Genomic DNA, 72,089 nt, shown 5'->3' on the forward strand with positions numbered 1-72,089 from the left:
GCATGGAGCAACCTAAGGGCTTTGAAGAGCCTGGCACAGAACACCTAGTGTGCAAATTGAGGAAAAGTTTTTATGGCTTGAAGCAAGCACCTAGGGAATGGTATCATAAGTTCTATGCATTTATGCAATCACAGGCTACAGCCGTAGTGCTATGGATCCATGCTTGTACACGAAGAAAGCCCGTGATGGATCTTTATTGATTTTGGTACTCTATGTGGATGACATGCTTTTGGCAGGGAAAGCTCATGATCAGCTAGATGCTCTTAAGGCTCAACTGAAGAAGAGCTTTGAGATGAAAGATCTTGGATATGCCTCTCATATTCTTGGTATGCGTATTACGTGTCATAGGCATTAAGAACTACTCTATCTATCACAGAGAGAGTACATTCATAAAGTCCTTGAGCACTTTTGTATGTAGGATGTAAAGCCTATTGGCTGTTCATTGCCTTCTCATGTGAAGGTATCACATGCCAATTGTTTGCAGACAAATGATCAAAGGACCGAGATGGCCAAGATTCCCTATGCATCCGTAGTGGGCAATCTTATGTATGCCATGATAGCCACCCGTCCAGATATTGCTTTCGCGGTTGGTGTTGTGGCACATTATATGGGTACACCTGGCAACAGGCATCGAGATGCCGTGAAGGGTATCATGAGATACCTGAAGGGCACTACTAATATGTGCATATGTTATGGCAGCTAGGATACAGGAGTCATAGGATACACTAACTCTAACTATGCAGAACATGCAGATAGTAGGAAATCCACCTCTAGCTATGTGTTCACTTTTGCTACAGAAATGCACAACCCTTTCTACTATAGAGGTCGAGTATGTTGTAGCCAACCACTAAGGCTTGCAAGGAGGCCATTTGGTTGGGTTGTTTGGTTGTTGACCTTGGTAGTATTGCAGATGATATCCCTTCACTGCATTCGAATTCTATGAGTGCTATCCAGTTAGCCAAAAATCCAATCTTCCATGCGAAGACAAAATACATTGAGGTGAGGTATCACTTCATTTGTGGGGTCATTGAGGACAAGTCTATTGAACTTGTCAAGATCTCAACTCACCATAATCTTGCAGAGTTGCTCAAGAAAAGCCTCTCTGTAGAGTGCTTTGCCTTCCTTAGGAAGTTGATGGGCATTGGATGACATGACGTCTTTCCTCATCCTCTTGCATCTATGTACATGTTGTACTGCCTTTTTTTCCTTTTTTCTTCTCACTCCTCACTGAGGTAGATTCACCTTTAAGTGGGAGGTTGTTGGGGGTAAAGGTGCCTCCGCCTAGCCACCCGTGTATTACTACATTGATAGTACCGCACCTGCATACTGTAGGTGGCACGCGCCCATCACTGTCACTTCATTCTTTATTCTTTCAGTGATTTTTGAATAAAGGGAAGGTCAGCCACGCATTGTGGCTATTGGAGTTCCCACATTTGGAGCCTCGCTCTTTCTTGCTCTTACTCCATCCACCATAGCTCTCACCTTTGCACTCTATTGGAGTTCCCACATTTGGAGTCTCTCTCTTTCTTGCTCTTGCTCCATCTGCCATAGCTCTCACCTTTGCACTCCCTTGCTCAATCCTTCTCACTTTTCACATAGTGATTGAACATTTGCTCTAATTGGAAAAGGTTTGCAAATATATTATCAACAATAAAGGCGTTGTTTTTGGAAGGAATGCTTGAATTATTATTATATACGAGATTTACAAACATGTGAAGGAATCTTGAGTTGAATGCTAATTAAGAAAATTGTTTTATATATCACATACTATGGTACCATGCCTTGCTTAGAAAACTAAAGAATGATTTGGGTGTGCATGGAAAAAGTGGATGGGCACTCCCTAATGGCCATGCCCATGAATAAGTAGATGTGGTTAATTGGGTAACTTCTATTCAAATAAGTGAGAGAATTGTTTATTGGGTAGCTTTTGATCACATAAGTGAGAGAATAGTAACTAGGCAATGATGATAAATCCCTTAGATCAACGTGTTTTAGGAGAAAGGAGTAGGAAAGTACTAGTCCTTGAGGCCATGAAAAAGTTTCCACTCTCCATGAACCAAGTTGAAGTTGACTCACATTTTGCATTAATACTTCAGCCCCAAGGGCATGGTGTTTCTATAAATAAAGTTATTTTTGTGACCAAAGCCAAAAGCATGCTAAAACCAAGCCACAAGTTCTAGGATTGTAAGGTAATTCAAGAGACCGAATGCAAATCCATGAATACGTGCATGAGAGAGGCGCTCACTCATGCATTGGGGGGGGGGGGGGGGCATATTATTTCTCTTGTCATGCGCTCCTGTTTCTATTTCTGTCTTGCTCTCAAGTGTCCTCTCAATTTTGTGGTTAATTTTTATTGAAGTATAATGAAAGGGATAGCATTGGCATTAGAGTGCAAGGTTCATCTCATCAACATCAAGGAAGGCTTCATCACACGCATAGGAGGCCTTACCACAACATCATCATCAAGCATCATCCTTTCGTCCTCTGGGTGAAGTTATTATCCATTGGTCAGTACCACATCTCACCATTGGACTATGCACAAACAACCTTTTAAGAAAATAAAGGAGCCCCAAGCCCCCTCTTTTGACAACAACCATTCACTTCCATGAAAACCGCTTTTGTTGGTGGTTTTTCATCTCAAAGGTGGTTTTTCAACAAAAGACAACAAATCAACCCAAGTGACCATCATTAATCAAGCCATGCCGTGTAGCCAATCACAAAACCACCATTCTATAGCTACCCCACCTTCCACCAATAGCCAAGAATCCATGTCTATAACACATTGGTGTTTTAAAGGGAATCATTTCCAATAGATGTTAAAGCTTTTTCTACATTAAGCCTTTAAGATTGATCAAGCTTATAATAAAGCCTTTTAGCTTAAAATCACAACAAGGGGAAGTGTGGAACATTAACATATGGTGTAGGCTTTCTAAGTCTTATTAAACTTTAGCTTAAATCATTTTAATCAACCACCCTTTTTTTTATCTAATGGCCACCATCCCCTACCCAATTGTGGTTTTTGGGGCCAATAGTGATCTTTCCTTCCTTAGCAATATTTAGCATCATGTGACTCTCGCAACATTAGCCACTCGTGATTTGCAACCATCACCCTAGCATGCCCAAAACTATTGCTTGACCAATGCCTCGTCATCGTGTATGATATGCCACCAAACAAAAGACATCAACTCATCTTACCACCTTGCTTTCAACTTGCTCCTTCGCAACATTTGACCCTTTATAATATGAAGCCTCCTAAGTGATCCCTTTTTCCAAAACCTTAATGTAATGGCCCTACTTTATTTTTATTATCAACAAATAAGACATATTTAATCCTTTTTGTGGCACACTTTTGCTTATAGGCGATCCATCTTGATAAGCGGTCTAGGACTCATCTAATAGCCAAGAATCCACTCAATCTACAATGGATTTTAACATTTAGGCTTGTATAAAGGGTTAGAGCTAAAGCCTTATATGACTTAATAATAGCATGATCTACATCAAGTCTTTTCCTTCCTTTAAGCTATTTAATTTTGGCCACATAGGCCATGTGTGGGTACATACTTTGATGACATGATAATGCATTCAAAGAATGGATATAAGAATTATAAGCATTTGATAATTGAGTTCAATTAACTTAGAAACCTTTGGTACAAATAATGACAATTGAGTCCAATGTTACAAAGAGTGAATCCTTTTTGCATCATGCAAGTCACATTTTGGGCTACATTATTTCAATTGGTCATAATGGTGTGGACCCTACAAAGGTTGATGCTATATGTACTTGGCCACATTTAACTGAATGTGCATGAGGTTTGGAGCTTCTCATGGTTTTGCTTTTATTAACATTGTTGTTTCTATCACTTTGCTAAAATTGCATCTCGTTTACATGTTTTATAGAAAAAGGGTGTTGCCTTTCAATGGATGAAGGTGGAAATTAATACATTTGAAAACCTAAATGTAAAGTTGACTTTGGATCCTTTATGTTACAATATGATTGGGCTATTCTAATTAGTTGTTGTAATTCATGTTGTTTCCAAATGGTTGCATTGCCTTTAGGGGGAAGTTTTCACTTTACACATAGACAATCAAAATTTGAGATATTTTATTACTTAGACAAAGTTGTCTGAGAAGCATATGAGATGGGCAAGCTTTTTCTCGATGTTTTGTCTTCAAATTATGCACATTGAAGGCAACAAGAAGGTTATGGTTGATCCACTTGAAGCCCCAAATTTTAGCAATTACCATGGCTTATCACTCGAAGTTGGATGCCATGAAGGAACAATATGCTACTACTTTAGACTTGCAAACATGTATGATTAGCTTTGCAAAGGCCAAAGCACAAGCATTATGTTCTTAGAGCTGAACTTGCATGGTGGACTATGTGCCACAAAGTAGTTGAGGCCAAGATTGTTGATTGAAACTCATCATCCTCCCTACTCAAGACATAAAGATACTAATGCTACAATCAAGGCAATGGAGCACTTTTCTCTGGCTAGCTTCAAGACATGATACTAGAGAGTTTGTTCACAAATGTGTTGTATGCCAAAAGGTCAAATATAATAGGGCAAAGGTTCTAGGGTTGTTGTATCCTTTGTGTGGTCCTAATGGGCCTTGGTAGAGAATTTCTATGGATTTCATTTTTAATATTCCAAGGACACCTACTAGCAATGATGGTATTTGGACTATCGCTTGCACATTCAACACATAAGTACATATTATCCATGTTCACAAAAAGATCAAAGTTGATCATATGGAACACATTTTTATGCAAAAAGTATTTAGGTATCATGGCATACTAGAGTCTATCATCAATGGTATAAATCCATACAAATCTAATTTGTTTCAAAAGGGACTATTTGAGAAGATGGTTAATATGCCAAATTTCTCAACACCCTTCCTTCCATAGATTGATGGGCAATTACAAGACTAGTGATAGACATCTCATGTATATAGTGGATCTCGTGAGAGGGAAGCAATGGTGGGAAAGAAGGTAGAAGTTATGAAGTGCAACACGATTGAGAGAAAGAGAAGTGCACAAGAGAGCTTTGTGGGGCCATTGAATGATGGTACCCTTATTCTTTGTTATCTTCACTTATATATGAATGTACAATATGTACTCATACAAGGAGTACACCCACCTAGCTATTAGTCATTGGCCTTTACCCCAACAACCTCCCACTTAAAGGCCAATGCACTTTTATGGGAGTATAAGAAGAAGCTAAAGATACAATCCAATACCCATCAACAATCTACAAAGTGATTAGAAGGTAAACTCTTCGTGAGAAGATTGGGATGATTATCATTTGTATGGACCTCAACAAGCTTCATGTGCTTGTCCTTAGGCACTTCCTGATACTTCACCTCAATGTGCTTTGTCTTTGTATGAAAGAAAATATTTTGTGCCAATTGAATGGCACTTTGACTATCACAATACAACATAGGTATCTCTCCTATAATACCCAAGTCTAGTATATAACTAAGCCATGTAGCTTCATTGCAAGCCTCAATGGCTACAATATACTCAAACTTGGTGGTAGATAAAGCCAAACAATTGAGAGACCCACGAGATTGCACCAACTCTAAAAGTAAAGATAAAACTTGTAGTGGACCTCCTAGAGCCTATACTCCTTGCAAATTTAGCATCTGCATCATATAGTAACCATGGCATACATCAAGCTACTATGGATGCATAAGAAGTCTTGGCCATTTTGACCTTCTGCTCATTTGATGTGGAGCTATCCTCTTGGCTAAGTTTTAAATATGGAGGCAATGAAACACTAATTGCCTTTCCCCCCTCCATAATGAAATGCTCAAATGCCTTCCCAATGTATTCATTTTGAGATAAATAAAGTAACTTTTTATCTCTATCCCACATAACGCATATGCCAAGAATGCAACCTACATTTCCTAAGTCCTTCATGTCAAAGGTTTCATGTAACCTTTTCTTTAATGCATCCACATCCATGACTAACTTTCCAACAATTAGCATGTCATCCACAAAGAGAATCAAATTTATAAGGCAATCATCCCTACCTTCTTAGTATGTAGTTAGTAGTGAATCTCACTTCCAGTGTATCCCCATGACAGAATAAAGGCATTAAGCTTATGATACCTTTCCCTAGTAGCCTATTTCAAACCATATAAGCTCTTATGTAACCTTCCATAACAAACCCTTCAAGTTGTTGCATATAAATGTCCTTATTTAAGTCTCCATGTAAGAAAGCTATCTTTATATCCATTTGAACAAGCTCATATCTTCATGGCAAGCAATGCAAGTACCATATAAAGGGCGATCATCTTGACTATTATTGGTAAGAATATCTCATCAAAGTTGATCCCCTTCTCATGCTTGGATCCCTTGGCCATCAATCTTGCCTTATACTTGGGCAATATATTAAATGGAGATACCTTCATCTTGTAGACCCACTTGCATGATTGTGCATGTTTGTCCTTAGGTAAAGGAACTAACTCCCAAGTAGCCTTTTTCACCAAAGAATCTATCACTAACTATATAGGATTCTTCCACTTGTGATTGTCATCCCTCGTCATAACGTCAATATAACAAGAAGATCCATTGAAATATGTAACCATGACATAGTCTAGAGATGAATGTATTTATTTGGTGGTTTGAAAACCCTTGTAGACTGCGTGTAACTGGCTCAACAAGAGCCATTGGCTATCCCACTTGTCCATCTTGTAAACCATGAGGTTTTCTGCCTACTGTGGCACTTCAAACTCATTTTTGGGCTATTCAAGCTCTATATCGAGTGGAATATGGAATGCATACTACTCTTGGAACAATATCCTATGAATCACAAGTGTTTCAACGAGTTGCCCATGCATCTCGTCCTCATTAAAAATGACATTATGGCTATGTATTATCTTCTTAGACTCAAGATTCCATAAGTGATAGCCCATTTCTCATGCATCCCCATATCCAAGAAAGATACACTTTTTGGACCTAAGATCAAGCATACTCCACTTGTCTTTAGGTACATATATAAATGCTTCACAAGGTTGGCATGCTTTATGACTGTCCATATGACTGTTTACACCTTCTAGGAAGGCAAATATAAAGGCAAGGTGAGTGTGAGAGAGAAAATTTCAAATATTTGGAAAAATAAAAAATGGACATGAGCATCTCTCATCACTCATAGTTTTGATGAAAGTTTATGTTGTAATCTATTTTGAGAGAGAACTGGGTTCACTCTCGTGTAAATTATAGTATTATTTGAGTGAGGTGCTATGAGCTTAAAAATCATGATTTGATAAATTTGGAAAAGGTTTGTAAAAGAAAAGAATATTCATTAAATGATGGAAGTCTAATTTGGGTGAAAGGATGACAGTGTAAAAATTAAATAGATAAGTTCATTCTTGCGGTGTGCAATCTTGTGGACCTCTCTTATTAGTTCTTACTTCTCCATCTTAGTTGGTTGCTTGTGTGCATGCACGTGCACACGCGCGCACGCGCGCGTGTGTGTGTTAAGACAAAGCATTGCATAAAACGTTGTAAGAAAAATGTTTGTAAAGTAATCCTAAGTCGATAACCACGTGTTTCTAATGTGCTAGCATGTATATGCTCATAGAAGGTTAAACAAATAGGATACAAAGGAATTGGAATGTATTCATTATTTACTGCCATATCTTGGATTACTCATCCCAAATGATTCAAATTTGTGCTCTTAAGGCCCCAATAACCCTACTTTGTTTTGTGGATGGGAGTTAGGAGTGTGGTCTAAATGGTTGGATGGTGTTGGCAATTATGGGTAAGGCACCAATGAGAAGGATGTGCATTGGGATGATGACATTGGAGTTTAGGAAAATAATGACTATGATGGCCATTTAAGGATGACTATATAATGTACTTATTAGTAAGGGTAAGCTTGCCTCATGTCCTTTGGCTCCTTTCTTTTGACCTTTCAGGAGTTTTGCTTTTGATGTTTTTTGGTTAAACACTTTTGTCAAAATTATTGTAGTTTGGAGGTGTGCTTATTCAATGGGTTCAAGGTGATTTAAATTTCAACTTGAATTGTGGGCTATGATTGGCAGCCCAATCAAGTGTAACGCATGTGGTCGAGGTCTTTGATGACGACTCATCCAAATCAGTTAGTCCAAGTCTCATGTCAAATGAGTAAGATCCTTGATGATGACCCATCTAAGTCTCATGTTTGAGTGGGCATGATGATGATGATGATGATGATGACTCATCCTAGTCAATCAATTTGAGTGGGCAAGTTCTTTGCTAAGTTGATGACGTGTCCAAGTAGGCATGTTTGAGTAAACCAATACCTTTGGATATCTAAACAAGTTAATGCCTTTTGTCCTTGATCAATAGACCTTGTAGCCATTTGAATTGAATTAGATAAAGGCCCTAAACCTTATACTATCGGCCCTTTGAATTGAATTGGGCAAAGGCCTTATTGGCCATTAAAACTAGATAAGGCCTTATGGTGTTATTGGCCTTGGGCCATCCAAATGACAAAGGCCTTATGATCTAATTAATCAAGGTGTCACCAGCCATCCAAATTGACAAGGATCATTTGGCCTTGATCAATTGGTTTCTTGGGCCAACCAAATCCCACAAAGGCCTTTTGCGCATAAAGCTCTTATGCCTTGGCTATTTAGATTAAATCCAAAGCCTTATTAAGGCAAAAGTCTTCAATTGTCCAAATCAACAAAGGCCTTTTAGTCTAAGGCAAAAGCCTTCTCGGCCAAGCATTCAAGGCCCTTAGGTCTTGGACTTTATGTTCTTTGGTCGAATAGAAGAATCAAAGGCCTTTGAGACCTTAGGCTTTTACCACGATGCCTTACGGCTTCTTATGGAGCATAGTGAGGCTGAGGATACAAAGAGAGGATTCAACCAAAGATTTGATCAAGTAAATCAACTCAATAAAGAGATGTTGCAAGAGCCATACATGCTTGTTTGTTGTGGATAGAGTAGACAAGACAATTGCTACAATTGATTTGTCCTTTGTCTTTTTCGCATTCCTCCATACACAACATCTCCACTCTTTCACCTCCCTTGTAACTGGCAAGCCTCTACTTCTTCTCCATCTCTTGTCCTATTTATTTGGCTCCAAGAAATCAAAATATCCTTTATCGAAAGCAAAAGTGAGGACTCCACAATTGCATGCGGCTATCTACAAACTATTATAAATCCCTTGCTTTCTCAAGCCCCTTGCTTATAAAGCCACCTGCTTCTAGTTTTTCTCCCTATGGAGCAACAATTGAAATTTTTTAAAATGTTTTCATTAATTCGTAATTGTGAAACATTAGTTTTTCCACATTTTTATCATTTTTATAAAACTGAGAGTACCTATGAACTTGAAATCAAAATCCAAACACACACAATGAAGTGATGCCCTCTCGACCAACTCCTCTTAAATTAATCTATATGCCATTTCATAGTGCAAGCTCCTATTTTGCAGCTTAGCATAGAGAGTATACACCTAGTCACTTGATTCAATTGTGTTCGATAACAAAACCAAAATGTTGTGGCTTTTCCAAGTTTCCAATGCTGGACTTGATAGAATGCTTATTGATTCAAATACTTCAAATTATATGCCTATGGCTACCTCCTACATAACCATGGTATGCTCTCATAAATGACATAGTAAACCCACCAATTTACCTCTTTTGTTGTAGTTGATCTGCAAAGGCTTGTTGATGGCTCTACAACTCAAGCAATGCACCTGAAGCAAGCTTCATCTCCATAGTTTCAACTGTTGCATGTGCTCTAAGAAGAAGAAGAAGAAGAAGAAGAAGCAAGAGTTTCACACGCACCATTCCTCTACCACACACACACACACACACACACACACACACACACACAAAAGCAAGATGAAGAAGCAAGAAAGGAGCTCCACAAGATTGCACACCATGAGAATGAGCTTATCCATTCAAATTTTAGTTTTTATACATGGCCTTGATTTTTTGGACAGCCTCTCATCCTTTTGGCCCAAATTAATCTTTTGAAGAGTGAGCCTACTCTCTCTCAAAATAAAGTATAGAATAAATTTCCATCAAAATTACGAGTGTCAAGATGTGCTCCTATGATGCTTTTTTCTTACATTTTTCATTGAAGTATCTCATTCACCTTCCTCTTAGCTTTGCCTTTCCAAAAGGGGTTAACACAACTAAAGACATGTAAATGATCATAAGTAGGCCTCTTTCTAAACTATAACTCCTTTGGAAATTTGCCATCTGATGGCTTATTAAGAGATCTACTAATAATATTGTTTTCTTTACAACTTTATCCCAAAATCAAATTGTGAGATTAACATTAGAAAGCATACTATGGACCCTTTCCTGAATGGTCTTATTCATTTTTTTAAGCCACATCATTTTGAGTAGGATTTTCTAGAGATCTAACTCTCTTTTGATACCATGGCTTACAAAAAAGTTTGTAACGGCATGAGAAGTATATTCATCACCATTGTCAGTTCTTGAGCACTTATGCTTTTTGCCTAACCAATTCTCTACAAATACCAATACCTTTTGGAATGCATCTAGCACATTGCTCTTCTTTTGAAGAGACTAAGACCAAATCGTCCAAGTAGCATCATTCATAAAAGTGACAAATTATAAAGCTTGTACTCAATGAGACTATAGGCATAGGCCCACATAAATCACTATGCACCAAATCCAAGTACTTTATATTTTATTATCATCACCTCTCTTGTACAACAATTAAGTTTGTTTACCAAAAAGACAATGCTCACAAAAACCAATGTCAAAAATTTTAAAACACAGGGTCATAAACAAATAAATGATTGTTTAGTGGACAACTACAACATGGTCTTTAATCCTATAAACATGCAAATGATATAAAGTACCAAATTTATGCCCTTTGGCAATGATGATTCTAACATTTGCAAACTTTCCATACATGATCTCCAAACAATCACCCCCTAAACTTGCAATCATTAAGCTGTCCAATACTAATTTAACTATTAGTCAAGTTTAGAACATGTTATACATTTTACAAGATAAAAGAAGATAAATTAGGCAATGGCAAATGTATGTCTCCTATACTAACAATGCCACATTCGTAGTTATTACTAAGATGACCATCTCCTAGCATCATAAGTAGAAAACCATTCTCTATGTGGAGTGACATGGAACGATGCTCAAGTCCACTAGCCAATTCTATGATATGCCATCATCCATGGCAACCAAGAATGCATCACCAAAAGAAGAAACATACAAGCAATCTCCATTATCACTGCTACATGCATTAATCTTTTCTACTCTCAACATCAAAACTTGTAAGACCAGTTGTAGGTGCAAAGTTGCTTATGGATACCTTGAAAGTGTCCCAACTCTCAAGCAAGATGACCGATAAGAACATAACCTTAACTAAATCATGAAAAGTGATCTTCTGTGATGTCAACTATTTGAAAGTGTTATTAAACTTATTGAGGTGGTTGGACATAGAAGTCCTCCCCTCCATGTGGAGGTTAATGAGTTTCTTCAATTAGTATACATCTGAAGTAGTACTTTCTTTCTCATAAAAATCACATAGCTTCTTCCATAAACCATATGCACCACTTGGCGTGTCTTTTATATTAAAGTAATTTGACTTTGAGAGTGTCAACATGACAGTGAAATGTGCCAACTCATCCATTTCTCACAATACATATGAATCCATACCCTCAAGCTTAACACCATTACATTTGATTGGCTTTAAACCGATATACTATAGACTTTCTATTTCCAATAAGAAAAATTGGTACCATCCAAACTTTTCAATGTTAAATAATGCATTTTCAAAAGTAAGTGAAGAAGTGATAATAGCTACAATATGTCATGCATACTAAAATACCAATATATGCCCGACTGCAAATCCAAAGGAGACCAGCATACTACAATCTGTGTGCTGAGGTAAGCCAAACAATGGTTGAAATAGCATCAATAGCCCAAAAATGAGATAGATGCACATTAAGAAACCAAGATATGGTCAATTTCAAGGCCAAAGCTATAAAACCAAGTATTGATTACAAATGCAATATCGAAATAGCCCAAGCACTCTTTAGCACATACCAATCCTTTTGCATTTCTTTTTTTGGGCTATTAATCTCACACAAAACAACCTTCAAAACACATGTATCTCCTAGTAAAGGTTGCAAAAATGGATTTATGTGATAAACTAGATACACTGTAGATTTCAAACGACAAAAAAAAACGTGATAGGAAGGAGAGAATAGCCTAACGCTTCAAAATTCATCCAAGTTCAATCTGAATCACTTGTTTGCCTTGGATATAGAGCTTGGTATAAAGAAAATAGTACCTCCATCAAGATATGAATAGTAAGCATAAATATAATAGAAGTTGGAATCCTCGATCTTCATGAATAAGTTTCCCTCCTTGTGCTCTTTGCTCCAAGCATGAGTTGCCATGAACATCGCATTGATACTAGTTGAGAGGGAAAGAATGGCGGGTTATGAGGTAGAAGCTCTATATATATATATATATATATATAGAAAGAGAGAGAGAGAGAGAGAGAGGTACATATTTCACTTACAAATCTTTATACATTGTGTACTTATACAAGGGCTATCTGCCTAACTATTAGCCATTAGCCTTTAACCCAACATCTTGGATGCATTTTTCTTGCGCCCAAGGTATTATTGCTATTAATCATTTTGACATTGTAATCATTATTTAGTGAATAGTCATTGTGGTTTGATATGTAGATACACTTTGAACTTGGCCTCAAACTTTACATTTGCAATACTTTACATGAGTATCATGTGATGCATCATTGGTATAAGGTATTGTTTATGCTTAGTTCTAGCATTGGTTTACCTTGTTGCTTAGAAAATTATTGGTTTTTGGCATGTGCATGCATTCCTTATGGTTCTAAAAAGGGTTATGGTATATGTGTGTGGATTATACATCAACTTTATTGGTTGGAAATTTCAACATGCCATGGGCATGAGTTTGGTAAACAATAGGTGCACATGTTGTTGACCATGATATTGCATGCATTGCCAATGTTACAACATGCTTTTCTCTCATTGTAATGTAATTGGAGGTTTGCACTCGGCCTCTGAAACTATACATTTGCATAAGTTATGTGTCATTTGCAAGTTTGATTTTTACTTTACAAGAGTATCATGTGATAAATCTTTGCTATAAGGCATTGTTTATGCTCAATTTCCACATTAGTTTGCCTTGGTGGCCAGAACAATACATGTGGATGTACTCCTTATGGTTTAATGCATTAGACTAAGGTTAATGAATTTTTGGGCAACGCCAATGAAACTTTAATTTACACAAATTATTATTGATTAGAAATTCAAATTTTAGAGTCTAAGTATATATAGGCACGTTTGCCACTGATTTTCTCTTCTTCCTCTATGAATTGTGTATTCTTAGCAATAATTTGCTGCTTCAAGCTAGATTTTTATAGAAATTAGGGTTTCTCTAGATTGAAGATTTCTAGTAGCTCATATAAAACCTGGTCATCTACAATAAGGATGATTTATAAAAAACTAAAGATGACCAATTTTGGTACCCTAAACACTCTAAATCAAAGGGCAAATTGAGGAAATTTACTACTACATATTTAGAGTAACCAAAATGATCAATACACAATATGGACACTCAAGGACAATTTTCTCAAAGAAATACTACAATGGACACTAGTTTTTGGTGCTAATCAAGTGTTGACTATCTCGCATTATGGGCAAAGTGTTAGTTTTGTTTGTTTGTGAAATTATTACTTGTTGTGAATTGCTTGTTAATCAGGTAGATCACTACCCTCTTCATCAAATAAGACTAGTGTCCTCCACTTGAGAGAATGACCAAAGAACTTGAAGAAGGCCAAAATATTGCCCAACACAACTGAGAAACACAATTTTCATGAAACTAGGCACTATTATGATTACGGATAGAGCAAAAAATCTCACAATGATAAGTGTCAATTTTAGTCCCCACCATATGATGACACATGGTTTGCTAGCACAACTCTCTCATGAAATATTCAAAACAACTTACATGTTGGACAAGCTAGATCCTATCAAAGTTCAAGTTGACATTGATAAGTTTGGGAGGGATCAAGAGATTGCATATTGAGATAGTAGGGCATACCAATTGCCTCTTGCAAACATTGCATTGTGGCAAACACTTCTTCAATCATTGAAGATGCTCTCTCTAGGTAGACACTTCTCTCTTGACAATCCATAAATTGGTAAGAAGGAGCGTTCTTTGTTTTAAGAGACAAATACCTCATTGGTCGACTCAGAAGGAGGTGAAATACAATATCGAAAAGTGGTTGTTACAATGGTAGAATCTTAAAGGTTTCCACATTAGAGCATTTTGACAATTGCCCAAGTACAAGCCTCCTTGGTGACGAGGTCTATTTTCATTTAGACATTTAAGTGCATTGCTCCCGCACTCGGGCAAGTCATCAATGTTGGAGACTTCAAAGTTCACATGAGAATGTTCCCTTGCTCGCACTACTATTTTTGCAATAATGGACTACATTTGTGTTATCAACATACCCTCAGGTTTTGCAATGGGCTACATTTATGTACTCAACACACCCTTAATGTCTTAGGATATTGGTACAAACTTTTGCTACCGGTTAGAGCACTTCATTTCAAGCCTTGCATCTCACATCTCCAAAAAACTAGCTTGCAATGCTTACTTAGACTCTTGGCTTCGTGATCATTTCTTTCTTAGACTTTTGCCATGGAGACATGCCTTTGATATGTCACCTTGTTTAGCTTGACACCACTACAACTTGAATTAACACACATCTTGGATTAAGACATCTTGTATGTCTATGATTAATGAGTGCATGGAAGTTCTAATGGATAAGGCATGTTGCATATCTTGAGGCTTGTCATTATAAAGCTCCTAGGAGACAAACCGAGCATTAATGGCACTCTCAATCCAGCATTAGTAGTGTGGCTCCCACAAAGAGGTATCTTCTTTCTCCATTGTTCCGTAAGAAATTTCGTTTTTAACCATTTGGAGAAACATACTGAAGTCCTGCATTGGAAGAGCTTATTGGTGGTTTTTGATATTCGAAGCCTTCCACAGAGAAGGGAAAGGCTTTCTTTGTGGCTGCCGCTAATACTCGCATCCAAAGGGAGGCCATGGCTAAGAGGAAAAGATCAGATTCATCTCACCTGGAGGATGTTGATAGAAGCCTTTACACGTCCTTCTGCCATGCTGCCAATGCCATCTCCCAGTTGTATACCCAAGCTCAGCAGTTTAACAAGGTCGCTTTTCAATCAGGCCAACGAGTTGCGCTGGTAAAGGTTTCCCTCAATCTTGCCTGAGTGGTGATCTGCGTTTTTTGGCATCAATCGTACCTGTCAAAACACAGGCCCTTATCTCTCATGTCTTTCCCCATCTGTCCCAATCGAGGAAGCTCTCTGTCTTTCATTACTACCTGTTCGACAATGTTTTTGTAAGAAGAAGCAATACTTTTGCATGCACTTGCTTCCTCACTTCTAGAAAGGAAATAAAGAAAGCTCTCTATCTTTCATTACTGGCTGTTAAGAAGAAGCAATATTTTAGCATGCACTTGCTCCTCACTTGTAGAAACGAAACCATTGCCAATATAAATGCCATTTTTCCTTGGATTTCGGCTTTTAGCATTGATAGCACTTCCGATTAAGCCATCTAATCTGGCAGAAAATTCAGAAGTTGCATGATATCATTCAACTATCTAACATACTGATCTTGCTGATATATTGGAGCAGGAAAGAGTGTTTGAGTGGATCCAAAGGCAACATCAAGTCGGGCATAACCCTACAGTTTTTGATATCATGATCTATATAAAGGTTTCCTGAAACCCCACAGCCCTTCATGTTATGGATTACTTTTGAAGGTTTTAGAGATGACATGCGCTTGTTGTTTCGTTATATAGAAGTATTCAAATGTAAGTTTAATTCAGCATGAATGATGATTATTTGTCTGCTTAATGATGTACAGAATGAGCTGGAAGCGCTAATGCAGGCAGAAATGGCGATTGTCCAAGTTCAGTCACAACCTGCCAGTATTACACACATACAACAAGTGCCACCCGCTCCATTTGGTAGACCTGGTATATTTTCAGCGTTAGCTAGACTTCCTTTCCCTTGTTAGGCATCACTTAACATGCTGTATCTCGTTAGTATTTCCTGCTGCATCTAGAAATGTGGAAAATTAGCTATTTTCTTTTGGCACATGCTTGGTTCCTTTAGAAGGGCATTATGGTTAGATGGAACCATGCAGTTTGGCCAGGAATGGCATGCATTAGTTGCAACAGTGCATCTTTGAAAACTAGGAAAGAGAAACTGCTCACATAATTTGCTACTAAACATATTTAAAGTCTATAAGGTCTACTCGACATGCACATCTATCTTCAAGGAGTCCTAATTGGCTTAGTAATTAAGGAACATGGTGCATCTTTGACAACTCTATTTCACTGTTTTACAGCAGCACACCCTCATGCATGCTTGAATTTTTGATGCACACATCCCATGACAGCTATGTAAACCCTAATTTCTAAGCGGGTTGCAAATGGCCTAGCCAATTTAATTATTGATGGGTACATTTAATTTTGGGTAGGGTGAGAAGGGTTGAAATTATGTTGAAAATTGGGTTTAGAAGGCTACCACTTGGCACAAATATCCATGCAAATTGAGAAAACGTTTTCGGGCCTGGTTTGAGCCATTCAATTTAGTTTTCAGTCTGGAAGAGGGAGAGAGAAGGTGCTGCTGATCAGATTTTGGGCCATTTTTCAGCCACATTGGAGGCAAGAGACAACAGCCAGGAGACTAGGAGCTACAAGCGACGGCATTTGTGGCATCAAGAGCTGTTGGCAACATCATTTGTTGCAGACGATAGCAGGTTTTGGGGCTCTAGCAGCAGGCGACTGCATTTAATGCAGTGTGGTACAAGCAACAGTCGGAATTGAGCCTTTTTTTGTGTGGAAATTAGGAATTTCTCTCCCCTTTGGTATTCTCTTACCTTCTCCAGCCCATTCTTAGGCTATCTTAGCAAATCTCAGCCTTTTAGAGAATATCACAGTTAGATTTGGTGGGCAACAAGAGAAATTCTGCTGTAAACCTTAATTTACAGCAGTAATTTTAGGGTTTACTAGCCACCTTGGGACTTGTGCCATCAATGAAGGGCATTGTGCATTGAAATCAGCACTTGAAATTCAAGAAATTGTTAGGGATTCCAAATGCTAGCCCATCCATTGTGAATTTGGGGTAGCATTTCGCTAGTTGGGGTGCCATTAGAGTAAGTCTTGGGTGAAAATCAAGGGGCAGTTTACCAATTCATTTGTTGATTGTTGGTATTGTAAGAGGCTTTTGTATTAGCCAAGAAGATTGTGAAATCTTAGTTTGTACTTATTCCATTAGCCAATAATGTTAAAGAAATATCGAAAGGCGCGAGTTTTTGGGGCCAATAGGATGTCTACTGTCCAAGATTATTAAGATAAAGTGTGCATTTCAGTTTATGCTTATTAATTAATTATTGTAGTTAAGTGCTTAATCAGGTATTACCATCCTATTTGAGAAGGAAGACTGGTGTCATGAATTAAATTTAAAAATTAATTTCAGTCCTTTTAATCTTGCCTAAAATTAAATGTGCCCATCCATAATTAAATTGGCTAGGCTATTTGCAGCCTGGAGTGGTCCTCAACCTTTGTTGAACCTTAGATTGGCATTAATTAATTAATTAATACGTAGTCTCTAGTGTCACCATCGACACTTATCGGCCAAACAATTATCCTAGGGTCCCAATTGGTACCAATTGACCACCGAAGCCCAGATGGCATAACTTATCACAACTTTTGCCTTTGACACTCTCGGTATCCTCGAGGTCCTTAGCTTGTTACTATGAAATAATTGCCATGTGCAATACGTGCTTAACAACTTTGCATATTTGATTAGTAGCTTAATCAAATGTTATTAGCAAGATCAAAGTATCTCAAAATTTCATGTTCCCTGTGACAGATCTCCCCTTGAAATCTTTGTAATTGTTCTCACTTGCATTGCATTGTGCGATGGAACCTAACTAGCCCTTCCTCCTCGGAAAGGGTGGCAATGACCTGATTAATTAACAATTATAACAAGTATAAAACTCACATAAATTGAAAATGCACACTTTACCACTTAACCTTGGACATTGGACAGCCAGTTGGTTCCAAAACTGGCACCCCGTATAGTATTTCTTTAGCTTTTATTACAAATGGATGGTGTATAATTGAGTTTCTTTGATCTCCCTTACTAATCCGAGTATCTCGTTGTGAAAACTAACTAGCAAGTCTTCAAACCAAGTAACCCCTTGGTTTGCTCAAGGATTGGCCTTCACCTTGCCCCTTGTGAGACAACTTTTACCCCAAATTTGAATTGCTTGGCTACTCTTTTGAATCTTCTTGAAATTCTTCAATTTTAGTTGCTAGAATTCAAGTCTTGACTTTTAGGCTCTCAATTTTGAGCATGCATTCCAAGGTGGTTGTCAAATCCTAATTTTTGCTGTAAATTAGGGTTTACAACAGAGTTTTTTCAATATCTCCTCCCCTAATGACTCAAATGGGTAGATTTTGTTGAGATAACTTGAGAGAGGGTTGTAGAATGAGATAGAATGGTGTAGAGAAAGAAAATTCAGAGTTTCATCGCAAGAAAGACAAAAAAACTACTATTGCCCTGGTTAAACATCCATGGAAGTTGCCATATACAACTTAGAACCACCAGAAAGGCCGTTTGGACTACTGTCACGCTCACTTGGAGGGCTCCAAACAGCTGTCACCTGTTGTAGGACTGGTCCGTGATGGCTGCAAATCACATTAGCAACATCTCCTTGCTCTATAATAGCCTTTTTCTCTCTCACAGTGACTAGAATAGACTTCCACTAGGCCCCAAAAATATTTTTTCCACTTGCATGGGCAAGTTTTGCCAAGTGGTAGCCTTTTAATCCCATTTTTTAGTATAATCTAGCTTATTAAAACTATTTTATAGAATATTAATTTTAAAAATTAATTTAATAATTATTCCAGTGTTAAAAAAATCACCAGCCAATAATTAAATTGGCTAGGCTAATTTGTTATCTAAGTATCTTTAAGTAGTTATTAGCCCTTAGACCAGCATTAATTAGTCTCTCTAATGTCACCACTGACATTATTGGTGAATAAATTGGTCTAGGTGAAAATCAAGCACCAGGTATCACCTAGTACTTGTTAGAAATAACTTATTACAATTTTTTCCTTTGGTATCAATTGATGGGGCCTTGGGTTCCACTCTATGAAATTATTAACTTGCACCTCATATGTACAAGTCACATTAACACATTTGATTAACTTTCTATTAAATGCTAAGCAAAGTAATAAAAATTCATGTCGTTGTGATATTTGCCCCATTGGCATTAATTGTTTTACTCATTTGCAACATTGGGAGCATCTTGAGATGGCTTAGGTATTTCCTTCGGTACATCTTGTTGTCTCGAAGCTCTAGAAGATGACTTCATCTTTTTACCTTGCTGTCCTTCTTGGAAGAATTCAAAAACCAAGTGAACTAAAGGATCCTTTGCCATTTCAGCAAAGATATTAGTTGGTGTCCTCATTCGATTCTTGAATTGATAATCAATTTCTTCTCACTCTTATTGGTCATTAGTATCATTTTGCATGGAAGGCCTTGCATTTTGGTCTACACCAGTATTTCTGCTTGTTGTCCATGTTGCGTGCCTTGTCTAAGATTAGGCATTGCATTTTCTTCTTCCCCTTGTGAATGTTCAGAGTGAGAGGCCTTATCATTGCTTGATCCCATCTTACAATATGAAGACATCTTTTTGTAATTGCTCTGTTGAGTATAATTTTAGTACTAAAGCAAAGCTTCTGATTTCCAATTGTTTGATGGTGTCTTGGCAACAAGATCACGTATCCAGTCTTCCTTTGGTGAAAGGGTGGTTATGGCTCTGATTACAACAAGCATATAAATTCACATAAACTGAAATGCAAATGTTTATTACTTAATCTTGGATATTTGACACCTGATTGGCCCCAAAATCTGGTTTCCCTAGCAATATTTATTTAACTTGAACTGCAAATTGATGGAGTACATTGGATTTTCTCCTCCGCTAATCCAAACGCCTCTTGCTATCACAAATGACTAGGAAGCCTTCTTGTCGAATTGCCCCTTGATTCATCCAAGGTTTCACCTTCAATTGACCATTGGCAGGTCAAATCTAGCCCCAAATCTGATTGGGATGGGTTGGCTTTTGAAATCCTTGGCAATTACTTGAATTGCAACATTGATTCAGTGTACTAAGCCTTCAATCTCTAGCATGGGTTCCAATGTGGTTGCTAAACCCTAATTACTATTGTCAATTAGGGTTTACACTAGTAATCACTCCACTATCCACCAAATTTGGCTAGATTCTACTACCAATGGTTGTGAATTGTTGAGATCAAGGTGGTTCCATACGCAATGTTGTTGTGTCGCTACGCAGACACAGTGTGGAAAACCTTGGAGTGCATCATCATCTGTCTTTCTTATTAATCTAGAGAGTCAATGTCATATTAGTCATTAGTATTAGTGTCCATAGTATGGATGGTTCAAAAATATGGGATTTTTGAACAATTTTAGCTCATTTTTGATATATTGGACATAATTTCTTGTAAATATCCTAAAAAGGTGTAGAAAACTTTTAGAATAGGGTGTCATGCATAAAGCAAGTTGCTTTTCAGTCAGTTTTGGAAAATCTCATTAAAAAAAGGAAGGACACCCAAATTCATGCCTTGCGTGATTGCAGTTTTTAGCATTGCGGACAGGAAGAGGGGAGGAGCAATCCAGGAGAATTCTGATTAGAGCATCCTAGGGTTTTACCTTCCTTTTAGAGCCAATAGAACCATCAGATTTGCCGTTTGAGCAATAGAGTAGAAGCTAGTGGTTGGTGTCAAATGATGACGTAGCAGCGAGACAATAGGGTTTGCGGTGAGGAATACGAAGTGAACTCAGCAAATATGGAGAAGAGAAGAGAAGAGAGAAGAAACTCTGATGAATGGAATAATGAAGATCTGAATCATGGAGTGAATGTGATACAAGGGAACAAGGGTGCCGTAGCACAAGGAAGATGATGAAGACAGCCACGAACCACGAGCCGCAATGTCTTCCTGAAGGGGTGTGAGGGTAGTGGAGAGGCTGGAGAGAAGAGGTGACAGATTGAATGAATTAGCCGTGAGGAATGAATGAGAGAGTGGCCTATAAATAGGCACTGTTAGTCTAGGATGGCGCCCCTTTTTAGGGCTGCAAACCCTAAACGCAAAACGTAGAAACGCAAAAATGCAAACTGCAGGTGAAGGGCGAAGGGTTTCTCAATAGTTAGTACGAGTTTTTGGGTATAACAAGGAGGTCCAGGAGATCTAATACTTGGAGATTGCATCCGAGTAGTAGTAGACATTGTCTAGATAATCCAACTTCCAAGAACCATTTGTCTTTGAGTGTAGCCATCAACCAATCAACTTCTGATTGCTGTAATAACTAGGAATACATAGGGCTGAAGTGTGTTTGGAGTCCCATACAAGGCTTTTGTTTTCCTTCTCAGGTTCTGGCAATACATAGTGCTCTTGGGAGAAGTACTTGGGCTTTTCCTACCAAGAAATCATCTAAATCTATTGACATTTGAATTGTTTGGACTCTTTGTCTTGGGTGTACAGTAGAGTTTACATGCAATACATGCAAAGTCTGAGTCATTGAGCTTCGTCTTTATCTTGTGTAAAGGCTTTGGCAGACTTTGCAGAAGGTTTTATGATTGATTCATGATGTATGGACATGTCTTAAAGAGAACTTGATTTTTAGCATTCTTGGGATTCATTTGAATCTCTTACTTGTTCTTTTTTTAATCTTCTATATTCTATTCTCTACTTCCTTCTCTCTTTGATTCTCAATGGATACCACCTTTCGACTAAAACACCTTAGACAACGTGTAATATGTATAAATATGTATTGTACGTCGTTTTATATGGATAAAATTTTTATGTACCTTTGTAATTGTAAAAAAATAATAAACAAGAGGACATTTTAGGGTATTTCCCACTGTACATTATGCATATTAGCCAAACACTTGGAGAGACATTACTACACACAGTGAACATCAATTGGAGATTCGCTAACCAATTATCAGACAATTATCGCATTATATATACATTCCCTACTTATGACCATGACAATTGAAACCTTTAAGCATTAAACATTTAACGCATACATAACATTGAATAGCTAAAACTGAAATTTGAGACTGTCAAACTAACATTGAGGAAGTCTACATGATAAAGAGCCAAAACATAACAATGTGAGACTTTTAGAGCTTTCGTCCTTGGGCTCTCAATTTGCCCACACAAGGTACACATACAATTATCGCATTATATATACATTCCCTACTTATGACCATGACAATTGAAACCTTTAAGCATTAAACATTTAACACATACATAACATTGAATAGCTAAAACTGAAATTTGAGACTGTCAAACTAACATTGAGGAAGTCTACATGATAAAGAGCCAAAACATAACAATGTGAGACTTTTAGAGCTTTCGTCCTTGGGCTCTCAATTTGCCCACACAAGGTACACAAATAGCCACATGATGAAGAAATCGGAAAGGCACAGCTTGTTTGGGGCCCCAAATTAAAAAAGAAAAGATCATGTTTTTTATGATTTGTACGTATACTGTACATACCATATAGACATACCATATGGTAAGATCCACATCTACGTACTGGTCCTACCTTGCTTGAGTATGTTGAGGAAAGGTTGAAGAATGAGAGAAAAAAATTCGAAGTTTCATCGCTGGAAACTCATCAAAACAACTGCTGCCCTGATTAGAATTGCCCTTGGTGCTATTGCATGCTACCAAATAGTCCAAAACTGGCTGTCGCCTACATTAAACCCTGTTGCCCTGATGTTGACAGCTCTTCTAGGGTATTGCTTGCAGGTAAATGTCCTCCAGATCACGTTGCCAGCTCTTGAGGGGTGATCAGCTGGTTGGAAATGGCCTGCAATTCACCGTAGCAGCAATGGGAGCCTTTCTCCTCTCTCTCTCTCAGCTTCTACCAAGCTGAAATGAGCTCTCCCCAGCCTCCAACAGCCTTCTTCCTACTTGCATGGAATGATTCTTCATACTCTATCACGAGGTCATAGCTATAGCTCCAAATATTCAGCTCCCCAAGTGAGTATGTGGTGTAGTCTCGAATTTAGCAATTAGGTGACTAGCCAGATTTGTGGTTGTATAAAGTAATATAGAAATCAGAGTTTGAAGATTCTGGTCAAATAATTGCTCTAGGCCCAAATTGACACCAAGTACCATCATCTAGTACCTATCAAATATGACTCAGTAGAACTTTTGCCCTTGGCACCCAATTGATATCTTAGGGTCCTTGGCCTAATATCGTGAAATAACTCTCTTACACATCACAGGTGCACCTCACATTTGCACATTTGATTATTAAATTAATCAAATGACAAGCAAAGTATCAAAATTTCACTTCCCCGTGATAGAAATCCATATAAATACGAGATAATTTAGAAAGAACTTGAGTTACTGGCCATGCGAGCACTTGCATTAGCTCCTTCTTTTCAACAAGACCTGTTGTAGATGTAACTAGTCTTCCTTCCGTGGATGGGTGGTAATTCCCTAGCTACAACTTAGTTACAATAATAACATTTATTACAAAACTAAGTAATGCAAATTAACTTACAATCTTGGACGATGGACATCTTGTTGGTCCCAAAACTGGCGTCCCTTTTAGTATTTATTCAACTTAATTGAAGAAGAAGTTGATGTACAATGGGATTCTCCTAATCCCTTTCAGTATTCCAACTTCCCTTTGCTGTCCAAAATGACCAGCAATTTTTCAATTTGATTTGTCCCCTGATTGGGCAGTCAATTGGCCTTCACCCGCTTTGATGGAGATGGAAAATGCCCCAAATTCATTGATTTGCTAGTCTCTCCACTTGAATTTGACTTAAAATAGCTTCAACCTTGTTGAATCCAAGTCTTAGAGCTTCTAATTTTTGGCATGCTTCTTGAGGCTATTGGTAAACCTTAATTTCTCCTGCAGATTAGAGTTTACAGCATAGAAATCTGAAATTTCTCAGCCTTTGGCAATCTCAATGCTGTAATCTTCGGAGCAACGTTATAGAAAGACTGGGAGATAAGAGAGAATGCTGAGGAGAGAGAAAATTCAGACTTTCTTTGCGAAGAGCTGAAGGAAATCTATTATTTACTGTTGTTCTATCTCAACAGCTTGTAGATGCAAAAATTGAAGAAAATCAATCATTTACTGCTGCTGCCCTATCTCAACAACCTATAGATGCTGTCACTTGCTGTTGATTGGTCTTCTCTTGCCCTTGGCTGTCTTGGAAGGTCCTCCAATGGCTGCAAATCAGACCAACAACATTTCCTCTCTCTCTCTCTCTTGCAAACTGAATACACTAAAATGCATCTTTCCAACCTCTAAAGACGTTTTTCAGTCTTAATGGGCATTTCTAACAAGTGGCAACCTTTCTAAATGGTTTTTTTAGCTTTATCCATAATTGAATATTAATTTTCAGTCTTTAAATACTGATAATTAACTTAATAATTATTTTGATGCCTTGAAAAATAATTTGACTATCCAATAATTAAATTGGCAGGCAACTTTCATTCCCAAGTGTCTCTACTTCATCTTTGATCATCAGATTGGTATTAGATACCATTAAATGTCACTTCTTTAGTGTCACCAACTAATACTTATGGCCAAATGGATGACCTAGGCCAACAATTGGCACCAGATATCACCAAGTACCTGTGTGGCATAACTTATAGTATCTTTTGCCTTTGATATCCCGTGATTTCCTTGGGTCCCAGGCTCGTAAATTTACTTTAACCCCCGTTGCACCTCACATGCACAACATTTACTTAACCATGTGATTAAAAATTAATCCACATGTTAAGTGAGGTTTTAAAAATACATGTCCTCATGACAGCCAGTGACACTAAAGAAGTGGTGTTTAATGGTACCTAACACCAATTTGATGGTCAAAAATGGCATAGAGACACTTGGAAATGGAAGTTGCCTAGCGAATTTAATTATTGGCTAGTCAAATTATTTTTTAGGGTACCGAAATAATGATTAGATTAATTTTCAGTATATAAAGGCTGAAAATTAATATTTAATTATGGAAAAGATTGGAAAAACCATTTGGGAAGGTTGCCACTTGTTAAAAATACTCATCCAAGACTGAAAAAGGTCTTTAGAGGCTGGAGAAAGGTATTTTTATAAATTCAGCCTGCAAGAGAGAGGGAGAGGGGGATTGATAGTCTGATTTGTAGCCAGTGGAGGACCTTCTAAGGTTGTCAAGGGTAGGAGAAGACCAATCAACAATAGGAGGCAGTATCTACTGGCTGTTGAGACAGAGCAGCAGCTGTAAATGATTGATTTTCTTCATTTCTTGCATCTAGAAGCTGTTGTGTGGCAGGGCAACAGCTGCATTTGACTGACTTTTCAGTCATTCTTCGTGACAAAACTTTGAATTTTCTCTCTACAGCTTTCCCTCTCATCTCCTAGCCATTTTATAGCTGGCTCTGAAGATCTCAGCATTTGGACTCTTGGAGGGTGAGAAATTTCAGATTTCTCTGCTGTAAATCCTAATATGCAATAGAAATTAGGGTTTAGCAGCAGCCTCGAGAATTGTGCTAGAAATGGGAAGCTCCAAGACTTGGATTGAACAAGACCGAAGCTGTTTTTAGCCTATTCAAGTGGAGGGACCAGCAAATAATTGAATTTGGGGCATTTTCCATTTCCATCAAAGCGGGTGAAGGCCAATTGATTACCCGAATCAAGGGTGATCTATCATTTAATGATTTATGGTTTTTGTTATTTAAAAAATCACTTTAATTTTTTTCGTACTAATATCGTACCGTACCCTATAAAATCATAAGGTGCCAATTAGTACCGTATTTTATCGTACCGTACGGTATCGTACCTTTCATACTTGACAACTATGTTTCCAGCTTATCTTCTTTTTATTCTCTAATGCTTTTGGTGCAAAAAAAAAGATGGTTCATGGAAGTAGCTACTTAATAAGCCACCCTATAGAGTCAGTGCAACCTAGTAGGAGGAGATTATAAGTTAGGTAAATGAGCTATTAGAAAAAGGACCGAGTCAGCTCAGCTCGTCTCCTTTTTGTTTTCTAGTGCTTGTGGTGCAGAAAAAGGATGATTCATGGCGTACGTGCATTGAACAAAATCACGACAAAGAATCGGTTCTCAATTCCTCGGATCAATGATGTTATGGATAGATTGCAAGGGGCAATCGTATTCAACCGTATAGATTTGAAATGTAGATATCATTAGATATGCGTTCGACTGCAGGATGTGCGTATGACAGCTTTCAAGTCATCTTTTGGGTTGTATGAGTTTCTTGTGATGCCTTTTGGACTTATAAATGCTCTTGGCACTTCTAATCGGATGATGGATCGCATCTTCAGGCCACATAGACCATTTGTGGGAACTTTTTTTAATGGTATGATTGTCTATTCAAAGAATGAGGTAGAGCATAGAGCACTTGGATATAGTGTTTAATGAGTTGTGTAAGTATAGGCTAGTCATTACACTTCTTAGGGCATATTGTATTGGTTGTTGGTATCCATGTGGACTGTGCAAAGGTTAAGGCAATATGCTCATGGCCACCTTTGAAGAATGTACATGAGATGTGCAACTTCTTGGGTTTATGTTTTTACTACAGGAAGTATGTACACGGGTTTTTTGAAAATGCATCTTCATTGTATGTCTTGCACAAGAAAAGTATGTTATTTAGATGGACAACAATGAAAATTTCAGCATTTGAGAAGTTAAAGGAAAAGATGACTCTAGATCTTGTGCATGTGTTGCTTGATCTAAGAAAGTCATTTGTGGTTTAGTGTGGTGCATGTGGAAATAACTTTGGGGCCATTTTAATGTAGGATGGCCGAGTTGTGGTTTATGAGAGTCGTCTTCTCCATGGTGCAGAGAGAAATTTGTAGGTCTATGAGAAAAAACTCTTGGTTTTAACTCATGTACTGTCTATGTGGAATCATTACTTGTTAGGGGCTGATTTCATAGTGCAGATAGACAATCAGACTTTGACGTACTTTCTGATGCAAACAAAGTTGTTAGAGTCATATGGGATGGGTGGATTTTCTCTCTATGTTGCATTTTCAAATTATACACATTGATGGTAAAAAAAATGTTGTGGTTGATGCACTGTCACGTAAGCCACAAATTTTAGTCGTCAACCTGATTTAAAACATTGAGTTGGATGCCATGAAAGAGCAGTATGTTGCTGATTGGGAATTTGCTTATATGTATGATCAGCAATTTGCTAATATGTATGATCAACTTGCAAGGGCCAAAGGTATGAGCACTTTGTGCTAAGAGATGGATTTTTGATGATGCATTGACAACAGTGTGTTAGAAGGGAGTTGAGGCTTAGAGTGATCAATGAAAGTCATGCTCGTCCGTATGCAAGACATAGAGGTATTGATCCACGATCAAGGTAGTGCGGCATTTCTTGTATTGACCAGCTTTGAGGCATGATATAGAGTAGTTTATCAAGACATGCATCATATGTTAGAAGGTAAAGCATCATAGGCAAAAGTTGTTGGGTTTGTTGCAGCCCTTGCCTATTCAAACAAGCCTTGGTAGAGCATTGCAATGGATTTTATTTTTGAGCTTCCTAGGACACCTACAGTGAATGATGGGATATGGATTATTATTAGCAGATTTAGTGTGCAAGACTGTAAAGCACATGTGATATACATGGCAGTTATTTCATGTTAACAAGCCAAGGATCTTGAGGATGCAGTGGGTGTCAAAGACAAAAGTTGTGACAAGTTATGCCAACTGGGCTTTGGTTGTCAAGTGGTGTTAGTTTTGACCCTAGGAGAGTTGTTTGGCCATTAAGTGTTTATAGTGAGACTAGGGGGGACTAGTCATTAATTAATTAATTAATACCAGCTTAAGGGTCAATTGAGGTTGGGGACCGCTTCAAGTTGCAAATGGCCTAGCAAATTTATTATAGATGGGCACATATAATTTTGGGTAGGGTCAAAGGGCTGAAATTAATTTTTAGAATTAATTAATTCTAAAAACTAAACTAATGGTTGGATAATGTTGAAAATGGGTTTAGAAGGTTGCCACTTAGCACAAATGCCTATGCAATTGAGAAAAATGTTTTTTGGGCTGGTGGAGAGGGATTCAATGTATTTTTTTGTTTGTGAGAAGGGAGAAGGAGCTATGGGCCATTTATTATGCTGAAAATAGCAATTTGCTGCAGGCAACAACCATTTGAGGGCTCAAGGAAGCAGGCGACAACAGGGATTCACCCATTAGGGGCTAGAGATAGAGCTACTGAATGCTGACAATAGCATTCTGGAGGTGCTTGGCAGTAGGCGACTCCATTTAATGCAGGCTGGAGCAGGCAGTAGGTAGATTTTGGGGTTTCCTCTTGAAGAAACTCAGAGTTCTTTGTCATTTGGGCTTTATCTCACCTTCTTCAGTCCATTCTCAGGTTATCTCAGCATTTCTGAGCCATTTGGAGAAGATCATAGCTAGATTTAGTGGACAGTAAGAGATTTTCTATTGTAAATCCTAGTTTCCAACGGGGTTTAGCAGCCACCTTGGGACCCATGCCATCAGTCAAGGGCATTGCACAGTGAAATCAACACTTGAAATTCGAGGAATTTTTTGGGATTTTAGATGTTGGCTCATCCATTGTGAATTTGGGGCAGCATTTTACCAGTTGGGGTCCCATTTGTGCTAGTCTTGGGTGAAAATCAAGGGGCAATTGGCTGGAATTGCTTGCTTATTGTTTGTACAACAAGGGGCTTTTGGATTAGCCAAGGAGATTGTGGAATCTTAGCTTGTACTCAATCCATTAGCAATTGAAGTTAAAGAAATAATGAACGGGGCGTCAGCTTTAGTGTCAATGGCATGTCTATTGTTCAAGATTATTAAGGTAAAGTGTGCATTTCAGTTTATGCTCATTTATTGATTGTTGTAATTAAGTGCTTAATCAGGTATTACCACCCTATCTGAGAAGGAAGGCTGGTTTTAATATGAATCTGCAATACACTGAGATGTAGACTACTCTCTCTACGAATTCCAATTCTTTGGGATGTCATGCATGGCCAGCAACATCAAGTTTTGATTTGCCCCTTGTTCATGATCACATTCGAGTAGGAATTACATTGAGAATACTTGCATGTTGGTCAACTACAATGTAGATGTACAATCTCTATTAGGTCTGCTGTAAATGCTTTAATTCCAGCAGCTGCTGTGATCTTTGGACCTCCAATTAATGGGTACTCTTCTCGAGTTGACCGGAGAACCCTACATTCAGAAGAAATTAGGGTTTATGATAGCAAATTCTATGCTATCCTCTTTAATTTTGCTGATAATTTATCAAAGAGAGAATATGCTAAGGAGAGAGAAAATTTTGCAATTCAATTTTCAAACAGTGACCAACAACAAAATCTCCAAATTTACCCCTTCCTTTGAAGCATATGCAGTCACAAGTTGGGTCTTCTACACTTGCATGCGAGTCACCCTAGTTGTAGAGAGCAATCCCTCTTAGATCTACTGTAATTTCTTAGATTTCTAGCAATCGCCTTATGCATGGCTAATATTTGATGTCACACTTCTCACGACAGTTGAGAAACACTAATTTCTGTAAAAATTCAAGGTTATATTTGTTGAGCTAAAAATGCGTTGGCTTTATTAAAATAGCCCAAAAACACGATTAATTAATAAATTCAATATTTTAATTAAAAAGAAATGCGTTCCTAGAGAGTGTTTGTATAGTACAAACCCTAATTGGGAGGACCCAAACTTTCTATAAATAGGCATGCAATCCTCCATTGAGCCACAATCTCGTTTTTGCAACTTGTAGGTTCTAAAGCTTTGCTGTCCATACCGTGTGTGTATAGAGAATATCTTAGTTGAAGCTGTCCACCATTGTTTTCTACTATTAGGTGTCTCCAGTCATTTTCATACAGCTGGTTATTAAGATTGCTGCTATATACACCTAGAAGTTTGCGTTTATTGGTGTTGCACATTGCACGAAACCTTGTGTTTTATATAGATCAGTTGTTGCCTACAACTAGCGACCATCTAATTGGTGTATTTTCATAATTCTGGTGCTGCCCAATTTGGTTGTTGCCTCCTAGAGCTGCGTTTTATCAATTGTCACATTCTCCTATTGCAACGTTTGCAGTTTTAATTATTTTGCTCATCTGATATTGATCTAGTATTCTATTGTTGCATTTGCTATGGCCAAACACATCCAGAGACTGCCTTGCTATGTTTCAGGATCCATCGGAGTATGACACTCTCTAGTTCATACTCTTTGGCTTGATCCTAGAGGCATGGGAGTTGGGGGTTAGTATTCTTCACTGCATAGTGTGCTTTTTGTATCGATCATTGGATTCTATTCATTATTATTCATTGTGTTCATTGTCTTTGTGTTACCATAACACTAACTATGCTTCTTTATTAGTTTGTGTGTATGTCATATGATTGTTTTTGTAGTAGAGGATTTGTTTACATGGTATCAAAGCTAGTACTCATTGAAGAAATTTGGACTCTTGATTGGAAAGCTCACCTCGAAAGTAAGAACTACAGAAAGGAAGATGATATTAAACACTTTCATATCTACTCAATCCCCAAAGTAGCTTATACTGAGAACTAAGCAGGGGTGGTGTCCATTGCTAACTCCACAAGGTTTCAACATGGTCAAAGATCCTTGTGAGTACATTGAAGACATGCATCATTATTCCATTAGAGATGAGGAGCTATAGCTAATTATGGCTCATAGAGCCAAGAAGTTTGAAGAGCTTAAAAGAAAAGCCTTTAAATAAAAGTTGCGTAAAGAAGATATACCCGATTCTTTCTCAGTAGATGTTGCATATAAATTTGATGATATGGTAAGGTTCTTGAGACCTCCATTAGGAATGGGCATTCCTCTTGGAGAAAGAGATTTGGAGTATGTTTCCTACTTTAAAACTTTCTCTCCTTGTTTCTTCTATTTTCTTTCTTCACTGCCTTTGTAGCATTTTGGTAAAGATCAAGATGAAGCTAGAGTGCTATATATTGATTCTTGTAAAGCTCCCATTGAAGATCCACTCATGTATGTTAATACAAGAAGGGGAGACTATAAAAAAGAGATTAGTGACTCTTCTTATTCCTTTCATTCTTTGCATTTTACTTCTTAAAGTAAGAATGAGTATGCTATTTTTTCTTCCATGCATTTCATATCATTATCATCATTTTAATTTTCATCTATTAATCAAAATCAATTTGATGTGTACTCATTTTAAAATCCACCTATCCCACCCACTTTTTTCATTGCATCACCATTACCATTCACACCATTCACCTTTTTATATTAGACACCACGTGTCTTTGCACACACCACATCGTGGGGTTTTTCAAACATAGGCATAGCTTTTAGGACCTCTACATCTTCAGTTTTGGGTGGTGCTCATGGATCTTTGGGGGAGGCTTAGCCTCCACCTTATGCAGCTTTGGGTTACACCCAACGTGGGGTCCCTAACCCCACTTACCCAGGTGTTGACTATGTGGTACCACAGTTTGCCTCCATGGCAAATTTCTAGTGGGCCTTTGGTTTACGCTTCTGTGCCTCAGCCAATAGTTGTGTAGAGTTTGAGAGTCCTTGTGCCTATACCATAGGCAGTTGTGGGTCCTGTTAGGCTGTCACATTTAGTGTTGTCAGTTTGTCATCGCTCAGTTGTGAGATTCTGCCATAGTCTGACGGAGACATGTTAGCTTTGGCAATTCTTAGTGTGCATTTTTGGTTCATTTTCTGCATTTCCCAGTAAGTGCCACCTTGTCTAACATTATCCAGTCAGTTGGCATTTTTTATTGACATTTTCTGCCACGTCAACAACCTGTGACTGCATTATATGCAGTAAGTTAGTCAGACAGATTTGCTATGTGGACAGGTCAGCCAGTTTGGCCCATTTTCTGTTATTCATAGTAGGCTGGCTAGGGCAAACCATCTTTTGGAGGCTGCTCCTCTGACTCCAGGTATACTCCACCTCCGGTGCTGCTGCTGCCGTCATCATTTTCAGCCAGATTTGGTGCCCTCACTAATGCCTTGGGCTATGTGCAGGGACTGATCAGTCCTATTTGTATTCAGCATTTATTTCAGTCAGTGCAGATTTCTTTCTTCCTTCCTCTTTTTGCTATCTTCTTCTCTTTGTCTTTGAGTTCCTTCTTACGTTGCATACTCTTACACGCCTGAGAGCGGACACAGTGCAATCTATTTGACTAGGAGACCACCCAGCCCCCAAAACATAGGTTGTTGTCCTGGCACCCTCCTCTACTATTGGCGACAGGTTTTGCATATCGAGCGACAACCTTCTACTGTAGATGACTGCTTTCTAGCCCATGCGATAGTCATTTGACTATAGGCGATACATTTTCTTTCTCAGTCATTAGCTTTCTGGTTGAAAACACATATTTTCTTCTACAATCGATTGTCTTCTCTAACAAGCTACAACATCTGCTCTGCAAGTGGTGTTAGAGATCAGTCACCTGGTCGGACTGCAGTCCACAGTCCAGTCGGACTGCCACGTGGCAGTCCGACCTGCTTCCGTACAGTCGGCTTAAATGCAGCCGACATGCACTTATTTGGCGCCCAGATTTTGGCTATTTATAGCCGAGTTTTCAGCAGTCTCCAGATATTCTTCTGCTCGCAGATTATAGGTTGGAGGCTTGCGCAGATTCCGTCTTTGTTAGCAGATTTCAGACAGGAGATCGTGCAGACTGCAGCGGACTTTGAGGTGAACAGTAGGTTGCATCGTCGAGGTGGAGACACGCAGTCCAGCGCACTGTGCCCGTGTACATATCTGTATATCTTTGTATACAGCACACTTTATACAGCAGATCTTGATCTTCCACTGTCTCTTTCTCTCTTCTCTCTGCGTTCTCTCTCTCTCAGTCCTACGCTTCCGCACCGCTGCACTCTGACATGGTATCAGAGCAGTGTAGAAGGGCTGACTGAGTGCAGAACTAACCTGAAGAAGAGTTTCCATCGCGACACAAGGCTGCGTTTTCAGCGTTTGAGGGCAAGCAGGAGGGCTGCGCCTCGAAACAAGGCTGAAGCAAGCGTGGGGGCGCGGAAAAGGAGTCCAGGTGGTGGATTTGCTGTTGTTTTTTGCTGTTTGACGAGGAGGAAGTTTGAGTTTTCAGCTTTCAAGTGCAGGTTTTACTTTTTCATCGCCTCCGATGGGTGAAGAAGTTTCAGGACGCGGAAGAGCCCTAGCAGGCTGCGTTTTCACAGTCAGAGGGGGCTGCTTTTGCGTTTGTAGAGGCATTACAGGTAAAGATGTCTACAGAGATTGACTTGGAGTTCCAAACAATCATGGATCGGAAGGTGCCTGTCTTACCGGCTCTTCCCTTAGATCAGAAGCTCGATGGCGATAATTACCGCATTTGGCGCGTAATGATACTGGCTATCCTTGAGTCCTACGATTTGGCGGAGCTTGTGCAGGAGGAGATCGACCGGCCCTCGGTGAGAGATGAGTCCAAACTCTCTTCCGATGCTCGTGCGGAGTTGGCCAAGGCACAGTCTCACTGGGACAAAGTGAATGCCAGGATTCGTTCCTTTCTTTTTCTGTCTTGTACTACAGCCGTGATAGCTCAGATCGAGCACTTGACGGTGGCTCGGGAGATATGGCTAGAGCTTGATCAGATGTATAACCGGATGACCCTTATGAAGCGGGTTTCTTTGGAGGTGCAGATGCGGACCTTGTCCATGATCAAGTCTTCTTCGTTGTCTTGTACTACAGCCGTGATAGCTCAGATCGAGCACTTGACGGTGGCTCGGGAGATATGGCTGGAGCTTGATCAGATGTATAACCGGATGACCCTTAGAAGCGGGTTTCTTTGGAGGTGCAGATGCGGACCTTATCCGTGATCAAGTCTTCTTCGTTGCGGGAGCACATCAACAAGCTTAGACAGCTTCAGAATGTGGGGAAGCCGATTTCCTTCGAAGACATGGCGATCACACTCTTGTCCCAGTTGCCGCCACAATTCGGTGCTTTCTACTCTGCCCTCATTGCTTCGGGGCGAGAGTCCACTCTTCGGTGGGAAGAGTTGGTTCCTATGGTCTTGGACCAAGAGGAACAACTGAAGGGACAGAATGTTTCCAAGTCGGAGGCATTGACAGGTCAAGCCTCTCAGAAGAAGGGGAAGGATCAAAAGAAGCAGAAGGGGGATAACAAGTCAAAGAAGGACAAGGACAAGGACAAAGAATCCACATGCCATATTTGTGGAAAGACCGGCCATTGGAAGAAGGATTGCCCTGACAAAGACAAGAAGGACACCAACAAGAAGGACACGAAGGATTCTGGAGCGGTGGCTGCACTCTTATCAGCTGCGTTTCTTCATGTAGCTGTCATTGAGGACTCTACACCGAATGCTTCTGATGCTGCGATGACAGCTCCCCAGACTCGAGAGTGGATCGTTGACAGTGGTGCCTCTTGGCACATGACTCCTTCATCAAATGGTATTGCCCAGTTGCGACCTTCGCGTGGGCAGATTCTCATTGGAGATCGCTCTTCGGTGTCTATTGCAGGCCGGGGTGAGATGCAGCTTATTCCGGATGGACGTGGTGGTACCCATACCTTAGAGGTCTTGCATGTACCAGGTTTAGGGTATCATCTACTGTCAGTTCATAAGATTTGTTTCCTTGGACTTTTGGTGGAGTTTGAGAGTGATTCGGTGCGAGTTCTTGATCGTGGGTCAAGAAAGGTTCTCTCATCCGGATATGAGGAGAACGACATCTACAAATTGAAGTCTTCCACCGCCCTCTCTACTCTTCTTCTTACCTCTCAGACACAGGCAGAGCTATGGCATGCTCGGTTTGGTCACCTCAATTATGATTATCTTCGGAGGGCGTCACGTGGACAGCTTGTTTGAGGGTTGCCGGACATAGTGGTGAGCCAACGGCCATGCGTCTCTTGCATTCGTGGGAAACAGCATAGGGATGCGATTCCTAACAAAGCTTCGCGGCGATCTACTTCACTGATAGAGCTTGTATCTACAGATCTTTGTGGCTCTATGAGGAATGAGTCCTTGAGAGGGAGCTTGTACTTCATGTTGATCGTAGATAACTATAGCAGGATGACATGGGTCTATTTCTTGGCGTTGAAGTCAGAAGCTTTCTCCCACTTCAAGGATTGGCTTCTCTTTGAGGAGAACCGATCGGGTCGGAGATTGAAGACCTTGCGATCCGACAAGGGTGGTGAATTTGTTTCAAATGAGTTTGCTCATTTTTGTGTAGATAAAGGTATTCACCAGGAGTTTGCTAACACCAACACTCCTCAAGAAAATGGCATTCTTGAACGGAAGAACCGAAGTGTGATCGAGATGGCGCGCACCATGATGGAGCATCGACAGACACCTCAGTTTCTGTGGGCCGAGGCTGTGGCCACTGCAGTCCACATCCTTAATGGATCCCCCACTTCGGCCGTTGATGGGATGACACCTTTTGAGGCTTACTTTGGGACTAAGCCCGATGTTTCTTATTTTAGGGTCTTTGGGTATGATGCCTATGTTCACATTTCCAAGACTCATCGTGATAAATTTGAAGCAGCTTCCCGAAGACAGGTGTTTGTTGGCTACAGCTCTCAGTCCCAAGGTTATCGATTGTATGATCCCGTCAAGCGGGATGTGTACACCAGTCGAGATGTGCGGTTTGTGGAGGTTGCGGCCATACCAGCGGGTGAGGAGCATCCCATTCTTGGAGATCCGGGGGAGAGTTGGGCTCCCGTGACAGTTCCTTTGGAGCCCGCGCCTTTTGATTCTGATTTTGTTTCTGATACAGAGTCTACTGTTCCATCGGTCACCCTTGAGGAGTTACCACCAGTGGATATCCCACAGTCTTCAGCTGATGGAGAGAGACGAGGAGAGATCCGGCCTCCTCCTCGTTGGGCCCGTGATACACTCCGTGATTTAGGGATCGAGGGGGTCCCTGATTAGTGGGGACCGCAGGATGGTCCGCGGCGATCACAGAGGCACCATGCACATTCTACGGAGCTTGTTTGTTCCAACTATTGTTTGATGACCCGTGTTATGCAGGATCAAGAGTCCACCTCCGTGAAGGAGGCTTTACAGTCCGCACCATGGAAGAAAGCTATGGAAGCCGAGTTGGAGGCTATTGAGAGGAATGACACTTGGTCACTCGTGCCTTGCCCCCCGAATAAGAAGGTGATTGGTGTCAAATGGGTCTTCAAGACCAAGTATCTTAGCGATGGTTCTTTGGACAAGCACAAGGCTTGCCTTGTTGCTAAAGGTTTTGCACAGCGCCCAGGGATTGATTGTCATGACACTTTTGCCCCCACTGCTCGCATGGCGACTATTCGAGCTGTTCTTGCCTTGGCTAGCTATAGGAGATGGCCTGTCTACTAGTTGGATGTGAAGTTGGCCTTTCTCAATGGTGATTTGAAGGAGGAGATCTATGTAGAGCAGCCTCCTGGCATTGGATCTTCAGATGGGAAAGTCTACAGGTTGAAGAAGGCCTTGTATGGCCTCAAGCAGGCTCCGCGTGCATGGAACGAGAAGATTGATTCATTCCTTCAGTCACAGTTGGGATATCGGCGTTCCAAGGCCAATCCGTAGCTTTATGTACACACTTTCGAGGCTGGTTGTGTGCTTTTTGTGTTGTATGTTGATGATTTGATTGTCACAGGTGATCATGCACAGAAGGTCAAAGAGACGAAGGCAGCTTTACATCAGATGTTCGAGATGACAGACTTGGGTCTACTCCATTTTTTCTTGGGCCATGAGATTTATTAGTCTCAGAGGGGGATTTTCATCTCTCAGCGGAGATATGTACAGGAGCTCTTGGTTTCTTTTGCGATGGAGGATTGTCGGACCCTTTCTACTCCTATGGATCCGAACTGGAAGGCCACTTCCCATTCAGCTTCTCCCATGGCGGATGCTTCCCGCTATCGTCAGTTGATTGGATCATTGATTTGGCTCCTCAACACTCGTGTTGATCTTTGTTTTGCTGTTGGGCTCTTGGCGGGGTTTATGAGTGAACCTCAGACGGTGCATTGGCAGGCTGCTTAGAGGATACTTCGGTATTTGAGGGGGACATTTGATTTGGGGATTCATTATTGAGCAGGCACAGGTGGTTCAGATCTTGTACTTATAGGTTGGAGCGACTCGGATTGGGCTGGTGATGTGGACCACAGGCGGTCTACTACAGGTTATTGTTTTACCTTGGGTACAGGTGTTATCTCATGGAGTAGTAAGAAGCAGCCCACGGTAGCCCTTTCGTCTACTGAGGCGGAGTATCGGGCCGCGTCTTCCACCACATGTGAGGCTGTGGGGCTTCGGAGATTGTTGGAGGAGCTTGGCTGCCCTCAGACTCGTCCCACTTTGCTGCAATGCGACAATGAGAGTTGCATTGCCTTGGTATGGAATCTTGTTTTTCATACCCGGACGAAGCACATAGAGATCCAGTACCACTTTATCAAAGAGAAGCTTCTGGATGAGACCATCACTATGGAGTACTGCAAGACGGAGGAAAATCTTGCAGATTTGTTTACGAAGGCGCTTTCCCAGGCTCTACTTCGGAGACATGCTAGATCCCTCAGGCTTCTACCCCGCCCAGGCTCTGAGAGGGGGTGTTAGAGATCAGTCACCTGGTCGGACTGCAGTCCATAGTCCAGTCGGACTGCCACGTGGCAGTCCGACCTACTTCCGTACAGTCGGCTGCATTTAATGCAGCCAACATGTAGTTATTTGGCGCCCAGATTTTAGCTATTTATAGCCGATTTTTCAGCAGTCTTTAGATAATCTTCTGCTCACAGATTACAGGTTGGAGGCTCGCGCAGATTCCGTCTTTGTTCGCAGATTTCAGACAGGAGATCGTGCAGACTGCAGCAGACTTCGAGGTGAACAGCAGGTTGCATCGTCGAGGTGGAGACACGCAGTCCAGCGCACTGCGCCCGTGTACATATTTGCATATCTTTGTATACAGCACACTTTATACAGCAGATCTTCATCTTCCACTGTCTCTTTCTCTCTCTTCTCTCTGCGTTCTCTCTCTCTCAGTCCTACGCTTCCGCACCGCTGCACTCTGACAAGTGGCACATCTACATCTTGACTATAGCTTATTTCCTCCTCTCTCAGTGCTATTTATTGCCAAATGCAACTTTTTTGGGTGTTTGCAAGTTTGAAAGATATCTCATCTCTAGTTCTTTGGCTTTTTTGACTCAGAGGATAAGATCTCTCATCATTTCCTTGAGAGACAATGAGATTATTGGAGGTCAAAGTCCCTTGTTCAGACTTCTTGTTCGGAGCACCCCTCTCCTCCTCCCTCCCTTTATGTTTCCCATAAGGCTCAATCTATTGGCCTGAAGATGCTTTATATAGCACGCGCTGTGCAGGTGCTTGTGCTTTCTTCTTTGCTTAAAAAAGACAAGTTGGATGGTTTCAACTAGTGTATTCTTGACACCTTCGACCTTTGGGAGTTTACTTCTCTTTGTTTCTTGATCCGTGCAGTCTTCAATTGTGCAATCCTCTGGGATCGGCTCAAGTATTGAGCTTGATCCTTTCTCTTTATGAGTTTACAAGATGCTGTCTTGGTTCATATTTGCAGATTGAAAATTACAGCAGAGGTGTAGAAGAAGCTTGTGTCTCATTACCATCAAAAGTCGTTTGCCCACAGGATCTCCTTGGAGAAGAAGCTTTGGATGCTTGGTGTTGATGACTCTCCTTCTATGAAGGATCACATCAACAAACTGGAGGATATGTAGGATGAGCTTGCATCCCTTGGGAGGTTGATATCTTTCGAGGATATGGCCATGATTCTACTAGCTCAATTACCATCTCCCAAGTATAATGTCTTCTATACTAGCCTTCTCACTTTGAGGACCCAAGATACACTTCTTTGGGACGAGCTTTCACTGCTTGTCTTGGAGCATGATGAGCATCTCAGAGAGGTTGCGACTAGTGGATCCAGCTCCACAAAGGCTTTTACTGCAGGTTCAGCATGCATGAAGAAGAAGGGGAATCGTGAAGCCAAGAAATGGGAGGATAAGAAGGATGATTCTAAGGATAAGAGGAAGAAGTAGTTGAGGTGTCCACACTGTGAGAAGGGCACTCATCTTGAGGAAAAGTGCTAGCAAAAATACCTCCATTTGAAGCCTAAGGAGAGGTTCCAAGGATTCGAATGCTACATCTGCTACCATTGACTTTATCTTCGTACACTTGTTTGAGGTGGAGGATATGGCTTTTACTTTTTTTGAGGAGAAGCCTTGGCTCGTGGATAGTGGGGCCTCTTTCCATACGACTTATCGCCAAGATTGGCTTCAGAATTGTGATCTAGAGGGAGGCTTGTCACCATTGGTGACAACTCATTAGTCTCCGTGTGTGGAGTGGGGACCATTTCCTTGTTGGCTGATTGACATTCTTCTTTGGTCAAAGTCCTCTATGTCCTAGATTTGGGCTTTAACCTTTTGTCTATTAACAGTCTTACACAGCTAGGTACCCAAGTCATCTTTTCCTAGGATGCAAATATAGTGGAGGATGCATTTTCAAGAGCTAATCTTTGGATAGGTATGTAGGAGGGTGGAGTCTACACACTTAGAGCGCCCTTCAGTGTGGTCTTCACATGAGCTTGGATTGGTTTGGCATGCTCACTATGGGCATTTGAATCTTGATGCTATTTGGCGGACTTTAAGGGACTCTCGGATTTTTCTCTTGTTCACACACTATGCCCTAGCTGCTTGTCGGGCAAACAACATAAGCAGCCCCATGCATAGGTTGCTACTCGAAGAGAATCTATACCACTTGAGTTGGTTCACACCGACCTTTTGGGCCCTATTTATTGGAGTACAAGAGTGAAGCATACTCCCGCTTTTGCGAGTGGAAGGTGTTTGTGGAGAAGCAAATCTCCTTCAAAGTGCATGGTGTTCGAGCTAATCATAGTGGTGAGTTTTATTCTAACTTATTTTTTGAGTTTTGTAGGGATTAAGGTATTCGGATGGAATATTTCCATCCGAATACAGCAAATACACTATTTGAAAATGCTACGGTGGAGCGTGCCAATGGGACCATGCTTAAGATGGCTCGTTCAATGTTGGAGCACGGGGTTCTTTTCCATTCCTTATGGGTTGAGGCAATAGCTACTATGATCCATATCTGCAGTAGATCACCTACTTCAGCATTACAAGATATGACTCCTTACTAGGCTTTGTTTGGGAAACAACCTTTAGTTTCCCACTTTCGAATCTTTGGATGTGAGACATATGCCCATGTGGACAAGAAGAAGAGACGGAGCAAACTCCATTCCAAGTCGAAGAAGCTTATCTTTGCTGATTACAATATGACCACGAAGGACTATAAGCTCTATGATGCGACGACTCGAAAGATCGAGGTGAGCAGGGATGTGATCTTTGATGAGGCTGCGGCCTCTGAAGTTCCGAGCACCCCTTCTTTGTCTACGATTTCTTCCCCTACCCCTTCTTCCCCTTCTCCCTGACTTTTCCCCCTTCCATCCTTGACGGCACCTTTATCTACTACTTTCTCACCGAGTATTTCTACCCCTTCTTTATTTCCTTAGGTTTCCTCTTGGGGGATTAAACTGTCAGAGGGGGTCTTTTTCATTGGGTAAGGAGGATCCACCTTCCATTAGTAAGAGGAACCCTCTTCCACAAACATGTGCTTTACAAGTATCGGAGGCTTCTCGGTTTCGTTTGTAGCGGGTTGAGCCTATCACCATTCCTCGGTGGTATGAGCGGCTTATGCAAAATTCAGGCCTACACAGGTCAGTTTAGTTACAAGTCCAACGGGATAGTTCACTCTGCATGAACTATTCCCTTGTGTCTTAGATTCTTTAGGGCCATGAGTCTACTAGAGTTGATGAGGCTCTTGCACATGATGTTTGGCCTAGTGCTATGTAGTTTGAGTTCAATTGTATTGAGCGGAATCGGACTTGGAGAGTCGGTTCCTCGTTTGAAGAAGTGGAAGGCAATTAGTGTGAAGTGGGTCTTTAAGGCCAAGTATCTTGTAGATGGGACGTTGGACAAGCATAAGGCATGGCTTGTTGCCTAGGGCTTCTATTATCGGGCAGGTTTGGATTATTTGATACTTTTGCACCAAGAGCTCAAATGTCCACTATTCGAGCTATCTTGGCTTTAGCTACCCATCACCATTAGCTTGTTTATCAGATGGACATGGAAGTTAGCCTTTTAAATGGGGTCTTGGAGAAGGAGATTTGTCTCACAGCCTGGTGATTTTCTTGTGCAAGGGAAGGAGGACTATGTTTACTGGTTGTAGAAGGCCTTTTATGCCTTGAGGCAAGCTCCTAGGGCCACTCTTTCAAGATGGAGTGACTTTGATTAGACAAGTGATGTGGACTCGTGGTGGACAATGCAGTCAATTGGCCATATTTGCCACGTGGACAGGTTGGCTAGTTTGGTCCATTTCTTGCTATTTATAGGAGATGGGCTGGCTGGGGTAGACCATCTTTTGCAGGCTGCTCCTCCAACTCCGGGCATGCTCCTCCTTCTCCGGGGCTGCTGCTGCCATCTTTACAGCTAGATCTGGTGCCCTCACTAATGCCTTGGGCTGCATGTAGGGACTGATTAGTCCTCCTGTTTGTATTCAGCATTTATCTTAGTCAATGCAGATTTCTTTCTTCCTTCATCTTCTTTTTGTCGTCTTCTCTTTGTGTTTGAGTTTCTTCTTTTATTGCACACTCTCATAGGTCCCTCTCTAACTTTTTTTGCCTACCCACTCTATCCCTCCCTCTATCTTTATTATCCCCCTTACACTCAAGACATCTCAGAGTTTTTCATCCTCATCTACCAAGTATGCTTTTATTGACAAGATTCGTTTCAATTGGTATAACTATACCACTTGGTTGAATGTGATGAAGCATGTTCTTGACTCACAGAACTTGTGGAATCTTATCTAGGGGCTAGAACCCCATCTAGACCGAAATGCCTCTGCTATCGTTAAGCTGATGCAAGGTCTTTTACTTGAATTCCACTCACAACTATGGCACTTTGATGTAGCATCGAAGCGGTGGGAATTCTCGAGTAACGGCTATGTGGCTTGGGATAGGACCCCTCGTATAAGTCTCGATCATGAGCTCCATTATTTCAAAATCAGTGACTGACTAGGATGATCTTAAGGTCAAGTTGATTGAGTATCGGTGACTTCTCACCGAGTTCTCTACTATAGGGGTTTGCTAAGTTCCTTGATGACTAGTCACATTGTTTCTAAACAAGCTGCCTAGAAAGTACTTGCATTTTGTGCAACAAGTGATCTCATAGCCCATCATGCCTGCGTTCTATGAATTTGAGTAGCAACTATTGTGTTTTGCTTAACTATTCGATTCGTTTCATAGTGCTTCTTTAACAAAGGGGCTTCTTATTGTCTCCGGGGCAACAAGGGCAAGACAAGAAAAATCAAAATCAAAACTAAAGACAAAATGAAAATTAAAACCAAATAAGTGAGACCCAAGGAAAATTTTGAGTGTCGAATAAAGGCCAGAGGCACATAACCAAAACAAAAGACTTAGACCCTAGGCCATTAGTCGGGTAACCCCTAGTAGGTGAGGTAGGGTGGTAGCAACTTAAATTAGAGATAGTGATGAGGTTAGATCCACATTGCCACTGGTCAATCATCATAGCCAATATCGTACTCAATAGCAAAGGAAGGCTTCCATAGGAGATTCACAGGTGAATCCTTGTGAATATGGTTGATCCAACCATGCTCAAAAAAGGAATAAATGTGCACATATGTATGCTTATAAGAACAAAATTCCAATGCAAGGGGTAATACAAAGGCCAATGCAAATCATTGTGCTCATGCAAAATGCTATGCAATAGTACCACTTGGACAATATTGTTGTAGGGAAATTATTAACTTGCCTAAGTATCCTTTTACACTCATAATCATCCCGAGGGTGTGGATAATGATACAACATACAAAAAATAAATATATGTGAATGAAATAGATAAATTAAAATCTTGTCACCCTCAAGAGAAGAAAGCTAGTCCCCCTCAAAGTGGAAGGGAAAGCTAGAGGGAATCATCCTCTCCCCATTAATTTGAAGTAGTAATGGAGGGTATACTCACACTGATTGTGGATAGAAAATACTGAAGAATTGGACGATTGACCAGTTTGGTTAAGATATCAGCAAAATTGTCTGATATAGACACAAACTATAGGTAGATGGTGTCCATGTCATGGAGACGTGAAATTTTAAGATGATTTAATCTTGTCAGTAACATTTGATTAAGTTATTAATCAAATGTACAAGGTTGTTTAGCACATGTGATGCACATGGCAATTATTTCATGGTAACAGGCCAAGAATCTCGAGGATGCAATGGGTGTCAAAGGGAAAAGTTGAGATAAGTTATGCTAACAGGGTTTTGGTGTCAATTGGTGTTAATTTTGACCCTAGGACAGTTGTTCGCCCAATAAGTGCCAGTGATGATATTAATGATTAGCATTAATTAATTAATTAATGCCAATCTAGGGGTCAACAAAGGTTGGGGACCACTCTAGGTTGCAAATGGCCTAGCCAATTTAATTATGGATGGGCACATTTAATTTTAGGGAGGGTCAAAAGAGTTGAAATTAATTTTTAGAATTATTTGATTATGAAGATTAATTAATTGGCTGAATAATGTTGAAAAGTGAGTTTAGAAGGTGCCACTTGGTAAAAATGCCCATGTAAGACTGAAAAACGTTTTTGGGGGCTGGAAAGAGGGATTCGGTTCATTTAGCTTGCAAGATACAGGAAGGAGATGCTAGTGGTTTTATTTGTAGCCATTGAAGGACCATCTGAAGCCGCCAGGGGCAGGAGTAGACCAAATTGACTCTTCCAGGAGTTGGCGACCCCAATTTGGGGCCTCTTGAGCAGCTGGCAAGAGTATTAAATGCTGTCTGGTATAGGCAGCAATCAGATTTCAGGCTTTTCTCACGTGAAAATCAGAAATTTCTCTCTCTTCTGGCATTCTCTCACCTTCTTTGGCTTGTGCTCAGCCATTCTCAACATCTCTCAGCCATTTATAGCAGATCTCAGTCAAATTTGATGGACAGCAAGAGGATTTATGCTGTAAGCCCTAGACTTTTGTAGGAATTAGATTTTGAAAGTCACCTTGGGACCCGTGCCAATAGGAATAGGCATTGTACACTGAAATCAGCACTTGAAATTTGTGGAATTGCAAAGGATTTTAGATGCCCGGTCATCCAATGTAAGTGGGGCAGCATTTGGCTAGTTGGTGGTTTCATTTGTGCAAATCTTGGGTGAAAATCAAGGGGTAATTGGCCCAACTTGCTCGTTGATTGCATGTACAGCAAGGGGCTTTCGATCAGCAATGGAGATTGTGGAATCTCAACTTGTACACTATACATTAGCAATCAAAGTTTAAGAAATACCAAAAGGAGTTTTGGGGCCCACCGAGTGTCTATTGTCCAAGATTGTTAAGGTAATGTGTGCATTTCAGTTTATGCTCAGTTATTAATTGTTGTAACTAGTGTTAAATCAGGTTATTTACGACCCTATCCGAGAAGGAAGGCTGGTTTCATCTAGCTCAACTTGCTCTCTAGTGAAGTAGTAATATACACTAGTGCGATGTGTTTGTGGACTGATGATGGATTTACCAGCTAGTGTAATAGTACTCAGGTTGTCGTAGTAGAGGATAGTCGGTGAAGCATATGGAAAGTGAAACGTTGCTAACAATTCCTTACGTACACAACATTTACGGTATTGTCAAAAAGGATCTGATACACAGTCTTGGCAATGGAAGCAGCTATTGTCTCTTGCTTATAGCTTGACCAAGAAATGGGAGCTATGCCTAAAGAGAAGATATAGCCTTCGTGGAAACGTCGGCTGTCAAGATCTCTTGCCCAACTTGAATTAGTGTATCTTTGTAGAAGCAAACCATGACTATGTTAGTTTATAAGAATAAGTGTACCGAATATATCTCAACACATGAAAACAAGCAATCCGATGTGCCATCTTTAGGTGCATTGAATTATTGACTAAGTAAATAAACTGAGTATGTAAGATTTGATCTAGTATGAATTAATTAGAGTAATTTCTCTACAACTAACTTGTAAGTATACTCATTGAAGGGTTGACTTAGGGAATCCTTAGAGAGCTTGGTAGTTGGATCAAGAGGCGTGGCCATAGGCTATGCTTGATTAGAAATACTATCCCTAGATGGAACTAACTTCATTCCTAAGAAAAAGGACAATTGACTAAGGTCAGTCATCTTAAATGTAGAATAAGGTTAGACCTTTATATCCGCTATGGTAGTAAAATCTGATGTGACATCTTAGGTGCATTGAATTATTGACTAAGTAAATAAACTGAGTATGTAAGATCTGATCTAGTATGAATTAATCAGAGTAATTTCTCTACAACTAACTTGTAAGTATACTCATTGAAGGGTTGACTTAGGGAATCCTTAGAGAGCTTGGCAGTTGGATCAAGAGGCGTGGCCATGGGCTATGCTTTATCAGAAATACTATCCCTAGATGGAACTAACTTCATTCCTAAGAAAAAGGACAATTGACTAAGGCCAGTCATCTCAAATGTAGAATAAGGTTAGACCTTTATATTCGCTATGGTAGTAAAATGTGAGATTGTAATAAATAAATCATCAACATATAGATGGATATAGTGGATCCCCTGTGAGGTGGATTTGACACATAAGTTTAGGTTATAAGGGCTAGAATGGTAACCATAAGTCCTAAGGAACTCTTTCATCCTTTGGAACTAGGAGTGGGGTGCTTGGTTTAACGGTCCGCAAAAGGATCTCCGGGAGGTTGCTTCGCATAGACTTTCTTATCCAAGCAACCGTTCATGAAGGCGCTTTTGACATCCATGTGATGGAGTGGCCAACTGTGGTTACTGGCTAGTGCAATCAACAGAAGGAATATTGTAGTAGGTGCAAAAATCTCTTCATAGTCAATTCCTTGCTTTTGTCGAAACCCTTCACAACAAGGGCAAGCCTTGTATTTATCCAATGTTTCATCAGCTTTCAATTTGGTCCTAAAAATCCACTTGGTCCCAATGACTTTCTTGTGGCTCGGATGATCCATTAAAGTCCAAGTCTCATTTCAATCAATGCTCTTGTGCTCCTTTTTTAATGGCCTTCCGCCATTGGGAATATTGAAGAGCCTCTTGCTAACTTTTCGGCTTACAGTGCACTATGTAATCTACTGTAAAGGTAGACACAAATGTGGCATGAGGTGCAAGCTGGGTAAATCTTCGTTGGGTCTCTGTAGTGGAATCCAGTGGAAGGACCAGTGAATCTGCATGGTTTGCTAGTATTAGTGAGGTAGCGGGTCTTGCGGAGGGGGCTTGGGTGATAAAGATTCTACAGTGAGTCAAGAGCAGGTAGTAGACTCGGCTTACACGACACTATCTTCAATACAATAGGCTGAGGAATCGGCTCAAAGTTCGATGGAATGAGCTGCACAATATCCCTCTCATAAAAAAGCTCTCTTTGAATAATCACTTTGTTCATTCGAGGATTGATTGAGCAATAGGCTTTCACCTCGGAGGATCGAAGATTAGCTTGGGGAGTGAAGTAGGCTCTTAACCATCTGATGGCATGACAACTCATAAAGAGAATCATATGAAGCTATGAAATACCAAAGACGCTCATTGCTTGTAGGCTCCCATGTGGTAGCTAAAGCTCGGAGGCGATGAAACTCTGAGCCCTTGGCTATCGGCTTGGAAAGAAACTTAGTCATCGTATAGACGCCACTAGGCTATACCTTGTCGCGAGCAATCACTAAATCAATCTGAGAGTCTATGACCTATTGTGGCTACAATAAAGAAAGTTTCTCACCCAAATCAGCAAAGCTGTTGAACAGATAAAAGGTTTATCCAAGTTGGGGGGTATAATAATACTCATTATCCAACGAAGCAAGATTCCGGACTATTATCAATATTAAAGTTGACATGATCCAGACCATAGATCTTGATCGAAGATTTGTACCCTCATTAGACATTCTTGGCTGTAGGGGCTCGAGAGACAAAGATATTCTAGATGGAGGTCATATGATAGGTGGTTCCACTATCCATGATTCAAATAGGAGATATGCTTGGTTGGTTGGAGAGGTTTTTGCGATCACCTCATCAAGAGGTAACTCGTGAATATGGATAAAGCTTGTATCCTTTGATGTCTCTATGGACACGAGGTGGGCCTCAAGTCCAACAAACCAATTAGACATGCCCTTTGGAGTTGAGAACGAAACTATTTTTGATGGTTAACCAGTGGTAGTGTTGGTTTGGCCTTGCCACTGCCCCTGATTTTGGTTACAACCATGCTGCCTCCCTTGTTGGGGGTTACTCCTTGACAGCCTTTTGACAATGTTGACGATACTTATTTTTCTTAGGTACATTTTGCTACCTTGGTTTTAAGGAGGATTGGGGATTTCCTTGTGATGTACTAGCTTGGTTTTGAGTTTGAGTTTGATTTTGCTTTTGGTTTTGATTTTTCTTGCCTTCCTCTTGCTACCTCTTCTGAGATGAAACAATGAGAGCCCCTTCTACGGAGGACACACAATGAACTGATCAAAGAAACTGAGCATAATGTAGTAGCTGATATTCAAATTCATAGGATATAGGCATGGTGGGCTGTGAGATCAAATTCGTAGGATGTAGGCATGGTGGGTTGTGAGATCACTTGCTACACAAAATGAAAATATTTTCCAGTAGCTTGTTTAGGAACAAGGTGACCTAGTCATTAAAGGACTTAGGAGCCCCCACTGTTGAGAATTCAGCAAGAAGTCATCAATATTGAACCAGCTTGACCTTAAGGTAATCTTGATCAGTGACTAAATGCTTACATCAGGTCAGCTATATCAGGTCGTTCAGTAACGTGACTTAAGTAATCCATTTAAAAGAAATTTCTGACAATAATTTGGAGATCAGAAACACTGCCCTTGGCATGCATGTTGGAGTGGTTGTTTGAGGATCATGACGTTCTTAATGCTCTCAAACCTGTTTCTTTGACATTGAACTATGGCCAGCCTTTTAAAGTCAGCAATTAATGGGCCAGCAAAGTTCAAGGTTGTTTTTTAATCTAGAGTAGAGCTGTTTCCAGGGGCAGGATCTACTTCAAATGTGAGCTGAGCCCCATATAAAGAAGGCCTGGTCTGATTTTCCTAAAATCTGTAATTGCTTTTGGACACTTCGGTCTGGCAAGCACAAATTGCTTAATGACCTCATTGAAGCCCTTGGGTTTCAAGGTAACATATGTAGACCCTCTAGAGTGTCTTAAACAAAATCTCAAAAATTAGCCAAAATGCATGATGCTGCTAATAAAGTACAAGAAAACAACTAAAATCCCTACAGGCTCAGACACAGAGTCTTGCCATTTCAGGTCCTAAAAAATAGAAGAGAGTGTTTCACAATGATTCTGGATGCATGTTTACTTATTGTCGGGAGTCCTTATGCTACTTTGAGGATTTACGGCTGGAAAATCTAATTTAGTTTTTAAGCGTGCCAGATTGTATTTGGTACTTAACAGTGCTTAGCAGGTGACATGCGTGCTTGAATTGTCTTAATAAATTTTATGCATATATGCAGACAGAGGGGTTTATTGCTCTGCTACTTTTGTCACTGAATTTGTACATGGCTTCATTTGAAAATAGTACTGACTGTTTAACAAATCTGTTGAATGCTCTCTAGCAGATGCCAGTGGTGTCCCGGGGCTACGGTAACATTACAATTGCACCACTAGGCAGATATTGTGTTTTATGGGATAGCTTTGGGATGATGCAAACCAAATAGCTGTTTTTTTGCCTCAGCTGTTACACAGTTGGAAAGTTTGTTTTACTAAGGTATGTGTGCTGATGTATATTTACTGGGCTGGGCAGCAGGCTTAACTACTGCTTCTATTGTTTGTCTTCAAAGTATTGATATTTCGAATCAAGCTTTGTGATGCCAATCTCTCTCTCTCTCTCTCCCTCTCTCTGGGTTTGTCTGTCTGGCGATCAGTCTGTCTTTGTGGGTTGTCTTTCATTGTACTCAACCGCCTGACAAATGTAACTTTCTGAATACAAGGGAGAAAATGTAACATCAGTGGGATGAACATATAAATAATTAATATAACGTGAATGGTGATTTTGAGCTATCATGGAAAATCTTGCAAAGAGTCCCTTCTGTGGCCATGCATACCTTAGTAACAAGAGATCTGAAAATGATTTTTGCTCATGGTTCTCATGTGTAACACTTGCTTGAGCACATATGTGCACATGATTGTAATCATTAGACTCTTGGAGGAGAAATCAGAAAAGCATTACACCATTTCTTGGGCCAGGGTGAATTTTGAGTTGCAACAAATTTTATCTGTGGTTTTAAATTATTGCCTTGCAAGTTGTAAATACAAGTAATATTATAAGCCTTAGCTTTTTCCTCATGTGCAACCATAGGTTGGTGAGGAATTTATGTTAAGGAGTCATTGGTCAGTCATGGGCTGCTTTGGTAATGGTAGTATAGGGGCAGTTCCCGTCCAGAGAGTTTAAAGCTGAGCTGTCGGTTTATTTATGGTCCTTTTTTTGTATTGTGTCATGGCAGTATGACTTAATCCTCATACTTAGCCTTGTGATTATTGCGCACATGGTTTTTGTGTTTGTTACATTTAGTTTTAAAGTCCTTGCAGACATTTCTGGCTTGATATATGATCTGCAACTCTTCAATGTGGCTCTGTTAGTGTTTATATCAGATACATGCTCACAATTACGAGTAGTTTTAAGGCTTTACAAAGGTTGTGTAGTAACTATTGGAAGTTAATGTTTCCTTTTCTGCCTAGAAAACATTGTCGTGCCTTGATTGCTCAGTCACCCAAGATGTTTCTTGAAGAAGAGGATGAAGAGTTGGGGCTTTCTGCTTCATATGTAAATATGCTATGACAAGATAGCTATTACAGCATGGGAGTCTGCATTTGTTGCAGAAAAAAGCAATGCACCTTGCCCTCTGCTTCTTTCTATATATGTTCTGCTCTTTTTCTTACATGCTCGTGTGCTTGACAAGAAAGTAATTACAGAAAGGTGATGTCTGTGTTCATTGCAGAATAAGTTTATGTGAGTCGTGGCTAACCTTATACAGCGTGGGCAACAGACACATGGGATGTTACACAACTTGTTTTTTTATGGAGGAATTTAGAGTCTAGTGGTCCATATATTCAATGGTTTTTGCTCTTGGCATGTATATCATGGTTGTAAAAATGACCAGTTCTATCTTGAAGGTGGTGTAGACATACAACTGTTATATTCCTCAAAGTCGTTTTACCTGAAAAGATGAATGAGAAGCACATTTGCTGAAGTCTAAGAAGAAAAGATGGTCCTTATGATGAGGTCCATATATTCAATGGTTTTTGCTCTTGGTATGTATATCATGGTTGTAAAAATGACCAGTCCTATCTTGAAGGTGGTGTAGACATACAACTGCTGTTATATTCCTCAAAGTCGTTTTACCTGAAAAGATGAATGAGAAGCATATTTGCTGAAGTCCAAGAAGAAAAGATGGTACTTATGATGAGGACCACATGATAGTGACATCTAGGGTTTTCATGTTTGTGGTGCATCCAACATACTTAATAGTTTGCGAATCAAGCATTGGCTCGGAAGTTTTTTGTTTTTCCCCTTTTTTTGGGGATTTTCCGGATGATAATGTAATTGTATGCATCACAATGCTAGAATTAGTGATGAGCGAGTTGCAAGACTCCCAAATGGTTGGCCCAATTATAGTAGTGATTGAGGTGTGCAATTCTTATGAAGGCCTTAGCTTCATAACCTTGGCATTTACTAGAGCTGAGTTCTTGAAGTCGGCTTTGGGTTGACATGTGAAAAGGGCAAAGAAACATACCTCGTTTGAATTGAGGTAATTGGTGGTAACATTGCATGTTTGACTCAAGGAAGTTTTTAATCTAGGTTAATGATAGACCTATGGTGATGAGAGGATCTCGTGGTTTGTATTATGAAACTTATACTAGTCTTAGGGAATTCATTTATTGTGTTGGTATGGTCATTTAATGATTGTTGTTGCTTTTATAGGCAATGCTTTTTTTGGGGTGGAATAAGAATTTTTTGGGAAGGTATAGTTTAACGAATGTCATATTTGTGAGAGACCATAGTTATTGGGCTATGGATTGGTTTTTTGTACATAAAGCATATTTGAATTGTTTTTCTTAGTGCCTACAACCTATTACTTTTTATGATGCATGTGTTGGTTTATCCATTTGGTCATACAATTGCCCCTCTATTTTTAAATCAAGGACTCAAGATGTGCAGTAGTATTTGCCATCTGGCTCAAGAGGTGCAATAGCATTTATTGTCTAGTTATTTCAATCATATAATACTTTAGGACATTTTGACAACTATGTCTATGCAAAATTGACGTCCATTGTTGCTCACATTGTGTTAGAACGATATGTTTTACCAATTCATACATGGTTTTGAATTAAGATGTGACTTAATAGCTATTTAGTTATTGTTTAAAAAATGACTTCCCAAACAAACTTGTTTACATGAAAAATTAGGAGGCCATTTATCCTTTCATCAACTACCTAAAATCATGGGCTTTCAAGATGTAAAAAGATACTTTTTTAATGTTTGAAGAGAGACAATTGTGTGCTTAGTATTTATAAGTCTACACAAGTTGCAAATATGGTGGGTTTTTGTTACAAGATGTGAAATTGAGCACACTATGCGAACATATCAGTCTTCTTTCAAAGTTTCCACATTGCTCTTACATGAATTCCTTTTACATTGGCACTTCTAAAAGTCTACATATGAAGTGTGGTCACAAAAAGGGGTTGTACTAATCATGTTAGGCATGGACATGATGGCATAGTTTGTTAAGCCATAAGATGATTGTCATATCTTGCAAGTCCCTATTACAGTGAATGAGCTTGCCATTTATGGAAGAGATCCCTTAGCTCTACTAGCTCCACTTAACATAAGGCCTAATGTGCTTAGAATAGAAAATCAAGTCCATTTGGCATCCCTAGGCCATTGGATCATGATGTAATGCATCCCTTGAGCGATGTTGTAACCCATTGCATGGAAAAGCTCATAGATGAATATTTATATAGAAATCCATGTGTCTACAATGAGAATAATGTGGTGCTCATGGACTATACGTCAATACCAACCATGCATTTGAAAAGAGAGGCATGAGAGAACCTCATGAAGCATTGCTAAGACATTGTATACGTTGTTGAGGACATTTGTAGAAATCTTTTGACATTGTAGAGCTTTTGGTTTAGATAGTTTTGTTGCTTTTGCACGCTTCTTTGGGTGACTTTGTCTCATATTGCTTGATAAGTGTGTTTTTGCACAACCCATGATCACATACAACATGTTGGTCATATGCATTGCTACCAATAGTTGAAAGCAATGCTTGGCACATCTGTACAAATTAATGGCCAAGATATAGTAGCAATCTTGAGAGAGAGAGAGAGAGAGCGAGAGAGAGAGATTTTAGATGTCTCAAAGATGTGGAGCATGAAGTGACACACCAAAGTTTCAATTTACAATCCACTTTGGAGTAGTAGTGGCACAAAAAGAAAACCGATTACTATAGCTATCAAATTTACTAAATACATTATCACCCAAAGTAACTTATTGGTTAGGCTTTCTATACTCCTCTTTGATGACTTTTCCACGTCAATAAATTGCCCATTTTCCCTCCTTTCAAGTTGCTTTCATCTCGGTAATTTTACTTTGTCATGCCTCGAGTTGTGCTGGTGTAAGTTAATTTGTGATATGTAATTTGGTTCTCTTGAACTATTTTTATTGCTTTAATACTTCACCCTAATCTTCCATGCTTCCAAACTTGAAAGTTGCTTGATCTTTCCTCAATGATTTTACATGGCATCATTCTCTTGAATCCTTTTTCTTCCAACGTTGGCTTGATTTTGGTCTCTTGCTTGTATATGTGCAAAGAATGTGATCTTCTTTTGTAACATAGCTTCATTAACTATTGAAACGATGGTGCTTGTTGTATCTTGTTTATCTTCATTCCTCCTTGTTTTGATTTACTTTTGTACTTATTGATTTGCTTGCTTTCTTGTTTCGATTTTCTATTGGCTTTGGTTGTTAATTGCTTGACTTCATCATTAAATTTTTTATTGGTTGTAGCCACATCAATTGTCAACTTTCCCTTCAGTTCCATGTGCTTTGGCAAGCGAGCCTTTTAAAATCACCCTCAGTGTTTCCAAGTTGCGAACTCTCTAATGTAAATATATCTCCCACGAGTTTGGTTGTTGATTTCACTTTGGTGGTGATATATTTGGATTTCTCTCGCCATTAGGGCAAGAGATTAGGTTTAACCCTCAGTCTTAGGTGTTGCCCTTGCGCCCTAGGGGAGGTGATGAAGATTAAAAATAATTCAAAACTTCAATGCGAACCAAGCCTTAGGGTGGGGATATGTGAATGGGAAAGAAAGAGAAAGGGAGATGGGCCTCCCTATTTAAAATGCAAAAAAGATATTATGATTGCTATGAATTGGTTGTTTGCTATGGGTGTTATAGATTGACTAAGAGGGATTGTAAGGGGGGAGAGAGAGAGAGAGAGAGAGAGAGAGAGAGAGAGAGAGAGAGAGAGAGAGAGAGAGAGAGAGAGAGAGAGAGAGAGAGAGAGAGAGAGAGAGAGAGAGAGAGAGAGAGATTATCTAATAACATTTATAGAAAGCCAAAATGACCCATGAGACTATGAGTTACAACCATTTATGGAGTAATACGATTGTTTGGGAAGAAACATCAAGTAAAGGTTAAAAGCTAAAAGCCAAAATACAAAAGAACATCCCAATTGATATTAGCATATGTGATGAAGGTACAAAGATGTCAAGAGGATGGGGTGCAAAACATGACATGATATGGATATTAATAGTACCTAAATGGTAGTAATTTATGAGGCCAAAAATACATGGATTGGGCCTAGGGATACTATAAAGATACATATATATCACCCTAAGAAAGACCTCATTAGTTCTTCCTTTAGTCTCTCAATCTCGTGCCATGTGGAGCAAAATCTAGAGGATATGGCTTTAGGTCAAGTAATAATCTCTTATATCCTCCCATGTATGTGTTGCAGACACATGGGTTGGGATCTAGGATGCTTGGATTAGCCAAGTTGGACTACTTGATCAATGAAAATCCATCATGCAAGATGAGGTTATGCTAGGGCCTCATTAGTGCTCCTCCTGATGCATACTAAAACTAGTCTAAAGTTGCTTGGGTACTCCTCTTGAAAAAATATGTAAGCTACCTCTAGATGGAACCTTAGTGTATTGGTGATCGACTCTTGGCAATAGCCTATCTAAGCCATCATTTCTCAAGGAGAGAAACCAATACATCATTGACTAATGTAATCCATGACTCTTGGCAATGCTCTAAAATGCATTTGAAGAGACAATGAGCACCTTTGAATCTCATAATAGACCAACAATGGTAGATGTAGTGTTCCTTTGTCTCTACCATATTTTGCATATATTATTATTACAAGGCATGGATATTTGTCTCTCTTGATCTCTTACTAGTGTGAAGAGGTGCACAACTAGAGTTGGTAAAATATCTGATCCCACAAGAAAGGTGGGTGTCTATATATCTCAATAAATTAATAAAGATATTGTTTGTAGCATGTAGAAGGTTCTCCTAAGCCCCCATATTATACTCCATATAATAATGTGGATGTGATTGTCAAACAAATATATGCAACTTGGTTTGGGGCTCTTGAAACTGTACTTGTGAGATTATCCTCTCCATGTTACTTGATGTTGTGTATCCTTGTATCAATCTAGTATTTGTATCCTCTCTCATAGAGAAAATGGGCCTTAAGAATAAGTATCATAGATATGCCTAAGAATCCATATATCCATCTCCTTCTACTCACAAGTCAACATTGGCGTTAATGTCTTGGCCCATAGTGTTGAAGTATTGAACACTATAGCCTACTATTGTATGCATATGAATGCAACATATCCAAATCTCTCTACAACCCCTATGTAGAGTACGTATCATGTGCGCTCCCTAGACACTCTGATGCCATATATCATGCTTATCAATTTGGCTCTCGAAACCATATCAAAATCTTTGAGAAAATCCACAAAGTGGTAGTAAATCCATCACTCATGAGGTTTACCCTCTTGAATAATTCCTAGAGTAGCTAAGGATATGATATTGTTGCAAAAATCCTCTCCTAAATCAAGCTTATTCCTATGTTTTCAGACCACCTCTCGATGTCATTGGTTTATCTCATGCTAAATAATGGAGGCATATAAAAATGGCCAATGTCTTACCAACCATGATAATCAAGTAATTAATAAATAAGGTAGGATCACTTGATTTTTGAATAGACACAATAGTGATCCAACTCTCTAGGAAGCCTTTGGACATAGCTTTAAGAAAGATATATGCAAGTGTCTTGCCACCATATCTCTAGCATGTATTAAGTGCTCTCCTACCAAGCCATTGTGATCTTGTGCCTTGTCCAAAGCTTGCTACTAGGCTTCTAGACCATACTCTTTGTGAAGAAAGTAGTAGATGTTTGTGGGTACGAATTAGGAAAAGGTGGTTGACTCATTGTGTAAAGGCTAACTACCTATATTGTCTCCATGTATCAAGAGAGGTAATGGTTGTGGTTAGACAATGCTATTCGAAAAGTCATTGAACATTTCTAGAGTCCTAGCCCAAAAACAATTGGTAAAAGTCTCTCTTTAACTAAGCTAATAATATGAGGTGTTTGAAGAGTAGATTTGCATGTCTATAGTAGTGGATCCTAATGCCACCTCTTTGTAAATGCACTCTAGTCTTGTGACACTCATCACTGTACCATTTGTTCTAAGTATCAACTTGGGGGAAGCTCTCTATATGGACAATGCATGTGGAAAAGTTACATTTACTATTGCATGTAAAGCCTCATTAAATTGATGTGTGAGCTCAAATAATGGAATGTAGGGTTCAAAATCATATGAAAGATTTAAGATTTCCCTTGAGTAGATATCCTCCATCTCTCCTAAGAAGTAACATCTTTGGTGTAGAGAAGCCATATAAGGGATCTATCCATAAGTAAACTAGAACTCCACAAACAATGACAAGTAAGCATAGCCCATTGCACCACCAATAGGGCACGATGAGATTGTCATGCACTAAACATGAGGGGTAAGAAAAAGGAGGGGAAAATATAGTATCCATTGTGCTCTCACCATGTTGATGAGAGTTGCATGGGAATGCACTTGACAAGAGATATCTAGCAAGACTATTGAGTATGGCTAATCCATGTGTTGTGAACATATTTATAAGATACCTCCCATATTTTGTATAGTAGCCCACATTAGGTGAGGTATACTCCAATCCTAGCTCATCCAAATCTTGTTCCTGTAGCATCTTTTTTGAAGGATAAAAAAAGACACATGATGGAAGTTTGTCTTTGCATTGAAATTTCCTAATAAAAGGTCATCTCCTTTCCTTAAGAACTTCCACATGTCCTTATCCATAATTGTATATGGTGATTGCCTTTTGGTGTAGGCATATTGAGACTTCATAACATGAAAGAAGTATATGGAAATATATAATATGTACTCACCTCTCGCACTCCACGCAAGTATACCTAGCTTGCTCATCTCTATGAGCTACCTAGATAATTGGGTATAGCTCCTCCTTGAACAAAAGTACACACCACTTGAATCATAGCTTCTATGCTCATGTTTATCTTTTGTTTAATGTCTCAAATCTATATCTTGTTACTTGTGGAAGTGTGTTGTGTGGGTCCTAATGTATATTTGAATAAGATACAATGTCTCTCCTTTTGAATGCCTCCCTAATGCACCAACATCAAGTCATAATGCTCAATTATAGTTTCAAGATGTTACTATAGGGATGGTCCCATACGACTCGCACCTCATTTGATACATTTCTCCATGATCACAACTCTCTCTCATGTGTAGAAAGCCAATCTACCCTCTTCCCTAGTTGCTTGATTCTTGGCAGACACTCTTGCATGTGAGCTAGTTGAGTTGGTGTGAGGTCATCCCCTAGGAATATACACGTTCCCTTTAGTTTTCTGTGTTGTGCTAAGAAAATTTTCTTAGCCTCCATGATAGAAAGTTTAGATTAAGAAACACTCTCTCCCCCACTCTAGTCATGTTATTTACTTTCTTACCCAACCTCCAAGTTGATGTGTGCAAAGTCTTCTTGATGCCCATCCTTGTATACATGTCCTTAATGTCCTCCTTTACACTATTATGTGCTTTTAACCCAACTGTTCACACATGTAGTGCTCATACCTTTTTCCTCAATTCCTCAATTCCTCTGCAAAGGTAATATCAATGATGATGGTGGGGAGTTTTCAACCACTTTATCCATTATTGCACTTCCTCTACCTACTTCCAGTTCTTTTTGAGCATCTCCATTGAAGAAGTGGCCTCCTTATTAGTCTTATATGATTTCTCTTGGATATTGTGCCACACACACACACACACACACACACACACACACACACACACACACACACACACACACACACACACACACACACACACACACACACACACACACACACACACACACACACACACACACACACACACACACACACACACACACACACACACACACACACACACACATGTATGTATGTATGCATGTATAGCAATATGATTTCTATTCAAGAATAAATATTTATAGAGCATGGATGAAATTTCTACCATTTTCTTTCTTGCGTGCACACACGTGCACGTGTGCGCGCACATGCATGCACGCGCGCGCGCGCGCACACACACACACACACACACACACACACACACACACACACACACACACACACACACACACACACACACACACACACACACACACACACACACACACACACACACACACACACACACATGTATGTATATATGCATGTATAGCAATATGATTTCTATTCAAGAATGAATATTTATAGAACACGGATGAAATTTCTACAATTTTCTTCCCTGAATAAAATTGACAAACTATCAATATTCCACTTTTCCATTGCATATGTATTGAACCCTTTAGTATAAGGAGCTACCAACTTGCTACGAATGCCTAGGACATGATATTGGAACTTTCTTAAGGTTCTTGAATTGGAGCAACCATATAGATATATCCATTCTAGCGCTTGTTGTGGAAGTTTTAATAATTCGTGCATGCTCTTTTTGATCAACAATTTCTTCCTCCATTTCCCAATTGAAAGGCTCTTTAGTTATACTTGAATCTAGTGATCTCTTGCACTATGGCTTTAGCTCTTATTAATGAAATTTCTAAGGATACTAGTGTCTTTTGTCTCCTTAGTCAAGATTCTAATGGTAGATTCAATCCTTCACAAAGTTGGGCAATTTTATGAGTGCATAACATCTATGGAGCATACTTCTAAAGTGTCACAAGCTGACGAGCAATACATTTGTAGTGCTAATTAGAAGTGATTGAGGCTAAATAACTCATGCATTTTGATAATTATGGGAAGATTATCGTTCTTTGCTACATCCTTAAGTTGTTCCTATGGTTGGGATCCTTTGATTATCATGCTATAACTATAGCATTGCCTCCATTGCAACTCAACCTTGCACATGAGTCTCTATTGTGCAATTTCATGAATACATTATTTATGCTTGTGCTAATGGCAATAAAATAAAAAAATCACCCATTTTTCTACCCAAACCTCAACATTCATGTCCACAAGTCCTTTACTACTAAAGTTGGGTGGTTGGATGTATTTGAGACACAACCTCTTCTCATGAAGTTGAAAAGAATTGATATATATATGCACAATATAATGGAGATGGAAAAAGATATGGAGACTCAAGCAATCTTCTTATTCGTCATATTCATTATTCTCTTACTTCCATTCAACAGTCTCTACACAAGTATCTCACTAAAGAGATACATATCTTTTAACTTTAAAGTCTCTTTAAACACAACCTGTGTTTTATTTAGTGCATATCTAGAATATGGACTTAGCCTATGTTATATTTCCCAACACTCTCCCTTGATCTTAAAATGATCTTGCAGATACAATACACCAAGTGCAGTCCTAAAGTACTCGAACTTAGCTTTATCTAATGCTTTGGTAAAGATATCCATGACTTGGTCAATTGGTTTTAATGTGTGCCAAGTCTATCTCTCTATCCATAACTTTCTCTGTGATGAAATGATAGTGCACTTCAATATGATTTGTCCTTGCATGATAGACTGGGTTCTTTGCTAACATGATGGTGCTAATGTTATTATGATATGTAATGAATCCACCAACTATTGTAATCCCCATATCACATAGAACTCGTCTTAGACATGTCTGCTCACATGTTGCCAATGCTATATCTCTATACTCTGCTTCTATGCTTGAGAAAGTAGATGTAGGTTGATTCTTGCTGCTCCAACTCACCATGGCTGAACCAAATGAAGAAGCATAACCACCAGTGGATCTCCTATCCATAATACTTCTTGGCCAGTCTACATCTGTGTATCCAAACAATGTAGGCTTAATCCCTTTCTCATAGAATAAGCCATAGCTAACTATCTTCTTGACATACCTCAACACTCTCCTCCTTGCATCCAAATGTGACTTGTATGGCTCTTGCATAAATTGGCTTATCACTCCCATTGAATAACTCAACTTTGATCTTGTTATGGTTACATAGATTAAGCTACCAATCGTCTTTTTGAACATAGTGATGTTCTCAACATACGGTCCATCATCAACTATCTGTATGTTTTGATCCAATGGTATATCCCCATTGGCTTACATGATGTCATCCCATACTTCTCTAACATTTCCAATCAATATTGCATTTGCATTAGTCAAATTTCATGTGGAGTGTCAATCACTTCAATGCCTAGAAAGTGCCTCAATTATCCAAGGTCTTTGATGTCAAACTCTTTATGCATGCCCATGCTTTAATTCAGCAATCTCTCTTTCAAGAGTACATGTAATGATGATAAGATTACCAACATAGATGAATACAATTACCATTCCATCCTCTATGTGTGTGATATAAAGTAAATAATAAACCATGCTTTGGTAAAATTTCATGAGCCACTTAATACAAAAGAGAATCCATACAATTGCACTTAAAACCTCCTTGAATGTGGCCCAAAATTACTATAAACATTACTCAAACAATAGTACACAAATAAAAAATACATGCACTAAAAGAGAAAACAAAAACATTCCTCTTGGCTTAACAAGATAAGATAGGATAGTATAAAATCAACAACATAATATTGAAAAGCACTCCCTTGTCCCCTAAGCACTCTCAAGACACATAACACTAGGGATGGGCCACTTGCCCCCATAGGCTAAATGTAGCAAATTATTGGTCAAAACCCTTGCATAAATAGTAAGGGATTGATCATGTGTGTTAATGATAAGGTAAGGAGATGGTTAATGCCTACTTGGCTCATAACCTATGTTAACCATCAATAGCCTAAAAGGGATATTTTTGGCTAGTAACCCCTAAAGTAATTTGGGCCAAATCTCACCAAATATCCGTGATTTAAAAGACGTCTTCCACAAATGCATAATTGGCTAGTGAATCCACAAATAATTCAAGAATGGGATCACAAACATTGTAAGTCCAATTCAATGGTTTATTGCCAATTTTGAGTCACGTATCACTAACAATCATTGGATGGATGCCTCCTCTTGTAGCAATGTTAAGCTCCATCAACAAGTTTGTATACTTTGACATATCACTAGTGAAACCTGCACTACGATATGTAGCAAGCTTCATGATGACTCTATGTTGGGGATATTTTATATTGACCCCAACACTATCATGCTTGGTTTGCCTTTGTGATACAATGCCTTCCTTAGCTTGTATACATAATGTACTTGGTCACATATATACTTCATATTCCAATGTACCATTCAAGAAAGCATTTTTGACATCCACTTGATATAGATTCTAGCCATAAATCAAAGCTAAGGCAATCACTGATCTCACTATAGTCATCTTTGCTACTAGACTAAATGTCTCCTCATAGTCCAATCCATATATCTATGCATAACCTTTTGCAACCAACCTTGCTTTCTATCTTTCTAATGATCCATCTGACTTGCAATTGACCTTATACACCTGCTTACAGCCAATTGCTTTCTTGCCATAAGGTAACTCAAGTAGATCCCATGTCTTGTTCTTGATCAATGCATCCATTCCCTCATTCATGGCTTCCTTTCCATCTTTGCTTCCAACTACTTATTCAAAGCAAGTAGGCTCTATATGTTGCACATAAGATACAATGTACACATAATGCATCTTTATAAAGCCATTATATATCAACCTATCAAAGTAGATGCCTTACTCTGTTTGATCTTGTCAATTGAGGTGTATTACATGATGTCTCAGTCATTCCTACATATGGTGATGCATACTTTCTTGCACTCTTTATTCATGGAGTTCTAACACGTGGTATCCCAAACTCATCATCCATAGACTCATCCTCTAAAATTTCACCCACAAGCATCTTTCCTTGTGAAAAATTTACCTTCTTTTGTGCACTCAACTTGCTACTCCATGGGATATAACTCCCATTGCTTTCTTCATGGTCTTCAGGTCTAGACATGTCCTCAATATGCTGATTTCTTTGACCATTTTTTGCAATAATTTTCTTCGCATAACCATCATCATCACAGTTCTTATAAGCATCCATCTTAATTGCATCTTTAAGCCTATACCAAGACTCATATTCAATGCACCTTACATTTTTGCTTATGTAGACCTCTCTAGTAACATGATCATAGCATTTGTAATCCTTCTTCTCATTTGGATAGCCAAGGAAAATACATTTGATAGCCTTTGGTTCCATTTTCCTCCTCAAATTATTAGAACATGAAGATAGCATACATGACCAAACACCTTGAAGTATGCAATTGTACATGTTCTTCCATACATTTTCTCAAACAGGGACATGTGATAAGTCAATGTTGTAGGTGTTCTATTCATAATATGAACTGTGGTATATACTACCTCAGCCCAATAAGTCAGAGACATATGCATTTGGTTCATCATAGCCCTTGTAACTTTCGCAATGATCATGTTCTTTCATTCTACAACACTATTCTACTATGGTGTATATCTGCATGTAACATGTCTCTTAATCCCATGATCTCTCAAATAGTCAGAGAACTCATTTGAAACACATTCACCTCCATTATTTGATCTCAAGCGCTTCATATAACTCCCAAACTACTTTTTTGCCATAGCTTTGAACTCTAGAAACTTTTCAAAGGCTCACATTTATGTTGCAAGAAATAAACTTGTGCCATTTTGTTGAAATCATCAATAAAAGTGATATAAAACTTGTATCTTCCACATAAATAAATATTATGACATGGATCCCAAATATCGAAATGTACCGTTTTCAAAGGATATGTGCCAACTTTCCCTCTTCTTTGGAAATGGAAGTCTAGACTACTTGCAAAATTGGCATGCCTTACAAATATGATTATACTTCACATAGCCAAATTGCAGAAACCCACAAATAACCTGTCTAGATTGCATTTGTTTCAATATTTGCAATTTAATATGCCCCATTCTTCTATGTCATAACTCAACATTATTATATTGTCCACGTCTAGTCTCAACATACATAGAACTCTATATGATACGAGTTCCTACTTCCAAAGTAAACAATTTGCCTTTCTTTTGACCATGAGGAATCAACTTTCCAAGTTTTCCATTCATAAACTCTTCAATGAGGAATCCATATTGTTGAACCTTACTTACAACAACCATTTGTCCAACTAAAGCCAAATTTTTAGTGATGGTAGGCACATACAAAACATGCCAAAGCTTATTCACTATCCCATCTCTAGTCATCAAAGGAGCACTGCCAATATGAGTAATCTTATTTAATGTATAATCTCGTGTAGCCACATCCTCTTCACTTTGCATTTGTTTCTTTCTATCAAACCATTTTATATGATGTGTCATATGGTTTCTAGCTCCTAAATCAAAAAACCAATCATCCTCTCTAGGGGAATGCATCCTATTGCCAAGCACATGCTCCATAGCGAAGAGATGACCTCTAGGTGACCACCTCTAGAACCATAGCTACCACCACTATATCCACCTGCATAGTGCCCAAACTAGGTCTTTTCAACCCCTAGACATAGCACTTTCCTTATGATAGTGCTCCCTCTCAAAGTGACCAAACTACCTATAGTAATGACATGCACCATCTCTTTGTGGACTAGAATGTCCTCTACCTAGAGAGTAGGATCTCCCCTTGCCTCTAGGCATATATTAGCCATGTCCAAAAGAGCTATGACCATGTGTAAAGCTATCTCCATGATCATATGAAGATCCTCTAGCTCTAGATGAGTTACCACGACCTCTCTGATGATAGAATACACTATCCTAACTTGCATTCTTCCCACTGCTAGATGCATTAAAGCCCAACTTAATTTCTTCCACCATAAGCAAAAAAGCAACCAACTCCTCAAAGTTAAGCATAGCACCGTCTCTCATAAAAATAGAGATGTCAAGGGATGTATGCTTCAAAGTAATAGAAACTAAATCATCATCATCCACAGGGGCATTTATCAAAGCAAAATCTTCCATAATTTGCTTCATCTCTACAATATAATTACTAATGCTTTGATTCTCACTCCATGCACCATACAATCTTTGCTTTAGCTATATCTTTCTTGCCTTTGTATAAGTGCCATACATTTTCTCAATGATCTCCCAAGCATCATCATGTCTAGTGCAAAACCTTTCTATTTTTAATTGTCTAGTCTTTGTAGGGTTTTTTTTCTTCATGGGCTCTTCAATGAGTTCAGGACATTTATCTTCACCTATAATGAGATCCCATAGACATCCCCCCATCAAAATATTCTCCATGCATGATATGACCATACATTGTAGTTGTCCTTAATCAACTTGTCACTCACTATTTGAGTAATTTGTGTACTTTTTGACATTATGACAGCTACAATTTCAAAAAAAAAAAAAGTATGAAATGTATTAAATCATTATTCAAGCATGTGAGTAAGTTCAAGCATCAATCGCTCAAATTTGAGACCAAACAATATTAAAAATGCCAAAAAATTTGAGTTCTAATTATATGGCTGACATAGATGTGTCCAACTATTGTGGCATACATCCATAAATGATGTCCATATGTCATACATTTGCTATCTGGCAAGAAACAATGAAAATGGGGCTCAAAAGGTGCTCATACAATCCAAAAAGCATCATAATACGAGTCTAAAAATGACAATTTATCCTTCTTTTTGCACTTTTTATGCCAAGAATGAAGTCTTAATTGAGCTCAAACCATGGTACGTTTCCATGATTTTTTTGGATAAAAATTTCCTTTTAAATTGGCACCTAAAAATGGCATAGAAACCGACCTTTTAACCCTGAAACAACTAGTTCTTCTATGCAATGTGAACACAAAGGATGTGAATCAATTCAATAAAATAACTAGTTCAGTGGATCATAGTGTGAATTCAATTTTGAAATGAATAGTTCTTGTTAGCTCTAGTATAAACTCTCAAAACAACCAGTTCAATCCATATCAATGTGAAAGGGGTTTTTCAGGGGGGAGGGGGTCTAGAATTAAGGTAAGATTTTGAAAGTTTATGGCTTATTCTTCCTGCATGCGGCCATTCTTGGTGCTGCACAATGATGTAAGGCCTTGAAAATGATGTGGCTTGCTTTGTTTTGGCTTCAAACATACTCATTTACTTCAAATCCAAGCTCCAAATTCAACATTCTCTCCAAAGAAGCCATAACTATTCTCCTTCTCTTCTCTATTGTGGAAGCAAACCCCCTATGCCCTGCACTTCTCCACAAGTAGCCCTTGTGCTTTCAGGCTCAAATGATCCCCTTCTCAAGCAAGCCTCAAGCTTAAGCTAACCCCTAGCTTTCATCATTCAACCATGAGTCGATCTAAAACCAAAAATTGATCAAGCCTTGCTATCATATATTGATCTGTAGTTGTGGACCCATTGAAAGCGAGCTCAATAGCTTCCATATCCAAGGCATAATAGCTCTTCAAATTTATGTACATACTTTGGGTGGATTAGAGTAGGATTTGTACTTGATTTAATGGTGGGCAACAAGCTTTGAATTTGATGTAGACCTAGGGATAACATGTATAAGAGAATACACCCATGGGCTTAAGGCCAAGGGATTTCCATTCACTATGTGGATTAGTTTGATAAGGTCATGATTGACTATAAAAAAGTTTTTTGGGTCCTAACTGCTTTTTTAAAGTCAGGAGATCTTATTGACTTGCCTATAAGTCATGTGGTTTCTAACAACTTGCATTTAAAGTTGTCTAATGTTTTATTGTTGCACTCTAATACCATTGAGTACATCCTTGAGGGTGCAAAAAGAAGATATCTCTTTGTTAGTCCATTTTGGCTTAAGATTTGAGCAAATGCCATTCAAACCATTTCAAGATAACAAACTTAGTTGACTTAAGGAGCCTCAAGTCTACATAGTAAGGGAAACAAGAGTCATCCTTGGGACATCAAACCCCAAAATCAGGTGAACTACTTAGTACTTATGAGAGACCTTAGGTGAATTGAATTCTGTGCTTTGTTCATAGATATTGATGTTTTTTTCATATATGACTAATGCACATTTACTAATGTATGCTTCTAAAACAAAAGTGATTGGGGTCTAATCTATCATAGGGTCATGAAATACTATAATTCTTTGATTACCTTAGGTTTGGAGATTAACTGACTTATTGGATCCAAATATCCTTAAATTTTCAAAACAATTCAATCTTGATAGAGATTCCTACTTTGGATAGAAGGATAACTTAGCTTGATTAGGCTATCAATAAGATCAATTATTACTTTAGTAATATAAGCAATAAATCTTTTGTTACTTTTATTGATTGATGGGATTAGGGAGGTCATCATCTTTTATAAGTTCATTGGCCAATTCATTTGATGGTTTCATTGACTTTCTCAACTTCCAATGGGCTCCTTGCCAAGGTTACAATTGTTTATTGGCACCATGGTAATTGATGGAGGAAATAATATAAGCTATCCCTTTGATAGTCAAAAAGCATTTACTCCTTCCAAATATAATTGAAAGATCTTCATCCTTGCTTGGTAAGATGGATGGGTTATTGATTAAAGATGGTGGCTAGAATGATTTGATAGGATTAAGATACATATGTCAAAAGATAAGCTGTAAGGGAATGGGGTAATTGAAAATATAAGAAGGGGATATATTGTACAACAATAATAACAAGATGACTAGATGAATAATAGCATGGAAAATCGTAAATATCTAGGTGAAATGATAATGACAAGGATAATGATAATAGGGTGTTATGTAAGTGTATATATGAGTCAGGGTATAGGCTATTGCATTATGCCCGCTAAAAGAGCTTCCAAAAATGCACTTTTGTTAATCACAGAATTAAGAAAAGGGCCAAAGATGGTTTGCCACGTGTCAAGAATATGGGATTCTTGTCTCATTTTTTAAAAAGATAGTAGAGTCCATTTCGTGAATCTCTCCTTTTTTAAAGCCGAAATCTCGAAAGCTGACATGTTTTGGTAGTCCAAAGTCCTTATTTACTTACAAAATTTGGCAAAAGATATGAGAAAGATGGGATCTAGTTAATAATGACTTTGTTAAAATTCGAGATATCTTTCCATATTCTTTTTGGTGTCCAATATAGTTTCACTAGTCTCCTTGATGTTCCTTTTTAGTCCATTCACCTTTTTCTTTGAGCTTCTTTCTCTATGTGTTTATTCTTTTCATGGCATCCACAAGGTGCTCTTCTCGTTTAGTAAACTCTTGTACCATCTATAGTTAGGGAGCAAATGAAAATTGGGAACCCAAAAGATTTTACATAAACGATTGGATTACCATGCTACCATCTTGCAAGGGCTCTCACATATTGTGAAAATAAGAAAATGAGAGGATATAAAACATCATTGAAAGGGACATATCATTGCCTTTAAAATTATATCTGAAGGGTGGTTTATCAAAGTTCAACATGTTTACATGGTTGAGGATATGCACTTGCCTCCAAATGAGTGTGTTTCCCAACAAACACATTGTAAGTCTTTAGTTAAATAACATATGTAATATTTTACGAGTGATATCATGAGATGTAGTGCATGCTCCAATCCTTGGCTTTGTCTTACAATATCTCTCGACAAACTCTTGCTTAGGGCTTTGATTACAAGAGATACAAGGTATCTAAGTTCCCTTAGATTATGATATAGATTGCATGTCTTTTAAACTTAAGGTGCAAGTTATACCACATGAAGAAGTAAATGAGGTAAATGTTACTTCCAATTGGAGTTTAAAGGATGTAATACCTTGGATTTGCTAGACAATACATCCCTTGGATATAAGTTTAAAGTCAATAGTACAACAATTGGAAAAAGAGCCAAACACTCTTTCTCTTGTATAAGTTGTTTGCCTCCCACAATTGTAAGTTCTGAGTCATAAGTATGAAAACTTTGCAGGATTCTATCTTGTTGAGTGACATTGTTAAAAATTATATTGTTCAATATAGACTTATGAGCCATTGTGAAGCAAGTTGCCTTTTGAATGCATTAAAATTACTTTATTTCACTTTACATAGGATAGAGAGCTTTTCATTATATCATGAATTACAAAATTATAGTGCAAATGTACAAGGAGGAAAAATAATAAGGCATCCTCCTAAGTTTATGTTTGCTTCACTTTGAAGGTAACTCTCTTCTCTTAAAGCTTAAGAGGAGATGGATCAAACTTCATAGGAGAAATCATTAGCATTCCTTTCTTTTTGGAGTTCATGGTGGTAGAATTTGTGGTTGACTTGCCCTTGCTGTTTCTAGACATTGCTATTGTCCTTTCCCTTACCCTTGCCCTTGATTGCCACTACCTTAGCCTTTGAACTTTTTTGTGGGAGAGGGAAGTCATGATCCATTGGCATGATTTCCCTATCCAAAATAAATTCAATGCAATGCTCCCTTATCCACCACATATATGAATCATGGTAGTCGGTACATCGCAGGAATAAATGTAATAAGTTGGTGGATTGATAAGTGTTCTTCCAAAAACAAACAATATCAAGGAGACTTACATTCACTCCATCTATCTTCAATAACTTTGAATTTATTTTCCTGTAGACATTTGAAATTACTCTCCATCCACAAGTATATATATTACTTTGCAATCATACTTCTTGTAGGAGAAAGTTGTAAGGTTTTCCAAGATTAGGAATATCCTCATATGTGTTGTCCTAGAAGGCACTATTAGCATTGCAAATGGAAACTTGTAAGTAAAAAAGACAAACAACTAAAATAAACTATTAACATAGAAAGTAAGTAGCTTTTCATTCAATGCACATTTTTGCTTGGCCATGAATACCACTTAGAGAGTTTATGAGGATAATTTCTCTAGCAAGTACATTGATATATATAAGACTCCAATGCCCTCAACACAGCAAATAGTAGTAAGCAATAAGCACATCATACCTTTTAACATAAGGAAAAAATACATGGTAGTTTGTGATGCAATCAAAAGACTTGAAAAAAAAAGTTATATTTGAACCAGATCTTAAAAACAATTCCATCGATAGTAGTGGATCAACAACAAATATAATTTTAGAGATAACTTGGCTAAGAGAAGTAATAAACGCCCTATAGCCAATAGTAAAAACACAGAAAAGTTATTTGAAATCAATAGCACAATTATTACAAATTCAATATTTAAAAATTTTAAGAACAAAAATGCCTTACCTTATGCAACAATAAACTAGAGAGTCAGATAATTGAATATCTTTTTTCTTTAGCATGGACTTGACCTCAAGAGATATGCTAAGGTAGTCCTTTTTTTAAACAAGTGCAATAAACTGTGACAACCATTTGGCCATACACTTTACCCATCCTCTCATAATTGACGGGGCTAAGCAAAATGATTTTCCTCTTGCAAATCTTGTTCTTGGTTTCTATCACTTTTTGCCTTTTTTCTTCCTAGATGAGCTGCACCCCTTGTTGAGTATAGGTGAGTCACATCCTTGGCCTTTGGCTCTTCAACTTTCCTAGACAATTTTGGGGGAATGTTAAGGATCTCAAATACTTTTTGATAATTAGTGAGCAAGGGCCTCAATAACTTGTCAAACTTGATTCTATTGACCATGCTGAAATCCTTGTTCATCAAGGTGATTCTATGAGCATGAGCAATGCCAACATAAGCATCATTCATAAAGTCAATGGGAAAATGTTGAGTTGCCTCTTGTAGACAAATAATCATTTGCACAGCTTCCGTTTCTTATGAAAGCTAGATTCAATGGATACTCTTAATAATCTATTAGAAATATCCTTGATGACTCTAATGAAAGTTGTATTTGGAATTACATGTTGTGTAGCTCTTTGGGCCTTCCTTATCTCACTGAAACACTTATGTATATAATAGAACTTGAAACTCCTCTTTCTCTTTGCTAGCTTGAAAGGCTCACCAGTTGGAGCAAAAGAGGGTCCAGCTTGATCAATTGGATGATCAGGTGCCGCAGGAGAGGTTGAAACTTGGCCATTGGAGAAGAAGGGTTGATCATTAGCTAAAGGAGGTGTTGTGACCTGGCCTTGAGCAACATGAGAAGACACAATCTCTACACACTAGATTGCTTTCACTACATAATTAGAGACTAAGCAATACCATGTGTAAGAGGGATCTCAGGGGAAACAACCTCTAGAACCTCTGATGACCCAACCTCTAAGACTCTCCACTATTCTCCCTATCTATATAAACTTTCATTATTGTCTTCTCCTTGACATTGACTTGATAGAAAATTATGGCATAGAAATCCTTGGTAAAGAAGATACGACGTGATATCAAAGGAACAGACTTCCATGGAAAGAGATACTCGTGCCATATCTTGAGAGATAAAGATACGATGAGATTATGTTCAAACAAGCTATCTCAAATACTATTGCTCTCGCATCATATCGTGGAAGGCAAGGAAGACCAAACAAGCTAAAGATATGGTGCGAGATGGGCTCCCCAAAGAGTCCTAGTTGCACCATTTTGTGAAGGGCAAGGAAGTCTAATTGGTTTAACATGCCGAGAAGACCAACTAGTGAGGAAGGCTAGCCAAAGATATGGGTGCAAAAAGCAATTGCAAGTTAGCAAAGAAAAGCATTGTATACACATTGTATTGCGAAATGAAAAACACAAGCTAAGATACAATGTGATCTTTGGGGCCAAAGGGGGACCCAAAACTGTCATTTGCATTGTTGTGTGGAAACAAAAATGGTCCTTGTAAGCCAAACTCTATCTTATGTAGGTGGGGTATTTTGTGACACATGGTGATATGTCATTGGCTAGGTTTCTAATAGTGATTCATGTGTCGACGACATGTCAGCCATGAAGTCCATCTTTTCACCACATGTCCTTCTCCGCCTACCTACCACCTATTGAGTTAGCTTGGTAATGTATAAAAATACAAGGACAGTTTGTCGTATGCTTCTTTTCCCAATTTTGCATCTTGTTTTTCCTTCTCTTTAAGTGCTACCCTCAGGCCTTCTTTCCTATTTTCGCACTGTATCTCATGCTCGCCATTTCTTTTCCTCTCAAGATACAAAGTGAGAATTCAGGAGGTACTTCGGTATCCTCCATCTCTTGGATCTTTGGCCTAGTCTTTGTGGCTCTCTGTGGCTTTACAATGCTATGTACTATATTGTTCTACTATGTATTGTTCTTTTTCTCCTTAGGAAGATTGAACTTCATCATTTTGGCAGGAGAAACATTCTCTTTTAGAACAATGGGTTCTCTTTTCTTGGCATGTGTTATTGCAGCAAGTTCCAATTCCACCCAATTGGAGGTAGGTGTTCTTGGGTCTTTTGTTGGGTATCATGGATAGCTTCACAAGAGCTAGACTTGGATAGTCTTTTGCAGTGTGTCCTTCTCCTTTGCATTAACTGCATAAGGGTTTGTAGTCCATAGACCTTCTAGGGTTTGGGAAGTTTGATGAGATATGTCCCTTTTTTCCACATATGTAACACTCGACTTTTGATGTCTGGCCATTGCCAAACTGTTGTCCTCTGTAACTTTGAGAGGGAAACCTCCTTGGGTTGGAACTCTCTAGGTTTTGGTTCGATGTCCTGCGTGGTCATCTTGGATTCCAATAAGTTGAATCTTGCTTCTTCATCTTTCTTCCTTCTTTCATGCATCTCCTTTAGAGAGCAGATATCCTCTGTATGGTTCTTCCTCAAACAGTACAAACAGAAGGCTCCAAGCATCATTGGTTTTCGGGTACATTCAGTGGCTAGATGTCATGCTTGATGGCACTTTGCACACATATATTAGATTGCATCACATCTCTTCCACTTCCTGCTGCTGCAAGAGTGGATATTTTGGCGGTATTCACCTTTAGCGTCTATAGTTGTTCTATAATCACATCCATCAACTCCTTCTTGATGCTTGTGATTGAATTGGACAAGTAATCCTTCATATTTTCACCTCCTAGAGTACTTGCAGTAGGATTTTGGGAAGCCTCTATGATCACTGCATAGATTGGTTGAGTTAATCCAAATGGTCCTCAATTCTGATTCTGATTTAGAGCTCCTGTTGAGACTAGGGGTTGTTGGTTCCAGTTGGTAGGGTTCCACTATTATTGTTGAGTCACCATTAGGGGAACTGTTTGAGGGCATTGTTATTGTGGTTGAATCATCATTTGAGACACTGTCGTATGTAGCCGCCACCACTGTGGATTTGGTGCATTGTACTGCGGCACTATTTGCATTTAAGGGTAGGGGTAGGGAACTGTCCCTAGGACTGCATTTGGTAAGTATGTCATTCTTGGCATGGGAGGAGGTAAGACTCCTCTTCTTGAGGTCATCCATAGCCTTGCTTCAACTTCATCATACAGTCTTGTACCTTTCACTATAGCTTGCAAGTTAACTAGTCTTCTTAATTCCACAAACTTACGAACTTGTGGTTGTAACCCTCTAACAAAAACTCTCTTCTGGATACCTTCATCTAAGTGATGGTTAGTCCATCTTTTTAGTACGGATTCCATTATAGAGACATATGCTTCCACCCG

At 39.1% G+C, this 72,089-nt stretch overlaps 1 protein-coding gene across 3 annotated transcripts; it reads left to right on the top strand.

Annotated features, from left to right (window-relative positions):
* Positions 1 to 14,970: 14,970 nt before the first annotated feature.
* LOC148015607 (uncharacterized) lies at positions 14,971 to 49,181 on the top strand. Of its 3 annotated transcripts, none has more exons than XM_087665421.1 (4): positions 14,971 to 15,266; positions 15,720 to 15,800; positions 15,952 to 16,063; positions 48,737 to 49,181. In XM_087665421.1, exons 1-4 carry the CDS (start codon positions 15,108 to 15,110, stop codon positions 48,766 to 48,768), a joined length of 384 nt encoding a protein of 127 aa, XP_087521547.1. In that variant the 5' UTR covers positions 14,971 to 15,107; the 3' UTR covers positions 48,769 to 49,181. The 3 variants fall into 3 exon arrangements, with proteins under 3 accessions (XP_087521547.1, XP_087521549.1, XP_087521548.1); XM_087665423.1 differs by lacking the exon at positions 48,737 to 49,181 and adding an exon at positions 30,338 to 30,369 and having other exon boundaries at positions 14,972 to 15,266; XM_087665422.1 differs by having other exon boundaries at positions 14,973 to 15,266; positions 48,740 to 49,181.
* Positions 49,182 to 72,089: the final 22,908 nt, after the last annotated feature.

The sequence above is a fragment of the Lygodium microphyllum genome, chromosome 24 (genome assembly GCF_053477565.2).
Source record: "Lygodium microphyllum isolate KBCC chromosome 24, Lygodium_microphyllum_v1.1.10, whole genome shotgun sequence".
Classification (NCBI taxonomy): domain Eukaryota; kingdom Viridiplantae; phylum Streptophyta; class Polypodiopsida; order Schizaeales; family Lygodiaceae; genus Lygodium; species Lygodium microphyllum.

What these genes read in the sequence shown, in the direction of transcription:
- LOC148015607 (XM_087665421.1), top strand. Translation starts at nt 15,108, where the DNA reads ATGGCTAAGAGGAAAAGATCAGATTCATCTCACCTGGAGGATGTTGAT. An exon ending in CAGGCCAACGAGTTGCGCTG is followed by an intron (nt 15,267 to 15,719) that starts GTAAAGGTTTCC and finishes ATATTGGAGCAG; the next exon opens with GAAAGAGTGTTTGAGTGGAT. An exon ending in CGCTCCATTTGGTAGACCTG is followed by an intron (nt 16,064 to 48,736) that starts GTATATTTTCAG and finishes AATGCTCTCTAG; the next exon opens with CAGATGCCAGTGGTGTCCCG.